The sequence below is a fragment of the Nyctereutes procyonoides genome, unplaced genomic scaffold, assembly GCF_905146905.1.
Source record: "Nyctereutes procyonoides isolate TBG_1078 unplaced genomic scaffold, NYPRO_anot_genome, whole genome shotgun sequence".
NCBI lineage: Eukaryota > Metazoa > Chordata > Mammalia > Carnivora > Canidae > Nyctereutes > Nyctereutes procyonoides.
This window is the reverse complement of record NW_026575122.1, coordinates 3,351,332-3,423,420: the sequence shown is the minus strand read 5'-3', so window position 1 is coordinate 3,423,420 and position 72,089 is coordinate 3,351,332.

The following is a 72,089-nucleotide window of genomic DNA, read 5'->3' as shown; positions in this document are numbered from 1 at the left end:
GACGTCATTTGATGTGCTTATCCAAGGGCCAACTCCAACCGCCGCATTGAAAATAGATTGTACAAAAAGGGTGGAACAGAACTTGTGGAGGCTAGTGCAGAAGCCAGGAGAGATGGGGACGTGTCCCGTGGTGGCAGTGGTGATGCTGGGAAGTGACAGGATCTGAGTAATGCCCACGGGATTTCCTGGCTGTGAGGTGGGGAGAGGGGAACCAGGGATGGTTCCAAAGTTCATCCAGTCCTTGAGCATAAACCTTGGAACACTTTCTCATCTGCTGTCTTTGTGCAGCTTCTACAAAATGAATGTAATATGGAAAATAATGATAATAACAGAATGCTAGCTGACAAAAGGCTTCCATTGTAAAAAAGATTGCCATGAGTTATTTGTCCTCAGGAAGATGGGTGATTGCTTTTATTTTATTTTATGGTCTCTACAAATTGTCTGTTTATTTCGATAAAGCCAGTGATATTTGAGAGTTTTCATTAATGTTTACTTCTTTGGCATATTTTATTTACCTTATGCAAAAGAAGAAGAGGAAGAGAAAGAGGAAGAAGAGGGGCATAATGTTGTGTACAATTTCTACAAGAGATATTTTGTTTTCTGTGAGAAAAATTACGTCTAAACATTCTTTTGAGATAGCTCTTAACAACAGAGGCATCTCTTCTTTTATGCTCTTTCCTTATTGACCAAGCAGCTTTCGCTTGTTCTTTGGCCATTTGCAACCCAAAAAGCTCCTTCCTACTGACCAAATAAAGAACATTCTTCTCATCAAGACAAAGAATTAAAGAAAAACTATCAACAGTATGTTTATGACCTTGATTTTGGTGATGCTTTCAGCGTCACCATTGTGTCGGGACTCCTCTGGTTGGTGTACTTGAACCTGTACAGATTTCTGTATACCAGTTATACCTCAATAAAGCTGTTTTTTAAAAAAAAAAAGCTACCTTTAAGAAGAAAATAGTTCCCAAAAGTGGTCGTTCAGAATCTGAGAATTGCCCTGTATTTATATTTTTACAAAAGATGCCCCACTCTTACAGGATACATGCACACAACACACTGTTCATCTTACTTGCCTTTCTCTGTCAGGCCCAGGCTGGTTTGGCCAATTTTCCCAAGTATAAAAGGTCACCATGTGGCTATATTTCAAAGCTTTCCTTTTAGTGACTGCATGAAATATGCACTGGATACTTTTAATCCCTGGGGAATGGAGCCTTTGGCATTTCATGCTATGAAAACAAGATTTCATGAAGTCACACTAGCAAGCTCCATGAAACAATGATAATATATGAAAATCTAATTGAAAAGATACGGTATATAGGAGAAAAACTCAAGTGCAATAGTTCTTTGATTAAAAAAATAAATAATTGTAATAACGTACTTTTCGTCTTTGCAATTCAGAACTGTCAGAGAGACTAATTTGTTAAAGGAAGTGTCTATCTTGTAAAAATGCTGCACTTTGGGGCCCAAATATACCCGCCTCTGCATCTGTATTATTATTTATGTCAAAGAAATGAGAAATCTCTAATACTCTACCAATATCAAGTTATCCTTAAAACAAGCCTTGTGTTGGCGTATTCTAACATGAGAGGTAACATCTGTATAAGGCAAAAGGTAAATATATACAAAGAAGTCGATGAAAAAATGGAAATAATCTCTGGTTTTAGAAAGTATTACAGCAAGTGAAAAATTTGGAATACAGCTATCCTTGATAGTTGCAAGACAAAGAAGGTTAAAAATGTGGTTCTATCCTCTATGAAATTGAACAAAATATAAAATTGTATTTGTTCAGCAAATATTTATTAGGTGTACATTTCTTTCCAGGCACTCTTTTAAGCATTAGGATATAGCAGTGAACAAAATAGACAAAAAGCTAGTGCCTCTTTGGACCGTACATTCCAATTAGGGGTTTGGAATCCCCCAAAATAGCTTCTGGTTTCAAATTGTAATCAGTTCTACTCTCCATGAGTAACTTGGAATGAAATAAGGATGTAATTTTATGTTTTTAATAATGAAGATTAGGAGATATCAGAGATAAGCTTCGCCAAAGCTAGCAAAGGGCCAAAAAGTAATCAGACTTTCACTCAGCAAAAGAGATAATAAAAAAAACCAAATCCACGCTAAATGCACATTACTTCTTGTTCTGAATATGGCCCAGAAAATGTTCATTTTCCGGCCGTGTAATATTGACCAAATTTCTTCACTGCTATGTGAAGAAAGGCATCAGTTTCCTTATATGTAAAATATGGATAAAATTACACCTACCTCACAGAGATTATAGAGCACTTAATAAATTGATAAAGCCTCAGTGACACTGGTATGATTCCAAGGTTTGAGACCATAGCTTGAGTCCTCAAAAATATAAAATCAAGCTATGTAAAACAAGTTAACACCACATGATGTACTAACTGGTACTCAGACATCCCACAGTAAACAACTATAAAACTGGACAGAGTATACAAAATAAGTGTTTTCGGGGGGGGGGGTGGACCAGACAATGTAAGACTATAATTCCAAGAAGGAGAAAATCCACAATTGTCTCCATTTTCTGCCTGGGAACAATTTCCCAACAAACCACAGAGGACAGCAGATTCAGTAGGAATAGTCTCTTTGTCTACTAATATTTGAAGAGCTGTTGTGAAAGGTGAGTTTTATGAGTCACTGGTAGCCAGTAAAACTAAGATACTTGATGGAAGACTTTAGAAGAAAGAGTTCACCTCAACAAAATGAAACATTGTCTAGCTTTGAATTTTGCCATTCAAAGATAGACTAGGCTGCTTTAAAAAGCACTGAGTTCCCTGTCACTGGAAATAATCATACAAAGCTTAGTAATCAGTTGCTATAGGATGGTGTGGTGAGGATTCTAACATCACAGGAGCAAACGAACAGAATGAGTGGCTCTGAACTAAGACTTTCCATGACGAGGTCTCTAGGAAATACACAGCATTTGGGTCATGAAAGATTTTGTCACTGTGAATACATATCTGTTCCTTTTCTATGTTCCCTGAGACTAACTCCTGGCAAGTGCTAATAAATCTACTTAAAAAAAAAAAGTATGACGGTGAATTAGCATAAGTTACCCCTCATTCTGTCCTCCTGTGCCTCCTAGAGAAATACTAGTATGTTTAGAGAAAAGGTATAAAAATAGCACTTCAGCATTTAACAGAAAATGTCCATCCACAACAGACTAATTGGTACTGAACTAGACCTCTCATGGTAGGTGACTATAAAACTGGACAAAGTATATGCAGCTACTGTTTCAGAGAGCAAACAACAGACATTACAAAACTGCAACCTCAGAAAGAAGTGAAACTCATAAGGCAAACCTCCCCAGTACTCCCCACTTCCCGCCTGGGGATAATTTCCTTCAACACAGCACAAAGAGCTGGAGTCCTAGCAGAGCATGAGTGGAGGAGACAGAGAATAGAATTCGGAGTAAGTGAAAAGACTGGGAACTGCAGTCATTAGACATGGTGACTGTGTAAAAGGAACCATGAAGTCCCTGTTGATGGAATGGGTTTCCTGTGAGTCCATGGCTGACAGCTGGGCCAATGTTTAGAGTGAGGCCACACAGGGCAGAGGAGATACTGGTTGCTTTGTGTTTGAGAGTAGAAGAGAGTTACAAGATGTGAAGCCATACTACAGAAAGAGCCCCTCTGTGGAACAATTGGAGTTTGGCACCACCAGTGTGGACAGCTTATTAATAGCAACTCCAGTACACAGCTGAGACTTCAGAAACACCACACTTTAAAAGAAAGGATCATGCCCTTATAAGATCAAATCTGGGCATGTGTAAGAAAGCCTAAAACCAAGCTTCAACAAGATCTGCAGAAGAGACAGATGTGTCTTCTTCCAAGCCACAGGAAATAACCTAAGCTTTCCCCAAACATGCAACAGCAAAGGACAAACTAAAGTCTAGAGCAATTCAAAGTGTTCAGCAAATGAACTGGCTTCTAAACTAAGAACTCTTTTCAGAATGTAACAGAATCCAGAATCTAAAAAGCACATTTCCTATATATTCAATCCAAAAATCTTTGGAACAAATAATCCTAAGGTTTTTATAGAACAAGAAAAGACCTCAAATAGCCAGAGTAATGTTGATAAAACCAAAGCCGGGGCATCATAATACCTGACCTCAAGCTCTATTACAAAGCTGTGATCATCAAGACATCATTGTACTGGAAAGAAAAAAAAACACCCACATAGATCAATAGAACAGAATAGAGAACCCAAAAATGGACCCTCAACTCCATGGGCAACTAAATTTGACAAAACAGGAAAGAATATCCAACGGAAAAAAGACAGTCTCTTTAATAAATGGTGCTGGGAAAATTGGACAGCTACGTGCAAAAGAATGAAACTGGACCATTCTCTCATACCATACCCAAAGATAAACTCAAAATGGTTGAAAGACCTAAATGTGAGACAGGAATCCATCAAAATCCTGGAGGAGAACACAGGCAACAACCTTTTAGACCTCAGCAGCAACAACTTCTTGCAAGACACGTCTCTAAAGACAAGAAAAACAAAAGCAAAACTGAACTTTCGGGACTTCATCAAGATACAAAGCTTCTGCACAGCAAACAAAACAGTCAACAAAACTAAGAGACAACCTTCAGAATGGGAGAAGATATTTGCAAATGACACATCAGATAAGGACCAGTATCCAAGATCTGTATGGAACTTATCAAGCTCAACACCCAAAAAAACAAAACAATCCAGTCAAGAAATGGGCAGAAGACATAAACAGACATTTCTCCAAAGACATACAAATGGTCAACCGGCAGGTGAAAAAATGCTCCACGTCACTCATCATCAGAGAAATACAAATCAAAACCACAATGAGATACCTTCTCACACTGGTCAGAATGGGGAAAATTAACAAGACAGGAAACAACAAGTGTTGAAGAGGATGTGGAGAAAGGGGAACCCTCTTGCACTGTTGGTGGGAATGTGAACTGGTGCAGCCACTCTGGGAAACTGTGTGGAGGTTCCTCAAAGAGTTAAAAATAAAGCTACCCTACCACCCAGCAATTGCACTAGTGGGGATTTACCTCAAAGATACAAATGTAGTGAAACAATGGGACACTTGCACCCCAATGTTCATAGCAGCAATGTCCACAATAGCCAAACAGTGGAAGGAGCGAGATGTCCTTTGACAGATGAATGGTAAAGAAGATGTGGTCTATATACACAATGGAATATTACTCAGCCATCAGAAAAGATGACTACTACTATTTACATTAATGTGGATAGAAGTGGAGGGTATTATGCTGAGTGAAACAAGTCCATCAGAGAAAGACAATTATCATATAGTTTCACTCATATGTGGAATACAAGAAACAGTGAAAGGGGCCATAAGGGAAGAGGGGAGAAACAGAGTGGGGAAAAATTAGGGAGGAAGACAAACCATGAGAAACTCAACTCTGGGGAACAAACAGAGGATTACTGAAGGGAAGGTGGATGGGGGGATAGGGTGACTGGGTGATGGGCATTAAGGAGAGTACATGATATGGTAAGCACGGGGTGTTATTCTTTACGTTGGCAAGGCAGGGCTCCATCTCACAACCCTGAGATCATAATCTGAGCCAAGATCAGGAGTCAGATGCCCAATGGACTGAGCCATCCAGATGCCCCTTTAGCAAATCTTTCTTTAAAAAGTTAACAATAAAAACCAAACTTAAGATGGCCCAGATACTGGGCTTAGCAAAGATTCTATTGTTTTTGTTATAAATGTATTCAAAGAAGTAAAAGAAAAAGGGATCTTACTTAATGAGTGAACACAGAATCTCAACAGAGAAGTGGAAACTATAAAAGGAAACAAGTGAAATTCCAGAACTAAAAAGCATGATAACTGAAATAAACACTGGAGGATAAGCAATCACAGGTGAGTTCATGTAGAAATAGGGCATGTAAGCCATGATGAAGTTTGAAAATTGAGCCTGAAATTTCAATTAACTTCTCTTTTTTTCTTTAACAAATGTAGCCTAGACTGAATATTTTTAAAAATATTTATTTCAGACATGTCTTCATTAGCTTCCAGTGTAAACTCTAGAATGCATTCATTTTCAGGTTTTGAGGAGACCACTTGAGCAGGAGAAGAAGAAAATGTCCAAATGAAATGAAAAATTCCACCACAAAAGTAAGGTAAAATAAGTATATATGTTTTGAAGATGAGAATAACTAGTAAAATATCCTCCCCCAAATTTACAATATGAAAAATAGTAAAATATTGACACTTTTTGACAAAAAAATTATACAACCAAAAACTTATTCCAAGGAATTGATTCGAGATGTGCAAAGTATTTAGGTTCACAAGCAGAATATTATTCATACTTACAGCATTCTTTTTAGCTAGGAAAAAAATAGAAAAAAAAACTAGGGGACTGAATAACAAATTGGGGAGTGTATGTATACGGTACAATACTCTATGGTACTTTTATCTTTTTAAAGATTATTTATTTGAGAGAAAAGAGCGAACACGCACACTTGCACAAGCAGGGGGAGGAGTAGGGGGAGAGGGAGAGAGAGAATCCCAAGCTGACTCCCCACTGACCACAGAGCCCAAAGCGAGGCTCACTCCCACGACCCTGAGATCAGGACCTGAGCAGAAACCAAGAATTGGACCCTTAACCAACTGAGCCACCCAGACACCTTTATATGGTATTTTTAAAGAAGGCTTTTGGTGGTGCTTTTTTGATGACAGAAAACATTCATCACATGTGGGATTTTATATTTTCTTAAAGGCGCTTTTTTCACATTTTGACATCTCTGAAATTGAGATGTAGGTTATACTCAATGGCATCTTACAGTTATAACTGAGAGCTTTTTTCTGCCCTAGTGATACATAAAATAATGGTGCAACAGAATAAATGATGACTCACATTAAATGAAATATAGTGGTGTTACATTTTTAAGGTTTGTCTCTAAATTAGTCCATATAATCTCTTATGACATAGAGAGAGGCGGTATCATATCAGAAGAAAAAGTACTGACATGGAGCAGATTGCCTGGGTTCAAATCTCAACTCTGTTATCATTAGCTGTGTAATCTTGGGCAAGTTTTCAAACCTCATGTGCTTCATTTTCTTCAAAATGAGTGGAGACTATAATAATATCGATGTCATAGGGTTACTCTAAGGATTGAAAGTTGTTAGAATAGCATTTGGTACATAGGACACATTCCATAAAATGAGCTACTATTACATATCCAACACATATATACATGGAAAACACTATAGGGAAAGAAATTAGCTGTGATTATCTTGGAGTGGTATGATTACTGATAATTTTTATTTGCATTTTAGTGTTTTCCAAATTGTCTGCAATAAGGGAGTATTAGTTAGAATGCATATATAATGAGAAAAACAATATTATTATAAGATAAAATAAAACCCACTATATCAAAGAATCTTTGAATGATACTGAAAATGTATGTGGTATAGTTGTTTTATATGAGAAAAGCATATAACGACTTGAATTTGGTACAAGTTACATAGGCACTGACAAAAACTGGAAGGAAATACCTCTGAATAGCATGATCTGTATACAACTTTGGAAAATACTTCTCTGTATATATTTTTAGAAACTTTCTAGAAAAAACATATATTGTTTTATAGTTTAAAAGTATGAATGCTATTTTTAAATGAACAATGGAACATTTTTAAGATGGTAGGTAGAGCCTTTAAGACAACCTGGGCAAGAGCCATATCCTTTTGACCAATCCAGTAAGAACTGGTTCAGACTCTAAGTGGATGGCTCTAAGTGGATGGCTCGGGGGGAATGAATCAATCCACCATCTAAATCCTTCCAAACCAATTCACCACCTGCCCCCATGATGTCTGATAAGCCATGTTTTCCTGAGCCATAACTCACTCAAATCATAGAGCATCCATGAAGATCAAAATGCCTAGATACATTTTTCTTTATTATTACTTGTCCTTGATTCTCGCTAGTCTTCAATGGGTTAATACTTTAAAAAATCAATAAACTAGAACAAACTCATCGAGTTTGTGATGGTTCTGTCAAAATGTCTGAACTTCTCTGCTCTGTTTTAATAGGGCAACATCTACCCAGGGCTTCGAACCAAAATGTCCTGTATTCAAATCTTGGTTCAACCAGTGATTAACTATAAGTTCTTCAAAAAGCCGCTAACCTTTCCAAGGCTCGGATGTTTCATTCTTTGTTTTTATCTGTAAAATGCAAGTAATAAAATGCACCTCACAAGAAAAAAAAAAACAAGAGAGTATACAAAACGTCTAGCTCATTGCAAAGCAAATGTTGGGTAGGCATACACAACTCAGACACATTTTTAAAACTTCTTGAATTAAAATTCCCACAACTGGGTCAGCCACTAGGTCTTGTCCTGACATTCAGCTTTGTGCTTAGCAGGCATCTTTGCTCTTACACTGTGGTCTGATATATGGACTACTTATCCAAATATCATCTCTAAACATATGGTGTGGGGCAAAATAAGGGAAGAGAAGAAAGATGGATTTGGAAAACAATTTATATCATGAATTAGAAAGCTCAGTTTGTGTGAACCAAGAGATTTGCTTAAAATTAACTATTAAAAACTCGAATATATTCTAGAATACTAAACCTAGTGTGTGCTTTCTATGTGACAGATGGTGTGCTCAGCACTTTCTATTAAGAAATTTAAGGCATCATTAAGACAACATTGTAAGGTAGCTGTGATCTTCTTTTACATAAAGAGGTAAGTACACTCATCCAAGCATCCGGGTTCACCGGGCGGTAGAGCACAAGACTGAGTATCCTAGCCATGAGAGAGTCTGTAGAAAATTGTCCTCAGGTTTTAGAAAAATGATATTTCATAAGCCCTGGTAGGCCTGGACTAGAAGATGTGCATGTATGGCCACAGTTTGGTCTGAAGACAATGACAATCCAAGAGAGCAATGGCCCTCACAAGGGACCCTGAGACCCAGCAGACAGACGCTGCATCATTCACCAGGAATATCTCACTGCAACAAATGTGCCTTTTACTTTAATTTAAATTTATAGTGGAAATGGAAGTGATTTTGAAAATGTGCTCTATCAGAGCAATGTATGTTGGAGTGGCTGAGGAGAGGTAATGATCTGATCCCGACCTGTAGCTAAAAATTTTGATAAGAAAAACAAAACCACTATGCGTCCTATGGCAAGGAACAACTCTCAAAATTGACCTCTTTATCAGATATTAATTTGAAAGTAAATATCTCAGTCCATGAGCACAAAGAATAAATGAATGCAATATACATAACATTGTCACCATGATAAAAATATGTTTGAACGTTAGATGAAGAGATTTATTTTGGAAATTATAGCCTTCTTCTTTGTCAGTTACATGGAATTAAAATATAGCATCAGTCTTAAAATAATCAATAGTATTTTCAGTTGTCTTTCTTCCTTATAAAAACCGGTTGCCGAGTTCACTGATGGTAACAAAAGAGTGCCTGGCACATAGTAGGCAGTGAAAAGTATTTTCTGGAGTAAATCAATAAATGATCTACCTAGAGCAGTAGAGTACCATCAAAGTCCCTTTTAATCTGCTAAATGACACACACAAGAATATACACTTATCAAAATTTCCACCAAGAGGCACTGAAAGCATTGCACCCTGCTGCCTTTTTGGCAGCATCAGAATATTTCTCCCCGGTGCAGCAGAGCTTGAAAAGCAATGATAAAAACAATTCCCGTTAGTAGGTTTATGTTCCTCCGAAACTGGGCTCTCAAAACTGCCAGGACTCTGAACCTATCAGATGGGACTGCCTTTATCAGTTTCAGCACCATTCTCTGAAATTGTTTGATTTAATGCAGTAGCATCTTTCTGGCAAGTTACTTGAAATATTCTTTTCATATGAAAACAGGCATGGCTAGAATAGGGAGTGGGATACTTTTGATTTCTTTCTTGAAATGAACCATAATCTTTCAAAGAACTTTGAATTTTCACCTTGACGTTCCGGAAGGGCACAAGGCCATGGATTCTCCTAGGTTACATGTGTGCCCCTTTCTTCTCTCATTAGAGACACCTAAATGGGAATGCCTGAGAAGCCCTGCAATAAAAGCATCTCCATTCTTACCTCTTTCTGTCTTTCTGTCTCTGCCTCTTTATCTCTCTGTCACACACACATGCACAAACACATACACACACACATTTTCCAGATGCTGACGCATGCAGAGGTGCCCGCATCACCTGTCTCACTGCTGCCCTCACTTCTGTAGTTCTCTCTCCTCCAATGGCAGCTGCTGATTCCATACCAACTTTGGGTGACACTTTTTGCACAAGTTTCCATTGAAAAAGGAAAATATGTGTTGCAATGTCGTTCCTCTCAGAATAAAAACAATTTTACTGTGTCTGAGAGGAAGAGAAGAGAGGAACTGTGTATTCTTACATTTTAGAGCAGCATTTATGACTAGAAGAAAGTCGTTGAGGAAAAGATTGCTAGTTTCGGACTAAGTACAAGTATCTAAGCATAACTGAGAAAGCAATTTGGAAGCAGCTCTGTGACTTCTGACCTTAAAATTATGGGGCCAACTAAATCACAGGCTGAGGATCTTTATAGAATGTTCCCTTCCCCCACAGTATATTGGCTCTAGCGCCTAAGATCCCTTCTCTCTCCTCTCTTCATCATTTGTCCCCTGGTCCGCCATGCCCATGGCTCCATCTGCCTTCACACCTGTGGCTGTTCAGATTTTACCATTAGTTCAAAGATCATAACTGAAGTAATGGCACATATGCAGAGTAAAAAGAAAATAAGTTCTGGGTGCCACTACAGGATAGATAGAAATGCCCTTTTAAAAAGGGATGAAAAGTGGTATTTGTAGAAATAGGAGAAAAAATAAGATTAAGTAATGTTATAGAATCCAAGAGCCAAGAGATGTCTGAGAGAGAGAGGGAATGGCTCTCAATGTGAAGCACTTGCAGGAGGCCAACTAAAACAGCAAAATGTGTTGAATTTAGCTTTAGGGAGATTATTGATGGCTTCGATCACATGATGGGTTTGAGGAGTACAGGAAGGTGAGAAGTGGACATAACACTTAACTCACTGCATTTCAATTACCTATTGACACCTGTCACCTTTAAGAGGCTGTACATTCTCCAGGGCATTGTCTTTGTCTTGCTTCTCTCTCCCGCAAGGTCTGCACATATTCCTTGAGAGCAGAAATAGAGTGATTGAATAGTAAATATAAAGATCTGGGAAATGAAAAGGGAACTTGAATTAATATCCCTATTATTACTGAAAATATCATTAGGGATGAATTGGTATTTTGTGTTCGCATAAAAATCAACACCATTGGAAAGCTGATGATTACCACCCTCTGATGGGAAACCAGCTCAATTAATGCCACCCTTTCCCGATAGAGAAGGCCATTATTGAAATTTCACATACATCATTGTATTATAGCATGGATATAAAAGTCTTCTGCTTTGCTGATAATCATTCGATTATATTAGCTCTCTCTGGATAAATGTGCTGTTCATTTCATTACATAAAACAAATATGATATTGAACTGTGTCATACTGACTACATTGTATGTGCTTTATGAAAGCCACAGGGAGAAGGTTTTCCATATGGATTTTTTTGTGTAGCCAACAGTTGCCATTCTTGATTGGTCAAGCACACAGTATTTTAATGTTCCAAATATGACAGACTTCAGAATATCCAAGTTAGAATAAATAAAAACATTCTTCTTTTTTCCAGAGATGGTTTCCTGCATCTGATCTAAGTTACCATCTCAGAGAAGAATAAAGCCATAAAAAGAGAAAAAAGGATTAATGGCATACTTTGTCCAGCCAACCAAATGAGAACTTTCAGTCCCCAGTGAAAACATGAATTAACGATAATAATACACCTACAGAACTCCCATGCATGATTCAGCAGGTCAATGCAGATCTGCTGCTTCCCCTAATTTGTATTTTAAAATGCAGAATAGATAAAAAATACAAATGTTCTGATCTTATCCTTCAAGACCTAGACTTTGTAATCTGTGGGGAATGCCTAAAATCAAGTCAATAAATTATTCTGATGTCCAGAAATACAGACTAAATAATGACAATTAAAATTTGAAAATCATTTGTAAATATTGACTTCTTTACGTTTGTTCATGTTAATTGCAATCACATGGTTTTGAGAGTGGGTGAAATTAGAAGATGCTGATAGATACAGGGCCTCACTTTAATTTGTCAGATTTTTTAGTTTTTCATTTTTGATAGTAGCAAAAGACTATTTATTGTTTTGTCCCCTCTTGTGCATGTTATGGTGACTGAGAGCTGCTAATAAAGTTAGGAGGGGCTATAAAAGTTGACAGATGTGTACAAATCTTGGTTCCTCCTTTTAGAAACTGTGATCTTGGGAAATCACTTTACCACTCCAAGCCTGAATCTCCTCATCTGTAAGAAAAAGATGTGCAGATAATTGTATCTACCCCATAGAATAGTATGAGGACACCTGTCTACATCATAGTGGGATCCATATAAATATGAAATCACTTTTCCCTCTACAGAAATATAGCTGTAGACTGTATTAACTGGAGAAGTGTGTTATGAGAAGAGATAGAGAATATTCTCTACTCAGGCATAGCTCCAACCTCATTGGAAAATGAATACTACTTGACTCCTGCCATTCAATAAGGAAATCAATAAACATATGTAGGAATGGAAGTCAGTGCAAAATAGAGATTTGGCTCCTATCTATTGATAAAAATGAATTTTAAAAATCCTCAAAATTTAATCCTTAGGTAATGTTCCACATGAAATTATCCCTTTTTTGTCTCCTAGACTCAGAAAGCCCTTAGTGTTAACATAAAGACAGGCATTTCCTATATGGAAAAAGAAAGATGCTGGTCCCTTTTCTATGATTAGTGTCTTAGACGTGGGAGATGAAGAGTGAAGAGGAAAACCAACTGCACCGTTCTGGGATTAGGTGCTAACCTTCTCTCAGGTTTGAGGTAAATTCATGATGTGAAAGCCAAGCTACTTGATGGTTGTTTGGCGATGACAGGTGTCAGAGGGGTGCCTATGAAAACGGGTGTGGGTAATGAGAAACCAGGCAATGAATCAAAAAAAGCTGCCAAAACTAATACTGACAGATGTTTTAGGGGGAAAAGAGGCAGCTTGTTTCTACCTGGCTAGATAAGTATGACTTTAACCAAATTTGCCCAAATACATGCAAACAGCTGAGAAAAAACATAAGTGTTTCTCACTGTTTTTCATACAGCCTAGAAATGTTAAAAGCCTTATTAGCTAAATGGTTATAACTAATTCTCCAAAACACTTATACGGTCCTTGTCCCTCGCACTAACTGTGAGTCGAGCAGAGTCTGCCATCAGTATCCTCCCAGCTTCCTTATTCCAAAAATAAAGAAAAGCAACCAAAATGCCTCAGAAGGTACAGACGCTACTTTGCTAAAAACTAGGAAATATGTGTTGTATTTTGCTTTGAGAAGTAAGGCTGTCCATATTCGCACCATATTTCAGGTAACACTAAATACACTACTGATTCAAGCAGGAGGTTAAAGGGGTAGGGGAGGGGGTGTCATGTGAAACTAAACCCGTCACAGTGAGGGGCACTGAATTTAAGGGAGCTGTTGGTTCACTATCATCTAGAAACTGCTAACAGAAAACAATTGCCCACTTCTGAGTGAGGAACTTGGGTGGAGTTGGAATTTCTTCTTTCTGTCATTCTGGAGATAAAGCAGGGTGGCCCTGACGGATTTTCCTCCAGCCCCTGTCAGCCACTGTCCAGATACTGCATCCACCATGGTTGTGTGTCTCAGTACATCCCATTCCATGACCCTGAGGGACTGATTCCAACTAAGTAAGAGGGATCCCCCATAAACAAGTTCACAGGGATTTGCAGTCTTGCTGAAAGTAATGCGGGTGGGGTAAGAGTTAAACAGGACAGTGTTTCATAGCCACATAACAACCATTGCCAGTGCCCTAAATATTTTGGCAGCCTTAGATTTTTGTTCTCATCAAAAATGGTTTTTTTTTTCCCCTCTTAAATGGACCATCCCCTGAACACTGATGAGTATTAGTTGCTGTGCTTATAAATGACAGAAATACATATGATAACCATGTGATAGTGTGTAACTGAGCATGCAGGTATTGAGGACAGTTCCAAGACTGACAGATAATTTTTGAATAGATAAGAATTATTATATTTTAAATAGATAAAACTATCCAATAAAATTATCTGAAAACTCTTGGGAATTATTTATTTATCTGTAAATGAATGTACCTGTCAGTATAGAAATGCTGGGGGGAGGAGGGGAAGTATTTATTTTTAGAATGACAAATTATGAAAAGGCTGGGCAATGAAGTCCATACTTCTGCTAGTATGAGAAAATATCTTTGGGGTACATGGTGGCTCAGTCAGTTGAGCAGTTGAGCATCTGTCTCTTGATTTTAGCTCAGGTCACGATCTAAGGGTTCTGGGATCAAGCTCCAAGCCCCGTGTTAGACTCTGCGCTCAGCACAAGTCTGCTTGTCCCTATCCCTCTGCTCCTCCCCACCTCCCGCCCCATGGTCTCTCTTTCTCTCTCTCTAAAAGAAATAAATAAAATATTTTAAAAAGGGAAAGTATCTTTGGTTAACAAAACACAATCTATCTTTTCATAGTTCAAAAGGGAACATTTGTTTTAAAGTTGTCTTTCTTTTTCATGGCTATGATTCTTGGAGTCATAATCATATCCTCTAAGTCTGTGAGACAATGGTGAATATAATACCTAAAACAACCTCACCTTTACCCATGGGATCTCCACATGGCAACTGAGGCTCAGAGAGGTTCAATGATAAGGCCCAGGTCCCCTGACATCAAACCCAGTTCCTCAGTTCTTCTTCATTGGACCCAAGTTGTCTTATTCATCCTAATGGTCCATGAAAAAAAAAATCCAAAGTAAGACTTAAGGAAAGAAGTATTTCTGAGAAGTCATATTAACTTAAATGGATGTATTCTTCCAAATAATTTGAGATGTGGAATAGTGCTATAATATAAAAATACAAAAGAAAGGAATAAAAATAGGCTATGGCAGAAAAGAACTTTTAAAAGAAGACCTCCTGCAAAGAAACTGAGAAACTGTTTGAGACCAGAGGCAGAGGAATGCCTTATTAAGGGGGGAAAAAATGTGAGGAAAATGCAATTCTCTCTGCCAGAATGGACCTACTTTGAATGAAATCACATTGGTTTCACTGAAATTATGTCGTTTCAGTGAATTTCATGGCATTACTTGTAGCTATATTAATTTCCTCAAGAGACAAAAAAAAATATTGAAAGTGAAAAACATAAAGAGGTAATCTGTGCTTATTAGAGTTACTTAAAAACCTGGAGATAATAACTAAAAATTAGTGAAGTCTGAAAGCCCCTTGATCACTCGAATTAAATGTTTAAGAAAACCAGGTGAGAAGAATTTAAAGAAAGCAGAGGAAGTTCAGGATCTCAACTCCAGCAACATTCTCCCAAATATGCAAAAGAAATGGCTTCATTTTTCTCAATACTTGCCCTTGACACAGTCCTACCCTGACACCTGCCCCGTCACACATCTCACTTCTGACAATCCCATTGCTGCCTGATTTCCTACTTGACACATCATCAGTGTAGATAAGAAGAGTGCTGGGAATTAGGTGGAGAGGAAAGATACCCTGACTCTTTGTCGTGGTTGACCAAGTGAAGATATCACAGTAGTACTATAAAGAGTGATTGTAGAGTAGATTGGGGCACTAACCCTTACTAGGTATATGATTTGAACAAATTACCCACCAAGTCCATAAGAATTATCAGTCTCTGTCAAAATTTAACAGTGAGCTTATCTAAGAGTCTCTCGCATGCCAATTTAAGGACCTCCCAAACCTTAGAGGTTATCTATTTCCATGATCCTGCCAAAAATTTGTTTGGACTTTTTCCTGAAATAACCATCAAAAAGAATTTTCAGGACACACATAAAAATCACTTTCCTTACTTTATAGTTGCATTTTTAAAAATTAACTCTACTACCCATCTTGATTACTGACTTCATTCATTGTACTTTGAGTTACTCACTGCTTCCAAAACAGTGAATGAAAATTTGCTGCCAATGAGCTTATGTAAGGTATTTTGCAAGCTATTACAGAAACTCCAAACTAGCAGTTCCAAAAAATATTTTAACTATGACTGTACAAGAGTATAGTCATACTTATGTACTACTACATGGCCTATAAGTCAACAATTTTGGGGAAAAATGAACTCAATTGGAATGCTAATGGAAGTAATAATCATTAAAGATGAAGTCACATGACATCTTGTAAATAATTTGATGGACATGCCAAGAAATAGTAAAATTAATTCCTGTAGGTGGTCTTTTACAGGTGACTCTCTGCCAAGTGTCTTCTAAGACATCGATGAGCTGTAATTAGACCAGAAGGTATGATGGGATCCAAGATAAAGCAGCCATTCCTAAAGTATTTTTTACAAAATGAGATGTTTTAACTATTATGATATCATACAAAATTTGGAAACACTATATAATATCTTCTCTGGGAGAAGTACAATGCAGATAGGCATTTAAACATGCACTGAGAAGCACTGCAATAAAGAAAAATACATACCTTTGTTTACCAATATTTTCCATATTTACTTGGTAATAAATTAGTTAATTTATTACCTTAATTCAAGTAATACCAATTAATTTCCCACAAAGCTAGTATTTTTATATAACATGTCTTGGGAAACACTGGACCAAAATCTCTAATTAAAAAATAAAAAGGAAAAAAAAAAGGGGGGTGATTTTCTAATGAAGAAACCTAGCAAACACTACCTGCACAGCTGATTGAGGTTAACATCTGTAGTGACTTGATAGGATGAGCACTGGGTGTTATGCTATATGTTGGCAAATTGAACTCCAATAAAATAAAATAAAAAAACATCTGCAGTGATAAATCATTTTGATAGCATGTGCCCCTATATGATGCAATAAGGGCACTTCACCTCGATGGCATTGTTCTCCAAAATTTCTAACTGCTGTCTAATCATGAGAAAGAGAATCAGACCAATCCATTGAGAGACATTCTACAAAATACCTGACGAGTCCTCTTCAAAATTGTCAAAGTCATCAAAAACAAGGAAAGATTGAGAAGCTGTCATAGGCCAGAGAAGACTAAGGAGACCGAACAACTAAGTGTAATGTGGTATCCTAGATGGCATCTGGGGACAGAAAAAAAGATGTTAGTGGAAAAACTAGTGAAATTAAAATAAAACTTAGCATGTAGTCTAATAGTAATGCACTAATGTTGGTTTCTTAGTTTTTACAAGTAGTTATGTAAAATGTTAAAATAGGAAAAACTAGAGGCAGAGTATGTGGAAAACTACTTCTTTGCACTTTCCTGTAAAGCTAAAACTATTCCAAAGTATAATGTTTTTTTAAATAGTAATAATTGCATCTACAGTTCCTGAGTATGTAAATCAGATCATCTAGGAAAGGTAACTGCAAGATAAGAACGTGAGCCCAGATCCAGACTGCCCAACTTTGAATCCCAGATCTGCCACCTGCTAACTCCATGGCCTTATGCAACATCTAAATTTACTCATCTTTAAAGAAGAAAGTGATGAATCACTGAATTCTAGTCCTGAAACCAATATTACACTATATGTTAACCAACTAGAATTTAAATAAAAACTTGAAACCAAAAAAATAAAAAAAGAATTAACATACCTAATTTGTAAGGTTACTGAAGGATAATAATTGTTAGACGTGCCAAGTGTTTAAAACAGTGCTTGTCAGCTATTAAGCACTCAATAGCTACAACTGTTACGGTTATTACTTATTAACAGGAGTTTTAAAACCTTAAGGGCTCTATTTGACAATGAATAAAGTACAAATGATGATATATTGACAAAATAAGCCAATTACTATAAAATATGTTCCATTAATAATAATTGTGAAGTAGATTAAGTGTAGGAAGTGAAACTTCTGCTTTTCATGAATCAAACTTTGTTAAGAGTATTTTATACTTGTTTCTGGGTATTATGCCTTAAATCGGATATGAACAAATGAGTTACCTCAGACAAAGACAATCAGATTGCCATGTAAAAACTGTCATATAGGGGCGCTTGGATGGCTCAGTCTGTTGAGGGACTAAATCTTGATTTCAGTTCAGGTCATGGTATCAGGGTTGCGAGATCAAGCTCCATGTCAGGGTCCACACTCAGCAGGGAGTCTGCTTAAGATTCCCTCTCTCCTTCTCCCTCCACTTCCCACCCCTTCTCTACAAATAAATAAGTAAATCTTTAAAAAATAGAAGACTGTGTCATATAAAAAGGCAGATGGAAAACTTGGTACTGTTTAACCTGGAAAATAGAAAACTCAGGAAGCATAGAGTACCTGCTTTTAAAATGTGAAATATTTTGGGGCACCTGGGTGAAACAATTCTTGAGCGACCAAATCCTGGTTTCAGCTCAGGTCGTGATGACTGAGCCCCATTTGGGCTCTGTGCTCAGCACAGAGTCTGTTTGAGATTCTCTCTCCCTTTCCCTCTGCCCATCCTGCTCGTATTCATACTCTCTCTCTCTCTCAAATAAATAAATAAATCTTTAATAAATAAATAAATAAGCAAAATATTTTCACATTAAAATAATCTGATACTTATTAAACAACTTTAAGGCCAAACTTGAAAGGAATTTAACTAATTTATTCATGCAAGACAACTCCTAACACTTCCTAAGGAGCTGAAATATAGTTGATGTCACATACAGAGAACATAAAAAATATTAACAGAACTGCCTCCTCAAGAATCCCATTCTGTATTATAATAAATCCACATTTGTAATGTGTCTATAATATGCATCTTTTACATTTGTTTATTTATGCTACTCATGAATGTATTCATGTGCTTGTGTATTAAGATGTCTTGAAGGTGATAGTGTACAGAATGTGTTAAAGTGGTGGCTCTTTAAAAATGGAATTTCTTTTTTTTTTTTATTTATGATAGGCACACAGTGAGAGAGAGAGAGGCAGAGACACAGGCAAAGGGAGAAGCAGGCTCCATGCACCGGGAGCCCAACGTGGGACTCGATCCCGGGTCTCCAGGACCGCGCCCTGGGCCAAAGGCAGGCGCCAAACCGCTGCGCCACCCAGGGATCCCAAAAAAATGGAATTTCTTAAGTTCTACCATTATTTAAAACAGAGCAATAAATAAATTACACGTTTTAAAACCCTAAGGTATATTTAAAGACTAGGGCAAGATTATATGAGGAAAAGATATGTGAAAATGCTTAAATAATTCTCCTCCTACGTTATAACCTTATAAGATATTTTTTCTTGACATTATACCCAGCATGGTGCCTTACTCAATTAGATGTTAAATAAATATGTTCCATGGAGACTTGAAACATTAGACACCATCTGCAGTACGTGAATGCAAGTATCTTAAATACCCCCTCTAGAAATAAGGATATATCATATAATGATTAGATACAGGAGAGTAAACCTAGATTTCATCTGTATTTATTATGCTTAATTAAATCAGGAAGTGGTATTGAAGATTAGCATCTTGCTCCTGTAATGGTTCATTTGACAGTAGGGCCTTGTTTACCTTCTTTGCTTTCTCCCTCAAATCAGAATCCTCGCCATGAATTTAAGTCCATTCATTAGTGGTAGACACCCTTTAGTTTCAAAAATTACACTGCCAACCCTCCATCAAAGCAGAGTTTGTAGCTAATAGGGTCTTTAATACTGTGCAAAGGGACTGATATAAGTGTTTTGACTTGCTGAGTGAAAAGGTAGCAATCTAAATAAGCCACTCAGGGGATGCCTGGGTGGCTCAGTTGGTTAAGCATCTGAATCTTGATTTCAGCTCAGGTCACAATCTCAGAGTCGTGAGATCGAGTCCTGCTTCAGGCTCTGCACTGGGCATGCAGCCTGCTTAGGATCCTCTCTCTTCACCCCTTCTCACTCTCTCTAAAAAAAATAAAATAAAGTAAAATAAAATAAAATAATAGACCACTCATGGAGAATGGCAGAGAGACAATGTAGTCCTTATACCAAAATGTTATAATTGGAGTAAGGAAAGAAAGAAAAGAGAAAGCAAAAAGGGAAGGAAATGAAGGAAGAAGGAAGGAGCTAAGTTACTTCAAAATTTAAAGAGAAATAATGGCTCCCCTTTTGGTCATTGAGGTAACCAAATTTTCCTGAATCATCCTCTGCAATGTCTGAAATGTAATCATTTACCCAAGCAAGGCATTTAAAGCTAGAGGTGAGTTTAAGGAGCTAGATGAAATCAGAATTTTACAAAGAATACCAACTCTCACAGGAGGAAATGAAAGTCCCCTTGAAGAACACTTAGGAAATCGATGAAGTGAGATAGGGACCATCTAGGGAAGAGAAGACACAAGAATCCTACCATGAGGCAATCAAAGGGGCAGTAACAATGTCCAGAGGTGAACAGTAGTCCTGGTCAAAAAGACAAAATGTCTTACTCACCTCCTTGCCCCCCCAACCCACCCCTATATGCTCTGGGAATCCACCCATGGATTTCCACACTCCTCTAACACCAACCTTTACACGGGAATTCCCTTCACTCCCTGGCCTCCCCTGCCACTAGCTCTGCCCCAGTGTCCACCTGCCCTGGAGCCCTTTCAAGCAGGGACTGAACTTCCCCTCCTGCCCCCTGCTCCACAGAAGCCGAAGGTGGGGTCACCATCCTCCAAACCATACTGCAACTTCAACACCCCTTGTCCTTCATTGTTGTTCTTTCTTCATCTTTTTGGTTCTTTTAAGGCCAGCTTCCATTGTTCCACCACCTACCATTGTGCCTTGCTGTTATCTGTTGAACTCCAGGTCCCTCCTTTATGAGCCTTTAAGACTTTGAAGTCCTGCCATTGCCCTGGATGACCCAAATCTTCAAGTAGATAACTTGTCAAAAGTCTTGGCTTTAGTGACACCAAATGAGCTCCTGAGCTCCTCCCCTCTGACATCAGTGACCCACCCCCAAGACCACATCAAGCTTACCACTAAAACCTAGAACCTGGAATGAAACACTTAGCCATCTTTCTGTAGTCATAACATCCTATCTTTCCTCTCATTCAACTTCTGCCTCATTCTTTAATCTTTTTTTAAAAGATTTTATTTATTTGTGAGAGAGAGAACACAAGACAGAGGAGGGGCAGAGGGAGAGGGAGAAGCAGACTCTCTACTGAGCAGGGAGCCAAATATGGGGCTCCATCCCAGGGCCCTGGGATCACGACCTGAGCTGAAGGCAGACACCTAACCACTTAACCGACTGAGCCACCCAGGTGCCCTGGATTCTGTAATCTCATCAGAATATCATTTTATCCTGTAGTTCCTGGTACATTCTCCCATCTGTCCTCACTCTCATCCACTCAGCAGTAAGTTCCAAAATTCATGATACTGTCCTAGTCCTGGTTACACAGGTGTGTTCAGGGTGTGAAACTTTAACAAGCTGTATTTCTATGGCATGGGCAGCTCTCTGTCTGTGTATACTTCAACAGAGTTTACTTTAAATATACAGCCTATAGTTTAACTACTTTCTTGCCAAAATGCCCTACCTCTCTCATTCTTCTGTTCATTTTCAGTGTGTGAAGCCTCACTCTCTTTGAATGGAGCTCTCCATCCCACCTGTGCCTGCCACCAGGCTGTTTAGCACTGCTGCAAAGGAATCACAAGACAGCATGGATGTTGCTGGAAATCTGTTTCTCATCTTCCCATCCCCGTACCAATAGACACAGCAGCATGTGCACTCATCTTTTCTTCTGCTTTTACTTACAATGAAAGACAGCTTGTCAGCTTACCAGGGTCAGTCGGTTCCTTTCCCCCTGCCAGGTCCTATCCCTACCTACCTCCTTAGGGATCTTGGGGCATTGCATGTTTTCTTTCTGCCTTCTATCTTTCACCTCCCTGCTTCTATTAGACCCTTCCCATCAGCATTGCTTCCCATGGCTTCCCATACTCTACTCTTCCAGCTTATTTTACGAAAATCTCCCTTGTCTATGCTGTTCTCAATCATTCATTCAACAAATTGTATTGAGCAACTCTGGTGTGTCAGATACCAGCGACCCAAACAGACAGAAATCTACCTCATGGAACTTCTATCCTAATAAGGTCAGAGAGATGGATAAGTAAATGAGGAAACAATCATGTAGACTATCAGAGAATAATATTATGGAGAAAAAGAAAGTAGGAGCAGGAGAAAGGGAATGGTATGAGAAAGAATAATTTTAAAAGAGGGGCCCAAAGAAGGCCTTCTGAGAAATAATTGAGCAACGTCCTGAAAGAGGTGAGGTGTAAGCCACCTGGGGACCTAGGGTACAAGCAGTGCAGGCAGAGGAACATCTTCCTTTTCCTCTTCTTTTTTTAAAAATTATTTTATTGAGAGAGGGAGAGAGAGAGAGAGAGAGGAGAGAGAGAGAGAGAGAGAGAGAGAGAGAGAGAGAGAGAGAGAGAGAATGCCTGCATAAGCAGGGGGAGGGGCAAATGGAGAGGAAGAACCCCAAGCAGACTCTGTGCTGAGCATGGAGACCAACTTGGGGCTCAATCTCAGGACCCTGAGATCATGACTCAGCAGAATCAAGAGCCAGATGCTTAACCAACTGAGCCCCTGAGGCGCCCACTCCCTTTCTTCTTTATAGGCTTTCTGTCCTCATAATTTACACTCAGCGGTTCACAACAGACATCTGTCTGTCTCTCCCTCTCTCTCTTCACTGCCACCAACCTATCCTGCTCTACCATCTTCTCACAAAGGACTTCTAGTTTGTCTGTCTGCTTCAAACTTTGCTCCCATCCAAATGCATACGCCACAATTTCAAGCCTGAAATATCTGGTCTTGTTTTGCCTCTTTCAGTGGTTCTTGCAGGACACATTCCAAAGGCTTACAAGAACCACCACCCCCCCTTCCCCACACAATGTTCTGGAGCCATGTACTTTTCCAGAATGACCGCTTAGCACTCCCAGCCTCATCATACTTCTTTCAAACCCTCAAACATGATATTTCTAATGTACTATCTGGGGTCATCATTCATACTCGAACAGAAACACCGTGGTCTTTCCCACAACTCCCAATCATTTTCCACTTATTTTTTAAGTTCCTCCAATAGGCTTTCTCTAACCTATTAAACACACTAAGTGTTTATTATTACTAAATGTTTACATTATTATTAAAATAATGACGATAGGTGCCTTGCACTTTATTAGTATAACATTCTGTCATTTATTATTTTTACTAAGTGGTTAATTGTCCTTCTCTTTAGGTGGATTATAAACATAAGGCGTGTGCATTCAGCTCCTCAGTACCTAGCTCATTGCCTGGCACATAGTGAAAGCATAACAAATAAAGAAGGAATGAATGGTAAAATGAGATCAGCTGACAGATGGTTTCAGGGTAGTTTCCCTCCCCTGGAACAGAACTAGTTCACTCAGCATCATCAGAAAAAAATCCTATGCACCAATTTGCTTTTTTATAGCTCTGTAGCAGAGTTTGAACAGAAAAACTAATCACTGCTTATCTAAAGGTCATAACCTTGGGGTCTTGAAACACTTAAGTGCTCAAAACTTCATAAATCCAGATAAGTCTTTTCCTAGAAGCAATGCTGACATTCAATTTCCAAGCACATAATATATTTTTTATTTTTTGCTATTAACAGAAGGGATCTACATTTCCAATTGTATCTCTTCCATGAAATGTTAAAGCTATTAGGGCTTATAGATGATCGGGCCCATCACCCTTTTTTTTTTTTTTTTTTTTTTTTTTTTTTACAAATAATGAAGGCAGCTAAGAGGCAGAGTCACTAGATTACACAGTATTTTTTTTTTTAAGTAGGCTCCAGGCCCAGCATGGAGCCCAACATGGGGCTTGAACTCACAGCTCTGAGAGCAAGACCTAAACTGAGATCAAGAGTCAGATGCTTAACTAACTGAGCAACCCAGGCACCCTGATTATACAATATTTTTAATGGCAGTAACTGAACAAAGTCTCTTAACTCAACACGGTGGCTTCTGAGTTCTGCTTGGCTGCCTCTCATTTGAGTATGTGGAAGAAAAAAAGAATTATGCTACAAATCATGAAATTACCTGGGAATAATTAAAGACTCTTCTTGTAGAATAAGCAGAAGAGAAAACTAGTATTTATCAAATTTTTGCTCTATCTCCTACTTTGAAAGGAACATTTTGGGTACTGTTTCACTTAATTTTCACAAAGTCCTGTAAGTTAAATAGTATTATTCCCATATTAGAGATGAGGAACTAAGAATAGAAGTACAAAACATAATAACTTCCCAAAGCAATATGGATTATAAATGGCATAATCACTATTAGAATACAACTCTGTCTCAAAGTAAAAGGCACTCCTTTTCTTCTGATCCAGAAAAATTTTTTCAAAAAATAGCCACAGCACCTAGTCAGAGCAATTAGGCAAGTCACCCAAATCAAAAAGAATTAAAACTGCCACTATTTGCAAATGATATAATATTATGTATAGAAAACCCTAAAGATTCCTTCAGAAAACCGTTAGAACTAATAAATAAATTCAGAGAAGTTGCAGAACAAAAAAATCAATATGCAAAAATATGTAACATTTCAATACACTAATAATGAACTATCATAAGAGAAATTAAGAAAATAATCCCACTTATAATTGAATCCTAAAATATCTAGGAATAAATTAACCAAGGAAGTGAAAGACCTATATTGAAAACTACAAGGCATTAATAAAAGAAATTAAAGAAGACACAAATAAATGGAAAGATATTTGTTCATGAATTGGAAGAAATGATACTGTTAAAACATCTATACTACCCAACGCAATCTACAGATTCAGTGCAATCTCTGACATAATTCTAATGAGATTTTTCACAGAAATAGAGAAAACAGTCCTAAAAGTTGTATGAAACCATAAAAATCCCTGAAGAGGTTTTTTAAAATACCTATTGAGAAAGAAGAACAAAGCTGGATGGAGGCATCACAAAGCTATAGTAATTAAAACAGCGTGGTATTAGAGCAAAAAAACCACACATATAAATAAGAGAGCCCAGAGATAAACCCATGCATATATGATCAATTAATTCACAACAAAAGCCAAGAATATAACCATGGGGAAAGGACAATCTCTTTGATAAATTTTGTTGGGGAAAACTGGACCACCACATGCACAAGAATGAAACTGGAACACTATCTTATACCATACACACAAATTAAGTACTTGAAATGGATTAAAGTCCTGAACATAAAACCTGAAACCATAAAACTCCTAGAAGAAAACATAGGTGGTAATCTCCTTAACATAGGTCTTGGTGATGATTTTTCATATCTGACACTAAAAGCAATAGCAACAAAAGCAAAAATAAACAAATGGAATTACATCAAACTAAAAAGCTCCTGCACAGTGAACAATAAACAAAATAACAAGGCAATCTGTGGAGAGGATGAACATATTTGCCAATCATATATCTGATAAAGGGTTAATATACAAAAAATATAAAGAAGTCATACAATTCAATAGCAAATAAATAAATAAATAAATAAACAATCCAGTTTAAAAATGAGCAGAAAATCTGAATGGACATTTTTCCAAAGCAGACATACAGATTAAACAACAGGTACGTGAAAAGATGCTCCATGTCATTAATCATCACAGAAATGTAAATATCACCTCATACCCATTAGAATGGCTATTATCAGAAAGACTAGAAATGACGAGTGTTGGCAAGGTTATAAAGGAAACACTCGTGCACTGTTGGTGGGAATGTGAATTGGTGCAGCCACTATGGAAATAAGCATGAAGTTTCCTCAAAAATTAAAAAACAGAAGTACCATATGGTCTAGCAATTCCACTACTAGGTATTTATCCAAAGAAAATGAAAGCATTAACTCAGAGATATATGCACCCCTGCGTTTATCGCAGCATTATTTATGATAGCCAAGACATGGAAATTTTGATACATGATACTATACATATGAAAATATGTATAATAGTGATATATGATTCTGTATACACAAAACTGTGATAATATGAGATGTATATAATATATAATGGAATATCATTCGGCCATAAAAAAGAGTGAAGTCCTGCCATTTGAGATAACATGGATGGACCTCAAGGGCATTATGCTAAGTGGAATAAGTCAGAGATAGACAAATGCCATATGCTATCCTTATATGTAGAATCAATATATATATATATATATGTATATATATATATATACATATATATATATATAAGCTCAAAAATACAAAGAATAGATGCACAGTGCCAGAGGTGGGGAGTGAAGGATAGAAGTGGATAAACTGTTTTCATTTTTAGTTTTTAGTTTAAATAAATTGAATTTAAAAAAATAAACAAATAAGAATATCCTTAGCTGCTGCTGGGCCCGGAGAGTCTCTTCTGCTGCACCATTCACTGGACCAAAAGTTCTAGACCTTTCTTCAAAAGAGTATTTTTATTTCCACTTGCTACTAAGGCATAGGGACTTCATGAATTGATAAGTGTACTAAAATTTGGTATTGATATATTAAGATCATTACATCAATAAGTTTGCAGGGAACTCTAATAGAATGTCCTATTAGAGTTGAAATGTCACACCAAGCTCGTTCATGCACACCCACTCAAAAATAGTAGGAAATTTCACCGTATTATGTTCTTGGTGATTGACCCATCATCAGAGTATTTTCCTATTGTCATGATGTCTAGTGAATGCAATTTTCACTTTTCTTTTATGAACTCTTTCCCATCCTTGGACGTTAGCAACAGAGGTTAGCATATCAGCTCTGGAGTGGACAACCTAGCTGTGGCACTGGACACATTGCTCAACCTCTCTCTTCCCCAATTTCCTTGGCAGTTTCTCCTAAAATTAAAGGAAGGGCATGCCGGGCATTTAGAGTAGGGGCTGGACACAGTGGCTTCTTAATAAATGTCAGCTATCGGGATCCCTGGGTGGCGCAGCAGTTTGGCGCCTGCCTTTGGCCCAGGGCGTGATCCTGGAGACCCGGGATCGAATCCCACGTCGGGCTCCCAGTGCATGGAGCCTGCTTCTCCCTCTGCCTGTGTCTCTGCCTCTCTCTCTCTCGCTCTCTCTCTCTCGCTCTCTCTCTCTGTGTGTGTGACTATCATAAATAAATAAAAATTTAAAAAAAATAAAATAAATGTCAGCTATCATTATTTTAACCTGGTTTTTATAGGATCATCTGGGTAAGTCCATAGTGGATAGTAATGCATATTTGCATGAATAGTTTGCATCTTTGATTGTCTACTAACTGGAATTGAAGACCTTATTTTTTATTCATCCATTACACCACTGTTAAACTAGATGATTTTATAACTTCCTCAAAATTTGCGTGTACGCTGATATGTCATTAGTGTGGTCTGTGAGCTTGTTCTATTTTAATAATTTGTAATATATTGCCAGATGGAATGTGATAAAACTGTTATTTAGTTTTTAGAGCATTGCTTTATAAAAATTAAAAGCATGAACCCATATCCTTATAAATTTAATTACAGGTGATTCACGTAATGTTGGTATCAACAGATTTTACTTAAATCTTTCTTGGTCCCTTTTTTTTACCCATTTCTTTTCTCCTGGAAAGTGACCATCAATGATCTGAGTGGACCATAGAGAATTTGATCTTAATAAGTGGAGTGTGGTAAAAAAAAATAATAATTTTTATTAAGTTTGTGAACCAAAACAACTACTCTATCAGTTCAAATCTGTAAAATTATCCCACGCTGACTTGTATTATAGTTATCTTCCTCTGCACATATTAACTTCTCCATAAGATTTTACTCCCTGGAGGGCAGAGACCCTGCACAAATTATACTGGGTAGTGGCCCCTTGTGTCAATGAATGGTAAATCTTGCACACGGGAGATTCTCAGTAAGAAGTAAGGAGTATGGTTGCAGCCACTCTCTGGGGAGTGTATATCCTTTAATCATCTGATAGGCTTGAAAATGGTGGGTATGGTTTCTTTTATGACTAGGTTTTGAGTGTGAAATTGCTGGGATTAGAACACCATTATAGACTTTCAGATATGCTACATATTTAAGCTATTTCTCTGATAATGACAGTGGTATTCGAAAGTTAACTATGAATTCATAAGTAGTCTTTTAACACAGGAATTTAATAAGAATTTTTAAGTGGTAAGGCCCAAAATTAAAGGTCACGAGGCAGATGAGAACCCAGCAGGTACTAACGCCCGCATGGGTGCACCAGCGTCAGTCAGAAACTGTCCTGCCTCTAACCATACTAACACCATTCCCCATCGCTGATTGGCAGGAATTCTTCCATTTGTGGGAACTGACTTAAGTCACTAGAGATCTCTATTTTAATGATGATTGACATCTAATGTGTCTCTCCAGCAAGAAGTTTTCCTGCTCTGACATTCAAAAAACTCTATGTCACAAGCTTCAAGAAAATGTGCCAGATGGTAAAGACCAGCAGGGAATGTAAGGCTGCTAAGTACACCTCTGCCCCTTATTAAGTAACAGTTGGAAATTGGGGGAGGGCGAGGGGACACATGCCAAAGATCAACTTTGTTTACTATATAAGAATGTGAAATAACTATTTGAAATTCTTCTGTACCAAACATAATTATGTTTGATAAGGACAATCATACTGAAAAATCGGGTAGGACCAAAACCAGATAATTGAGAGGATTACAAAAGAAGACAATGAAAAGCAAAGAAAGAATAGAAAGCATTATCTTTTATGTTGATATTTCACTTCACTTCAATATGTAGGATCACATTCTTCCGAAGATTAAGGTGGCATTTACATGTACTGATATAGGGAACAGGGTGGTGGCAGGAAAGACGAGAGCATTGAGAGGAAGAAGTAAGTCTTTTTATACAGTGGGAATTATGTGTTTCCAGATACATTTTTTTTTTACCTATTGCAAATACCTGAAAGTTTTTATTTACCTCCTAAAGAGCTATTATAATAACCATTGAAAGAACTTCAACTTAATTCAACAAATATGTTAGGCCCTTACCACATAAAGCTCCAGAGGGACATAGAAATGTAGAAATGGGGGGGATCCCCGAGTGGCTCAGCGGTTTGGCACCTGCCTTTGGACCAGGGCACAATCCTGGGGTCCCGGGATCGAGTCCCGCATTGGGCTCCTGGCGTGGAGCCTGCTTCTCCCTCCTCCTGTGTCTCTGTCTCTGTCTCTCTCTCTCTATCATGAATAAATAATAAATCTTTAAAAAAAAAAAAGAAATGTGGAAATGGGGAAGGGAGGTTTATTTTTGTGATCAAGTGTATGATCCAGAAGGAGATATGAAATGTTTAAGTGTAATCATATCACAAGGTAGAAGGTGATTAATGCAACTGCAGTCTGAAGCCAGAGGTTCTAACCCCTGAGTGGCAATTCACCCACTCTATAAATATGGGTAAGTCTGATCATGCTTACCCATCTACCTGTCTTCATCTGGAAAATGGGGGCAATAATAGAATAGGTAGCACAGGCTTTGTGTGAGGCTGAAAGGAGCGGATACATGCAAACTCTTAATACTGGCACATTTGGAAACAACCTATGTTACAATTATTAGTGATACTCAATATAAGTGCTGCATTTCAAAGAAAGGCGAGGTTGTATTCCATTTAGAGGATCGGAAAATGTTTGGGAAAGAGAATATAGCTTTTGGAATGGGTGTCCTTAAAAATGGGCAGAGGAATGAGGAGGGGGAAATAGGCAGAGGGAACGGTGTAAAGAATGATGGAGGTGGAGAGTCCAAAGGGTGATATAAACAGCACCGGGCAGTCTTGATTCACAAGAATGCGAAGTATTTGCACAGGGGAAAGAGAAAAGTAGTCAGAGGCTTAAAAGTATTAATGGAAGAGTCCACATTTCAGATGGCAAGATTTGAACAATGAGCTGACCCATGAAAGAAGTCCGGGTATTAAGCTGTGGTCAGAAACATTCGGTTTGTAGGCATGTAGTTTTTGTTTCTACGACTTTTTGGAAACTGCAATTCTAGACCATTCGATTAACTTTTCCAAAATCACATAATCCAAACACAACATAATTCATGATTTCTGATCCCGTTTTTCTCAGGCTTCAGAGATTCCCTTCATAAAACTAAGTAAAAAGCGGCTAGCAGTCCCCCTAAAAGTGTGATTCCATGTGAGTGTCACCAGAAATGGAGCTCTTAGGTATGGAAGTCATGCCGTCTCTAGTAACTGATACTCCATAGCCCCTTTTACTCTTGGAGGGGTACCATCTGAAGTGAAGATGAGTGCAGTGGACCTGTTTGGGTTCTCATCCAGACCTGTGACCCCAGCATCACCATTAGGTAACAATAAAGATAGCCCCCTTTTTTTTTCCAAAGAAAATAATTATAAGGTAAATAAACTGCCACATTAAGTCACACACTAAAGTACTAGATGAAGGGGTTGTACGGCTTTGGGCAAGCTACCAACGTTGAAACTGCCGTCCTTTCTTTATCTGGAAAATGGGGATAATAGGAGTGTCTTCTTCATAGGGTGGTTGTGAAGATGAAGTGAGATAATCCCATGTGAATGCTGAGCACAGTGCCTGGCAATAAATATGCCCTGCTATTTTGACCTGCTATTTTGGTTTGATGCCTCTATGCAGCTGACTAGGATATATGCGGCATATAAAATTGTCACCAGAGAGAGAACCACAAGCCAACTGATTACACACTAGAAGGAAACAAAAAAAAAAGAGTAAAAATGCTGCAGAAACGTAGGGAAATTTATTTCTGAGTTCAGACACTGGTATGTTTCAACATTGCATGTGCTGTATTGTTAGCAATCATACCAAGTGAGGTCTCTTAATTACTGTTTCAGAAAAATTGAAGTATTTTATAAATGCAAAAAATCTCCCTGTTGTAAGACGTTTCAATGTTGAGAGCATGTTTGTATGTGATATTGTGACTAAAATTTAAATATAGTCTTTTCTACCTGAAAAACAAATTTTAAATATAATATGTGCCAAAAGTCAGTTGCAGGTTATGAGTCCATTTTGCATTGCCAGGTACCACCCCTGTACCCCAAACTGTAAGCAACCAGCAACCTCAGTCTACTGGGCAGTAGCTTCCTCCAAATTCAAATCGCTCTCCATCACTTTGACTTTTGAGTAAATATAACACTAGAATTATATTTTCTTCAGTTTTAAGGTTTTTTTCTTTTTTATGAGAGAGAGAATGCGAGAGCACAATCAGGGGGAGTGGCAGGGAGAGGGAGAGGAAGAAGGCGGCTCCCCATCAGGCAGGGAGCCAGATGTGGGGCTCCCAAGACTCTGGGATCAAGCCCTGAGCTGAAGGCAGTTGCTTAACCGACTGAGCCACCCAGGTGCCCCTATTTTCTTCAGTTTTATAGTAAGTGTCTTAGAAATAATCCCCAGTTTTGCATAATTTAGGATTTCGTTTAGTTATTTCAGAGAGAGAGAGAGAGAACAAGAGGGAGGAGGGGCAAGAGAGAGAGGGAGAGAGAATCTCAAGCGGGCCCCAGGCTGAGGGCAAACCCTCATGCGGGGCTCTATCTCACGACCCTGGATCATGACCCTTGCGGAAACCAAGAGTTGGGAGCTTAACCAACAGAGACATCCAAGTGCCCCTACTGAAATTTGACTTAGTACTATTATTAATATACTTCAAACTAAGATTTTCTCTCATGCAATAGAACCACTAGTGTTTTTTATCTATATGAAGTGAAGAAGAGAAATGACAGCGTATTAAGCAGCTGAGAATACCTCTAATTTAGCAATAAGGCACAATCATGATGCTATTTTTCATGCTAGCCTTCTGTCTTACTTTGGCTACAGTTAAAATTATGTATATGAAGCTACCATCCCTGCCAGGGGATGACGCCTGAGCATCAACAGCATCAGACGCCTGAGTTCCCCGCTCTATATTGTCTCAAATACATTATTTTAACCGTAAAGCAATGCTTTATACAACTATCCCTCTTACTTATAGCTAAGTAGAGGACAATCTAGTTACTCCATTTGGTGGTATCATCTTCTTGTCATCATCCTCTCATCGCTATTCACTTGTATAATTAACCTGTTTAGTTTGAGGTAATTTAGATTCATATCATTTGTTAAGAAATAATAAAGAGAACCCATATGACCAGTTTTCCTCAATGGCAATATCTTGCAAAATTATAGTACAATATCACAACCAGGATTTTGACATTGACACAGTCAAGACCCAGAACATTTCCATCTCCCCAAGAACCTCTCGTGTTGCATTTTTGTAGGCACACCTTCCCTTCCACCCCCATCTTCCTCTTACTCCCAGGAGGTACTAAATTGCTCTCCATTGCTATAACTTTGTCATTTCAGTGATGTGACCCAAATGGAATCACATAGTACGTAGCTTTAGTAATAGGCTTTTGTCACTCAACATAATCCCCTGGAAATTCATCCAGGTTGTATGTATCTCTTGTCTGTTCCTTTTTATGGCTAAGTATTCCATGGTGTAGATTTATCACATTTTTAAAACTATTCATCTATTGAAGGACATGTTGGTTGTTTCTATTAATTGAAATAGAACCTCCCAGGGCTATATAGATCTTCATGCTCCATAAAACAATCTTTTATACTTTACAAACATGTGATTTTCCTCAATTTAGTAGCACATCTCTTGGCTTGCATCAGGTGGACTATCCTTTTGCATGCATGTGAGTTTTGTTTTTAAATATCCAAACCCAGGGCAGCCCGGGTGGCTCAGTGGTTTAGCGCTGCCTTCAGCCCAGGGTGTGATCCTGGGGACCCGGGATGGAGTCCCACGTTGGGCTCCCTGCATGGAGCCTGCTTCTCCCTCTGCCAGTGTCTCTACCTTTCTCTTTTTCTTTCTTTCTTTCTTTCTTTCTTTCTTTCTTTCTTTCTTTCTTTCTCTCTCTCTCTCTCTGTGTGTTTCATGAATAAATAAATAAAATCTTTTACAAATAAATAAATAAATATCCAAATCCAGAAGGGATGACTGTCCATGTTCTATATTGTATCTTGGCCTAGACTTGAAGAGTAAGAAAGAAACCATGGCCCTGGGCATCATGAAGAGAAAGGCTCAGCTTATATCACAGACAAGACTGTATCTCCTATCTTTTTTGAAACACCCTCATAAATGTGATTTTCATGCTTCAGTCCCCAGATGAAAAGACGGCATAACTCAATTGTGAGTCCCCAAGTCAGCAGATCCTTAGAAGGAATGCTCACTTTCACACATGTATGAAGAGATCACCAAAGATAACCCACGTCTTCTTAGAATTATGCCTGAGAGCTAATTGTCCTCATGTAGCTAACGCATGTTCCTATATTGCTAAAGAAGACATCGACATTGGTCATGATCCGTAAGCAGAAAAAGCAGAAGGAAACAGTCTATGCTTATCCTAGAGACAAAACAGTAAAAGAAACAAACAGTGGTTTCTTGTGCCAGACCAAGGATGTCAGGATTTCCCACCTCTGTCCATTCAATGAACATCAATGGAGTGGCCGGATACTCTGCTGAATACTGTGGGTCCTGAGTATATAACACTGAGACTACCTGGCTCTCAATCTTGGGATATTAGATTTATGATATCCTGACCAGGCACTTGAATGAAAAGAGCAGATGAGAATAACGAATGATCTCTTACTAATCAGTGATTGTTAACAAATGTATTGTATAATGGTCTGGGAATATCCCCCTTTTAAAACAGAGCTCCTCAGTGAAGGGCACTCTGAGAGGAGAGGACATATATAAAAGTATATTATTACTTATAAATATCATATAATAGTATATAATTATATATAATAATTTATTATCTATTCTGTACAATTATATACACAAATATATATTAAAAATTCATATATATAAATTCCAGCAGGTATAAAAACTTGTTGCTCTAAGAAGAGAAGTGAGGGGAAAAATGGGGGAAAAACTTTTGCCATTGATCCTGATTATCACAAAATTTATAGAATATAACAGTTGAAGGGAGTGAGAAAACCTTAACATGTTCTCCTAATTCTGGGCCTCTAATAATTAAGAGGGTTGCAATGGAGAAAGTGATACCACTTATCTGGACGCTCCAGACAGAAGCGGGGGAGTGGTTTCAAAAGGAAATGGCAGGCCAACAAGTTCTGAATATTTTATACAAGGAGAATTAAGATCACTCCAGTTTGTATATTTTAGTCACCATTAGATTTAGTTAATATGAAATTAATTCACCAAACAAGAATTCATTGAACAACAGCAACAGTCGTCTCTAAGACTGACCAATACTTCCTCTAAGCCTAACCCCACGCACAGCTCTTACATTACAAACCTCGCTCAGTCCACACTGCAACTCTTTGTGGCGATTATTATTCCACGGTTATCCCTGCTTCGTAGTTGAAGATACTCTAGTTTAGGGAAGTTGTGTTAGCTCCCTAATGCCACGGTAACAAATGCCCACAGACTGCATGCCTTAACGCAACGGAAATTAAAACTTGTCCACAGGCCTGCTGGTCAGAAGTCCAAATCAAGGTGTGAGCAGGGCCACACTCCCTCTGAAGGCTCTGGCGGTGGACATTTCCTTGCCTCCTCCAGCTTCTGGTGGCCCTGGGCTTGTGGATGCATAACTCCAATCCCACCTTCATCTTCACGCCACGTCTCCTCTGTGTGTCTCGCTCAAATATCCCTCAGCCTTTCTTTTATAACGACACACGTCATTGGATTTAGGGACCATGCAAGAATCCAGAAGGATCTTGTCTCAAGATGCTCAATTTAAGTACATCCACAGGACTCTTTTTCCGAGTAAACTCACATTCACAGATTCTGGGTGTTGAGGCAGAGACATATCTTTTTGGGGGCCACCAGTCAGCCCACTACAGAGAATGAACAATTTCTTCCGAATCCACACAGGGCATAAGAGGCAAATTCCAGTTGCCTGACCCAGCGTGTGTGCTCTTCACCACATCATTATTCACAACTGCTCTCTGACACGTTGTATGTTCACCAAGGAACTTTCCTAACTAAGGAAATACACGAAGCATCTAATACGTCATGTGCAAGGCATTATGAAAACACTATTTTTCACCTTTCCTAAAACTCACTAAGTTCAAAATCCTTGAATATGAATGCTAAGTATTGTCTTGAAAGTGACCTCTTTCATTTAGGAAATATTGAAATGGCTAAAAGATCTTTCTGTGTTTTAGTCTTTTTGGACAATGCTGATTCATTATTATCCAGTGGGTTTCAAGACAAATGGGCAAGTCTGACAACTGCAGCACCCCGTGCATTCTGAGGCCAGCAGCCTGGCTTAGGTTTGTAGATTGGAGGACCGTAATACCCAGTGGGAAAGCTGCAACATTCTTCTCTAACCCTGGCGAGCCTGCGGTGGCGGAAACACACCCTGGGGGAGGACAAGGAAGGAATCACCAACATGAACATTTTCCCCCAGGAATTCTTATGTCTTTCTTTTCTCCTCTTTTCTTTTTGGTTCTAAATTGGGCAAGAATATACTATCACTGTTAAAAATATTTCCTGGAGCTCTTTAAAAGGCTCTACCTCTATGGCTTTTAAATGATCTATTAGTTGGGGAAGAAAGTGGGGAAAGAATAATAGTCTTTTAACTCCGCTTTTCGGAAAGAGAAATTCATCCTCTGCATGATCGCCTAATGATGGAACATTATCATCCCCACTCTTTAATGGTCCATAACCAAACAAAATACTCAGAGGGCGCATGAGCGTAAGACCTAGCAAAAAATCACAACTACCTGCTCTGAGCACCATTAAAGCAAATGTGAAAATAGCCTGTTTTCAGAGGAATTAATTTGTGTGATAGACAGTCAAGCAGAATTCTTTTGGCAAGGGTGCCTTTTTTTTAAACATCTAGTTATTGCTTTGGGCACAGAAAACATATTTGCATGCGGCAGTCATTTAGTAAAAGAGTCAAAAAAAAAAACAAAAACAAAGAGTAAGCCTGAGCGATACTGTCTACTTTCAAACATAGAGGCTGCAACTAAACTAAAACACAGTTCAGGTACAAATATAGAATTTTCAAACCAAATTAGAGAAGACCGTTATCTTTCTTACAAAATTGTAGCAGCTTGCAGAACCTTTGTTACTTTGCTTTGACAGGAAAGCTATTTTTTCCTTCCCGTTATAGATCCTGATATTCTTACCAAGTATCAGATTTTTAACTGCATTTTCTTTATCTGTGTGGGTGTGTGTGTGTGTGTGTGTGTCCAAAGCACCTTCTCTTTTTGTTTTCTTATTTGTCCATAATAATAGTATGATGTTGAGAGGAAAGTAATCGATCGGAAGTAATTATTGAGCTATCTACATGGCCAGCATGCACTGTGCTAGGTGAAATAGGAGACGCAGAGGAAGCTCAGAAAGGATATAATTAAATACCATGACATGGTAGAGAAAGTGCTTTGGGAAGCAGTAGTGAATGAAAGCTTCATAGGGCAGATGGAGACTTGAGCTTGGCCTTAGAGTTCAAGTAGAACAAACACTGGGGGAAAGATGCAATGTTTTCCAGCACAGGAAAAGCACAGAGGTGAAACTGTACGTGCCTATGTTTGCTCAGTCATTTATCCCAACAGCCAATATAGTGCCTGGCACATACTTGGCACTCAATAAATATCTGTGGACGGTTAAATGATTAATAATGTATACAGATAATATTGATTTGGGGATGACCTTGCAACTTAAAGACTTCTAAGCTACTCAGAGTCCAGACTCAGTAAGCAGGAAAGTGCACCATTATTAACTTTTATTTTTGTAGAGTATGAATAGACCAGTTCACCCCCAAGGGTGGCCATGACATTGCTGGAACATAGACAAAGCAAGAATTTTAATTCTTATGCAAAATTTTCTACTGCATAGTCCACATAGACTGGAGAAAGCATAGGTCTGGAAGGGGGTTAAGAGAGATCCTCCCTCATCCACTGTTCCCTGCCTTCATCTCTACCCTTCACGAGTGTCCAGTGATGTAGTATCACTATATCAAAATCAGTATATCCAAGAGAGTCCTTCCATGAGTGATGGCTGGCTGGAGCTATTCTCTTCAAACTAGCCTCTCAGTTTAAGAATAATGTTCGTTAAAGAACCGTGAGCAAAGTTCACTGAGAAAGCCATAATTTCTGTCTGCATTGGTCCTAGGTAATGCTGGAATTCCAAGCCCAGCCAGCTGGAATGAGGACACTGCTCATCAGATACCACAGAGCCTTGTGTCCTCTCTTCATTTCTGATGTTCTCTCTTGCCTTTAAATGGTACCCACAGAGGATTGCAATGTGCTTTTTAGCATTTATTGGATATATTGGCTAAAGACTTATGTTTATGCTGTTTGATTTTAGAGCAGATGGTTAATGAATGTGCTTGTGTGTGTATGTGTGTGTGTTCAAATGGCTTTCTCTAAAAGAAGCCAGAAATTAAATCGAATTCTTTATCTATGGTTCTCAGTCGATATTATCACCCGTGCGTATCCATAGCTCTCAAAGAGGTCCATGATCTCTCAGATAGTTTTAAGTTTCTCTCATACATTTAAATCCTATTTTTAATACCTGGCCAATATTATGTATATTGAAATATTAGCAATTTCATTGACCTCTACAAGAGGCATGATATCACATATGCTCTGCTGTGGCCCTCTGTCCTTCTCCCCATCTTTCTCACTCCCTGTGATTGAAACTGCTTCCCTGTAAGCTTATTAGACAAAAAATTAGTATTAAACAGCATGACTTTTATACCTTCTTTCCCACTTATCCTTATCAGAATGAGCCAAATTTACTGTAATATAATGCTTTTATAATTCTAGTGTCAACGGACAGGATTAACACCAATATAATACACTATATTTCATTGCTCCATCCCTGAGGACCCAGTCTACCCTCTGATGTTCCTGAATTTAATGAGCTAACAAACTGTTACCTGAAGTACTGGCAGGAATGTGAGATAAAAAGCCCTTTAAAAACTCACTGGAAAAACCAAAAGCATCTCTGGTGGCAAATACAGGAAAAGAGTAATAAATTTTTATGTCACATATAAATGTTTCAACATAATATCATAGAATATTTTCTTCCCAAATATGAATATGACATTGGGATATGGCACACATTAGAGAATATATTTTGTCACACTTCAGAAATCTTCAGGATTATCATCGAGACAGAAGGATACGCACACTCGTCGAAGATACGACGTTAGCCTCAACAGAAACACTTACCTAAAAATCAGCCGAGGAGGCATGTTCTGAGAGAGACTCTTCATCCCATGCCTGTGACCCAACCACCTCATTTCTCATCTTAAAAATTCATCACCTACATGTGAACATTTTCTAATACATTTTCGTCTCTTAGTTCTTCCCTATTAGGGCTCAACCTGGAAGGGCTCTACTCTTTTTGTGTTGCTTTTCTGTAATTCTTTTTTTTTTTAATCCTGGTAAACATCATCTGTAGCTTTTTAAACCAAACTCAGAACTCAATGGTGGGAAGCTATCCAGTGACCAAATACAGCAGGTACCAGCAAGGTTTCCCATGAGAGCCAAGTACCCCTGCAATGAGTGATTTCAGCGACTGGAGGATACCATTGTTGCGCTTGCATGACCGTTTCGAAGCACCATTATGTGCGGGAAAATATGTAACATCATCACACTCGGTTTATGCAAAGAAAACAAGTTTACAATAAAAGTTACCCACTTCCACAATTCGCCAAGCTTCTGATGTATCTCTAGATCAGTTATTTTGGTTTTACCAAATATACATAAAAGCTACTATCACATGTAGAATGTACTTCAAGTTAGTCATCTCAAAATTTGTAAGATTTAAACGTAGATGGAATTAACAAGAAGCTCCTTGCCTGTTTTATATACATTTCTTTAATAGCTTGGAAGAGCTTGAAATCTGCTCATCATGTACAAGATATTTACATATCTTTTATTTAAGATATTTACATATTTACAAACTATTTTTTAAATGATCTTCTGTTTGGGATGCCTGGGCAGCTTAATCAGTTGAGCATCTGACTTCCGCTGAGGTCATGACCTCAGGGTCCTGAGATCAGACCCTGTTTCCCACTCAGTGGGGAATCTGCTTTTCCCTCTTACTCTGTGCCTCTCCCTTATCATCCTCTCTCTCTCTCTCTCTCCCTCTCTCTCTCTCAAATAAATAAATAAAATCTTTTTAAAAATAAAATAAAATGACCTTCTGTCTTAACAAGATTTTCTAAGCAAGAAATGGGTTTAAAGAAAAAGAAATGGGTTAGTCATTTAATATAAAAATAATGATAGGAACTATGTCTTATTCATACTGATATCTCCAACTTAGCTCAGTGTCGGGCATCCATATAATTTAGTAAACAAAAATGTAAATAAATGAATACATGAATGAATGAGTAAGAGACAATGAAGGAAGTCATCTGGAAATTAATATAGAAAATCAGACAAAAAAAAAGAAAATCAGACAAGATCTACACTAGTGAAAAGCTCTCACTTTCCAATAATTTTAATAAAGACATAGCCTGTATATGGGGACCCTTGCTACAAAGGTAATTTTATTTTTGTTAATTTCATAAATGTTTCTTCCAAAAACCAAAGGCAGAAAGATCACAAAACAGAGAAGTTTGCACAATAGTTCTAAAGTTCCATAGTTAGTCAAGGTACTTATCCAAGACAAAAAAATACTGTCAGTAGGGAAAGGAGAGACGTTTGTGTTTAGGGAATTGGTAAAGATGAGCTAAATTACATAAGCAGCATAAGATTACGCTAAGAAACAAACAGTCCCCAAATCTTAGTGCCTTAGAACAACGAACGCCTATTTCTCTCCTACGTGACATGTCTGTCATAGAGCGGCTGAGTTTTCTGCCTTTTATCTTCCCGCAATAGGGCCTGGCTGATGGAGCAGTCACCATCTTGAAGGTGACCAGCTGCCCTGCCAAGAAAGAAAGACAACTCAGTAGGGTCTTGTGGTACCAATGAAAAGCTCTGGCTTGGAAATTCTAGTCACCTGATCCATGGGCAGCATAATCTTACTGCGTCTCCAGAAGAGAAAGGAAGCTGAGGTAGTCTATAAACCATGGCTACCACCTTTAGAAAGTAAATCGTGGCTGATTGCCATTAAAACAGTAAAATCCAATAAACTCCTTAAAAGAATAATTAACTAAGATGTATTTCAACCATCATAAGGTGATTTTCTTTAGTTTGCAGGTAAGAAGAAGCTGCCTGAAGTTCCAGCATGGAGTCTTGTGCATCCTCATGTGCCTCCAGTGTGGCAGGGCCGCACCCAACAGTGTCTGGGTGCCCACCCAGGTGCCGTTCCCTGGCACTCCCGCTGGTGCCTGCCTGTGCAGGAGAACACCTCCAAAGAACATGGGACTGTGAATGCGGTCCCCGAGGGAATACATTTTCTTTGCAAGTTTTAAGGAGCAGAGATACTAGAGGGCAAAAAAGTTTAAATGCTAATATGGATTTCAAGGTTTTCTAGAGGGAGAATGATGTGTGACTGTGTGTGTGTGTGCATGTGCGCGGGCACACGTGCTCACACCTCCCCCGGCTGTCCTTCCCAAGGAACCAAGGGAAATGATGTACAGCCCAGTAAAGAGGAAGAAGGATAGGGTGGCCTTAGGTTGTAAATTCAAAGAACTTCCAGAAGAACATTTAAATATTGAATATTGAATATCTCTTTGCAGGAGTCAACAAAGATTGATGAGGAGAAAGTGTGAAGGGGACAGGATTTATAATCGGTTAATGTTCCCAGCCTCCCCCCCCACCCCGGTGAAGAGAATGAGACCCCCCTCCTGCTGCTGCTCCCGCCTCTGCCTCGTGAGGAGCTCGTCTGACAAACTGGTTCAAGGACTGAGCCGGGCAGGGCTGAGTTGGCCAGGGCCGAGGGCTGAGGGCCGAGGGCCGGGCCGGAGAGGGAACCTAAGGAGGAAAGCAAAGTTAAGTGGAAGGGAGGGGAAGAGAGACAACGCTGAGGGAGAAAAGAAGAGAAAGACAACGGCAGGAGGCAAGAGAGTAAGGCGTGCGGCTCGGGAGACCATGAAGACTTGTTCTGTGAGGGTGAGGGTCACCGAAGAGAGGCTCCAACGTAAAATGATATGAGAAAGGATCCTGGCAAAGACGGAAAAGGGACTGGTACAAGTGCTCCCTGGGTTTAGAGGTGCATCCCCTTTATCGTTGTCCAGGGCCTGGACGTTTTATCACTTGTGGCTCCCTGGACATGCTTATTTGAATGTGACTCTCTCGAAGGCTTGCATTTATCTTTAAAAACACAGATAAGAAATTGCCCCATTTTATATAACTGCACAAATTAATATTCCATAATGCACTGAAAAATATCAAAGTTTTTGAGTCATTTGTCAACAGGAGGGAAAAAAAGGGGGGTTGCTTGCCCGCCTTCTCTTCAGGGCCCTCCTCCCACAGAGAGAAGAGCGTCCCAAAGTCTTTCTGTCCTGCTGACGTGGCCGCCTTCACTGTCCCCCCTGTGTTAGCACCGTGCACGTCCTGAATGCGGTGCTTCACCAGAGCCCGGGGACCCTCTCAACACTCGGCCTGGGGGCGGTGTGCGGCCTGCTCCCCCAGCACGGGGTGCTCAAGGCGCGTCGCAAGACAAAGAGGCTTCTGGCAGTTCCCAGCCCAGGAAGGGGCAGCAGGTGTCCGTGGGCCCAAGCCCCGTGGCCAGGCCACAGTCCCCCACGACCTTGCCGCCAAATGCTTGCCTACAACTCCAGGCCAGCCCGCCTCTTTGCCATCAGCTAATGGCCAACGCACATCTTATCCCAGAACTCTCAAGTCCTCCCAAGGGGGTCTTTGCTGGAGTATTCTCCAGCCCTTAGGTGCTAAATAAAGGTACTTGCAGCTCCAGCTACTCTTTTATTGCAGCTAAAAATTCTTATATCAAACTTCCTCAGTCCGACCTATGATGTGCCTTCTGTCTCCCAATTAGACCCAGGCCGCTCCAGGCCCTTTGGTGCAGTCTGGTGTACACCGGGCTCCGCTCCTGATACCACTGTCCCCACGGGAACGTGTGACCGCCCCACTCCGGGAAGCACCCCCGTTATGAACGCTGAAAAGCAAGCGGAGAGAACGCCTTGCCTGGAACCGCAGGATCTGCTGGAGGCTCAACACCAGCTCGTGGGTGGGAATTCCCTTCAATTCACTGCGGAGGACCCAGGAAAGAACGAACCATCCAGAGCAAACCATGTTCCCTGAGAGGCAAAACACAGATGACACATCCCAAAACGCGGCTGAGTTTGAGCCCAAGTTTTGTGACTTACGCCACGTCCTGAATCCAGGGGACACACTTCGTACCACGTAAACATGCTTATTTTTGTTCCTGAGGTGTATGTGACACATGCCGTTGCATCGCTTTCAAGTGTACGAGCTAACGACGTGCTGTGTGGAGGTGCTGGGAAGTGATCACAGTCAGTCCAGGTAACGTCCATGTCCTCACGTAGTCACAAACAGTTTTTTTCTTGGGATAAGAACTCTTGAGATCTACTCTCATAGCCTTTCAAGTATGCAACACGGCGTTCTTAGCCACAGCCACCGCGCCGTGCGCTACCTCCCTTACTTACTTATCCTATGGCTGAAAGCTTGTGCCTTCTGGACCCTGCACCCGTTTTGCCCATCCCTCAGCTCCTACCTCCGGCAACCACCAATCTGTATCTGAGAGCTCTGGGCTTTTGTTTTTGGGTTTTTGGGGGGTGTCTTGGGGGATGGGAGCGTTGGGGATTTCATGTTAAGTGAGATCATATGGTATTTGTCTTTCTCGGATTTATTTCTTGCAGCATAATGCCCTCAAGATCCAACCATGTTGTTGCAAATGGCAAGACTTCTTTCTTTTTATGGCTGAATAATATTCCGCTGTGCACATATACATTTTCTTTACTCATATAATCCATCAGTGGACACTTAGATTGCTTCCATATCTTAGCTACTGTAAATAATGCTGCAGTGAACACAGTGGTGCTCTTTTCACATTGTTGTTCCCATTTTCTTCGGATAAATATCCAGAAGTGGAATTGCTGGATCTATAAGCATGTTTATCGACATACCTACCATACATTCTTAAGGTGCAGTCAGGGTCTATATCTTTCTTCTCCAGGCATCCTGCCACTATTGCTTCAGAGATTTGATCCTTCACTCTGAAAAGTTAACAGCTGAAAAGTTCAAACAACCTTCCTCACCCACACCAATATCACACACACACACACACACACACACACACACAAAGTTTGGTACATCTAAGTTCTAAGTTGCATTTGTCCCTACATCGTATCATTTGTTTTTCTTTTCTCATTTGTAAATCCCACTATTACTTTTGAAAATCAGGTTACAATTCACTAAATTAAACATGTCTTAATAATAGTTACTGCAACCTTAATGTATACCTCTTGAGCAATTATCTGAGGTTTTTTTTTCCCCAAATTTGCCATGCCAACAGGTCTTAGATTAGAATTTACATTAGCAGTTCTGAAGCCCATGAGTTCTAAACTAAGAAGAGAGAACCTACAGTTTTATTAGCTTTTGACAGAAAATAACATCCTGTTGCAAATACCTTTAAGTCAAATTTGTCATGCTCCAGAGGGCCCATTTCTTTTAAAAGTGCAAAACTCAGAAGGCCAAGGAATAGAAATAGAAGGTGTGATCTTGGGTGTGAAACATCTGACTGTGTAATTACTACATTAAATATTCCTACATTTCAAAGCAAATGAAAATTCTCTAATAATCAACTAGCAGTCACAAACTAATATGTATCTTATTAATTCATCTCTTAACAGGAATGGGACCAAATATGAAGTCTGACCACACTAGCCTAGTTATTGTTTGATCTGCTTTTCTTGAACTTGTTAAAGAATATATCAGAAAAAAATATTCAGTATAAAAGAAAAAAATGATAAGAGAGTTTGTTAGAAAACACAGGCTGAGTCAAAGCCTGGAAGATACTATCAACTGGAAAATATTGAATGCATTTTCAGCAAGACTTATGTTACAAACTCAAATCAAGTTACCTGAATGGCACCAGATGTAGCAATTGAGAAACTTATTGCTAGGAATGTCAAAAATGGAAAAATAATACTAAACAAAGTGGAGCCATGCATAATTCTTGTTAATATATTTATCATCAATCACCAGTTTCATATCTACTGTAGGTCTCCGGTTCTTTCAAAGTTCTCTATAATTTTTTTTTAACCTTCCAAAACTTTACTGTTATAAAAGTTTCCACATAGCCTGTGGGTAGGTAGCCTGTTTAGAAGAAGCTGCTATCTGTTCACTATTTTCTCTTTGATATATTCATATAATCTTTCTCCACCAAAGCCTGTTCCCTCACATCATTTATAAGTAATGGTTTGGCATTCTTTCCGATTCTTTCCTGAACTGCTCTAAAACCAGCCCCTCGCCTCCATCATATACCCATGATCCTAATGTAGGCTCTTACCATCTTTTGCTTGAATGATTCCAGTAGATTCCAAATTTGTCTTTCTGGTTTCCCTGAAGGAATAGCTAACACTTTCTTGAGGATGAACCACCGTAAAGACTTGCTCTACCAGATATTGAGACTTATTATAAAGTAACGATAATTAAGAAGATGTGGCATTAGTGCAAGAATAGACAAGTAAACTAATGAAGCAGAATAAGGAGTCCAGAAAAGGGCCCACGCCTACCTGAATACTTGATTTATAACTAAGATGGCATAGCAGGGCAGTGGAGAAATAATGTTCTTTTCAACTGATGGTTCTGGAAGAAGTATGTATCCATATGGAAAATAATGAAATTACAGATTTAGCTCATACACGGGTAAGAATCAGTACCTGATATGTTATACGCTTATGGTAAAAGATAAAGCTTAAAGCTTTTAGGAGCTGATAGGAGATTTCTTTGTGTCTTCTGGTAGGAAAGGTTTTCTTAAGTAAGACATAAGAAGCGATCAAAAGAGGAAAAATTAGATCTATTTCAGTATATTAAAATTAAGAACTTTGGGATCCATCAAAAGATACAAATTAGTAGAGTAAAAACAAACAAAAACAAAAACAAATCCCAAGAATGGAAAAAAGTTATTGTAACATGTAAAACAAGACATTCATATCCAAAATACGTAAAAATAAAAATTAAAAAAAACACAACACCCTACAAAATGTTAGAAATAGGCACAAAGCATAGAAAAGGACACTTCATAAACAACACATGAAGTATCATGAACAGACACTTCATAAAAAAGAGATTGAATAGCTAACAAATGTATGAAAAAATGCTCAGTTTCATAAAATAATTAGAAGATCCAAATTTAAATCATAAGGAGATTCTACTACATGCCCACCAAATTGGCAAAATTTAAAAATCTGAGAGCCCCTGGGTGGCTCAGCTAGTTAAGCAGCCAACTTGGTTTTGGTTCAGGTCATGATCTCAGGGTTGTGAGATCAAGCCCCATGTTGGGTTCCACCCTCAGTGCAGAGTCTGTTTGAGATTCTCTCTCCTTCTCCCTCTGTCCCTCTCACCTGTATTCTCTCTCTTAGTCTCTCTCAAATAAATAAATAAATCTTTTTAAAAAATAAAAATAAATTAAAGGAATGACAATAGCAAGTGCTGACAAGGACGTGGAACATTGAGAACGCTCAGACCACTTGAGGCAGGCAAAATGGCCGTGCCACTTTAGAAAATAGTTTGGCCTCTGCTACTAAATTAGAAGATATGTTTATCTTATGACCCAAAAAGGGCACTGCCTTGAGAAATGTGTGTGCATGTGCAAGAGGAGATGTTAAGGGGTAGTCACAGCCACACTGCTTATATGACCCCAAAGTTGGAAGCTATTGATGTGTCCCTCAACAGTAAATTGTCTCGTGTATTCATGCATGGAGAAGCACCTGTCAATGAAATTTAATAAGCTGCAGCTCACAAAGCAAGTAATAGCATAAGTGAAAGAAGCAAGATGCAAAAGAATTATACAGAATGACTTCATTTATATAAAATTAAAAACAAGCAAAGCTAAACTGTAGTGTTTAAAGATTTCACACATTGCTGGTTAACTCTGCAGAGGGGGTAAAACTATAAAACTAATCAAGGACTTGATCATCATTAAAGATTGTGGTTAACCTAACAGGGTTAGGGTTTGGGTCGGGCTTTGAGTTCAGGATTGAATCAGGGTTAGTGAAGGACAGAGTGTGAGGGGGAGAATGTGAACAGCAAGGAACTTCTGATGTGAAGGCAAGGCTCCATCTCTCACCTGGATGGTAGCTCCATGGATATTCATTTTATAATTTTTCAAAAAATACCACCTTTAGGTTTTGTGCACTCCCTATATGATCTTTATTTTACAGTATAATCAGATTGAAAAAAAAATATTTTTCCACTAGATAAATGGGAATCAAAGTACACAGACGTATTCCTTATAGACCCAATTGGGTTAATTATCTTTAGCTCAGAAAATAGTTGCTCCCATTAGAATAATTCTGAGTTACTATGTAGTCCTTGCAATTATACAGAGTAGAATCTTTCTCTATACCTCTAAACTTAGCTCTCAAGTCTTTTTTTTTTTTTATGGAGAATATAACTACTGTCATGGGAATGATATTCAGATAGAACAGAGATAAGCTATAATAAAAAAGGTAGGGGTGCCTGGGTGGTTCAGTCGGTTAAGCATCTGCCCTTGGCCCAGCTCATGAGCCCAGGCCTCCTGGGATCAAGCCCCACATCGAGCCCTGCACTAAGCCCCGCACTGAGGCCTGCATCAGCTCCCTGCTCACCTGGGAACCTGCTTCTCCCTCTGCTTCTGCTCTTCCCTAGCCCCCACTCTCTCTCTCAAATAAATAAATAAAATCCTTTTAAAAACTAAATAAAATTTAAAAGATCAAAGTCAAATAACTGGGAAAGGTTTAATGCCAACAGGGAAGACAGTGATTGGCAATATCTTCCTGACCACAGTGAGAAAACCCTGATGGGGCTGCTGCCCTGCCTGTGACCAGAGCCCAGTTGGCTCAGATAGCATTGCTGCTCCGTCTTGCTCTTTACAATTCTCTCAACATGGCTGATATATTAACATTTTAAATTTTTAAAAAATGAAATGTCTTAATTTGGGGATCTAAAATATTTGGCTATTCTATTGCTGCCACTACTGCCACCTAATAATTGTGTAGCTTGTTATCCATTCATTTCTTCGATGAACACCCAGTTGCTGATCAAACACAAGACTCTGCTGAACACTGCTCTTCAGAAGTTTTATCCATCACAGGCATCCTTACTTTCTTAACTCATGTAATTTCCAACAGTATTTTGGGGTAGATAGTAGATATGTTGTCATTCATTGCTTGGGTTTTTTAATTGGATTTTATATTAGTTATCTTTTGCTGTGAGCAGCCCAGCCCAAAACATAGTGAAAAAAATCATTTGTGGAGTTCCAATTCTGTCAATCAGCAAGGCAGGTTCCTCTAGTTTGGGTTAGCTCAGCTAATTTTAGCTGGCCTCACTAGTGAGTCAGCCAGCAACTGGCTGACCTAGGATGGCCTCGCTCAGTGTCTGTCCATAATGATAGGATTACGGGGCCACACATACTTCATCATTTGGCGAGCCAAGCCACGTCTCTTCATGTGGCAGTCACAGAGTTCCAAGACCAGCAAAAGGGCAAGCCAAATGTGCAACCATGTTGCAAGTCTCTGTGCATGTCACATTTGCTAAAGTCCATTGGTCAAAGCAAGTCACATGGTCCAGCCCAGAGTTAACACAGGAGGATATAAGCAAAGGGTATGAATATAAAAGCTGAGAAATCTGGGGCCATCTTGGCAATCCACTGTAGCCCTAGAGGGCCTTTCCTAAGATCATACTGTTAGCCTATGGGTTTGGAAGCACAGTTCATGGCTTCTCATTTCTGGTTCAGTGTTCCTTCCATCAGGGTAAACAAACACAGGGAAGAGGGGAAGCTAGTGGAGATAGGAATTGGGAAGGGTGTGCGGGGGAAGACGATTAGGAAGTCAAACGGTAAATTTAGATTACAAAGGTTACTCAGTTAAAGTGGCTGAGGTAGTGAAATTAAGCAATTGCCACATGTTGCTTTATCTTCTGCAATGCAAACCAATTTTAGAATGCTCTATTTTCTAAAGTAAATATGTAATATTATTGTAATATATATTTTTAAAAGAAAATTTATAGACAAAAAAGTCAAAAAGGCCAACATCATCATACCAAGAACGGTGTCACAGCTATTTTCTGTTAGCTGTTTCAATTTATAGTAAGGAGAAAGAATCAAGACCCTTTTAGTCTTCTCCAATCACAAACTAATTTGTTTGTTAATTGTATTGGTAATTAATTAGCATCACATTTGAAATTTTCCAGGTTTAAAGAAAAATCCTTAGAGAAAACCACTTTAAGTACATTTTCCTGGTTGAAGTATAAATTGCTACAACATTTCAGAAGATTAATTTATAAATATGAATGTGTGCAGAATGTATTCAATTAAATTGATAAAATCAATGAGGATACATGTCAAGGCCAAAAGAGGATAATAAACTAGAAGTCATGAAAAAAAAATTTTTTTTAGAATGTTCTAATCATCAATGACATAAACGTGAAGAGCATGATCATTCATTGCCTCGTCTTATGCCCTTTCTCCTCTTCCCCATCTCCCCAGGATCACCATCTCCACATGGCTTCCTAGAGATGAGTCAGGAATCCTTTTTTCCCTAGTGAGTGTACACACTATTTAAGTCAGTTTCACAAAGTGGATGTCCATTAAATGTGGTTGCCTAAATGATAGCTAATGCAAAGAATACAGTAAAATATCAAAACTGTTGCCCCCAGAATATTTATTTTATCAGTAGTATTGTAAATGCTGCAGAGTATTGAGTCCTGGAATGCCAAAGGGGCTCCTCATTTGCAACTTCGGTTTTTCATTGTGCTTATCTCACATGAAGAACATCACAGCTCAATCCACAGTTTGGAAAAGTCAACAAGCATAAGTACTTGAGGGGCCATGTTCGGCTGGTTTGGCTGCCACAGGGTTTGGCTCATCCTCCTGCACTTCTTTGCTTTCATCCTTGAGCAGATTACTAGTGCTGAGACTCAGAGTCTTCATCTGTAAAATAGGATCCCAGCACCTACTCCAACGACTACGTGAAGGATAGGATAGACTCAATCTGTACTTAGCATGCCTAGCACAGAGCTCACTGGGGATACTCTTTACACGACCATCTCTACTATTACTAACAACATCATCGTTATAAGACAAATAATTGATAGAGTGTCGGTTCACAAACTGAGATAATAGGAGAAACCAGATCTATTTCTAGATTATTCCCAGATTTTCTTTTTTATTTGCTTTCTAAACTTCATTAAATCTCATTTACAGCAAACCAGAGAAGCCATTTCCTGATGTCCTCTCATGTATTAGTTTGCCCAGACCCTTGTTTATGCCACCTGCAGCTTCCTTTCCATATTCAGAGGACAGATGTTATTGGCCTTCCTTCACTCCCATCAGGACACTGCTCTGCCTTCTTCCTAGAGTCTCTGATCATCTTTCTATGTATATTTAAATGCACCACAGGGATTTTTTTAAAAAATCAGGCTGATACATTAGAAACGACAAATACCCACCATTTGCTTCAACGTGGATGGAACTGGAGGGTATTATGCTGAGTGAAGTAAGTCAATCGGAGAAGGACAAACAGTGTATGTTCTCATTCATTTGGGGAATATGAATAATAGTGAAGGGGAATATAAGGGAAGGGAGAAGAAATGTGTGGGAAATATCAGAAAGGGACACAGAACATAAAGACTTCTAACTCTGGGAAATGAACTAGGGGTGGTGGAAGGGGAGGAGGGCGGGGGGTGGGGGTGAATGGGTGACGGGCACGGAGGGGGACACTTGACGGGATGAGCACTGGGTGTTATTCTGTATGTTGGTAAATTGAACACCAATAAAAATTAATTTATAAAAAAAATCAGGCTGATAAAGATGCAGCCTAGTTCTTTTAAAAAAAAAAGTTATCCTTCTGAAAAGATTATAGATTTCAGTGCTAATATCCCTCTTAGAGAAAAAAAATCTTTTCATGCAGATATAAGGAAGAAAGGCAAACTCTTTGCAAGGTCTTATTCCTTGTTGGGCCCTCATTGTTTAGTAAACAATAAGGAGGAGAATATCTTGTTGAAACAATAAATGGCCTCTATGGACTTCCAAGTGCTTTGAGAAAATTGCTATTAATTTTCCCAATCATCCCGTAGCAATGAAAATCTCAGTTCTCAGAACTGAATTGGGATCTCAAGAGTCAGGTGGCAATTGCACAGTAGAAAGGTCCCCCAGTGGTCTACTTTCTGAAAATATTTTGGTCATTTTTGTGAAGGGTTATTACTAAAAATGAATACCAAAGGTTCAAAAACTTTGAAAGCTATTCTGAAGAAAAGTTTTCCAAAAAATTAGGCAAGTCTGACTTTCCTTTCAGGATTACTTGAAGAATTGACTGAAATGGATCAGAAAAAAAAAAAACGTGAAAAAAATAGAATATGCAAAAAAAAAAGTATGCTAAGAGCTGGCTGTGTCCTTCTAAGACACAGCATTAGGTTATGACTTCATTCACAGATGTGGATTCAAAGGATCTTTTTTTTAAAGATTTTATTTATTTATTCATGAGAGACACACACACACACACAGAGAGAGAGAGAGAGAGAGAGAGAGGTAGAGACACAGGCAGAGGGAGAAGCAGGCTCCATGCAGGGAGCCTGACGTGGGACTCGATCCAGGGTCTCCAGGATCACACACACCCTGGGCTGAAGGCGGCACTAAACCACTGAACTACCCGGGCTGCCCTCAAAGGATCTTTCATATAAAATTGTTTGGGGTACACCAAAAAGTCTATTTCGATTAAAACTATTTTCTCCAGCAGTTCCTACTGATTCTTATTCATTTAGAGTGATTCATCAACTCCTATAATAATGACTCTAAGAAGGGCCATAATAAGTCACCTTTAGTGTGACTATTTTAGTGTTAATTAATTCATCCAAAGAAAACTAAACAGACTAGATTTTTTTATATCAAAGGGTGTAGATACAGAGTATTTCTGCGGGGACGTCACAGTGGTGAGTCCTGAGCAAACAAGAGACAGCCAGAGGACATGAACACGGTGTTGCGGGACAGAATGCTGAGGCTGTGGGTAGGCAACTTCCTCTAAGCCTCAACTCCCTCCCTATTAAAGAGGAATAATTCTGTCTTGCTTAGCTCTCAGAGTCACAGTGAAAATCAAATTCAATAATATTTTAAAACATCCAAATGTTTAATTCAAATACAAAAAATTCAAGTATGGGTCCTAGAAGTGTGGCAGAGGGTCAAAAGGACAAAAACCACTCAGGCGGCATAAGAGTAAAGATATAAATAAGTGAATACATAGATAAATAATATAAGAAATGTCAGTTATTAAGTTTTACTTGAAATTTCTCCTGAAAACAGTGTAGATATTTTTTATTCAAGGACATAAAATAAGGATTAAAAATAAGACAAGTTGCTGCATTAAATGAAGATTTTCTAACATTTCTAAAAAACCCTGGAGACATGAAAGTCAGTCTCTTTCCTTGATCTCTCCTTAAAGAAAAGGCAATAGCCAAAAAAAAAAAAAGTGATATATTTTCAAGCCCTGATGTACACAGATGCCCATGAGATCTGAAATGAAAAAAAAAAGAGCAAGCTGCTGAACTATATTCTTAGATTTTATTATTTATATGTATGTTTGTAAATGCAGATAAAAAGGGCTAGAAAACACTCTACACTATTAATAGTGTTACCTCCAGGGGGAAGAGTGAGGCTGGGGAAAGCTAGGAAGGAGGGCTTTCTTTACACTTTTGTCTTATTTGAAATTTCTCATCATACACTTTATGATCTTAAAAAAATACAATGATAGATATTATGATAGACGTGTACAGTGTCTTACCCTGGGGGATGGGCTCAGCTGAGCCCTGATAACTGAGAAGGAATCAGTCAGATAGAATATCAGAGGAAGGAAAAAAAAAAAAGAGGAAGGGTACTTATGGCAGAGAACTAGCATGTGCAAAGGCCCGGGGATCTAGAAGGGGGAGAGCCATCCAATATGTGTAGTAGCTCAATAAAAACAAATCTTAGGTAAATATGGAGAAGAGTGGAGGGTGATGGTAGAAGGGTGATCACCTGGCCTGTGTAAGATGCTAAGGAATTTGAACTTTATTCTAGCCACTAGGAAGCCATTGATGGGGGCAGAGGAGTAACATGCTCCAGTTTGTACTTTAGGGAGATTCCACTGGAAACAATGTGAAGAACGGATGGATTAGAAGGAAAACCAACTAGGGAAGCACTTACTATCATCAAAAAAAAGAGTTGTTGAGTGCTTGAACTAAAACCATGGAGAGGAATCAAAAAAATCTATTGGTTATTTGCAACTGAAGTTTAAAATGGAGATCCAGCCAAGAGATAAGGCTTTAAGAATCAGCATTTCCCAATTCCATTATTCATATTTCCCATCACAACCTAAGAAAAACCCATATTATTTTTTACTCAGTTTTTTTTTTTTACTGACTCATATTAAGCCCCTCTTGAGCAGGAAAATCATGGGCTTGATGCACTGTGATTTTCTGATACACCTTAATATAAGCACATAATGATTAAAATGGCATCTAAGTCTTCTCAAAAAACAGCGACGATAACCATACCATGCTTTAGGACACACAGGATCCGCTGCTTCCAATTCTGAAACTCTGTAAGTCTATGTTATTTAGCTAAATACTTCCTTGGAAAACGGGACCCAAAGATGTTATAAGTAATTTGTCCAAGGCTTAGCTTAGAACAAGTATAGTCTCCAGATCAGGTATCTTGGAGATGCAAATTATCGGGCCCTATGTCAGAAATTCTGAAGGTGCAAGGGAGCAATCTATATTTTCGGAAACTCTCCATGTGAATTTGATGCCCCTACCTAAAGTTTGAAAACCTCTGCTTTGGGCTACCCACAGATTTCTTCAGCAAAGAGACTGAGGCAATTAGAAGAATCCAGGTGAGATCATTTCCAAGTCAGTGCTCTTACATCTAATAACATCTGTTACTCTTTTTTATTATCCAGATCCATACTGTGCCTTTTGGAGCTCATGCTCAGTTCATTGACAACCATTAAATAAATCAATTGAGGATGAAGATGCATTAGTGGTTTTCTAGATCTCTAGTGTACCATTTCTCAAATTCCAGTCATTCTCATACCACAGTTAGCACCTTCATAATTCTGCTCCTAGTATGGATCACATATTTACTTAAAGTTTTTCTTCAAATGAATCTTTTTTTTACTTTAATAAATCAAGGGACAAATTTATACTACCACTACCACCAGAAAGTCAGTATCACTTGCTGTGAGTAAAAGCTAACTACAAAGACACAGTGTCAGATTCTATCCTTGTTTGTCAAAAGTGCTTCTCTTAGGGCACCTGGATGGCTCAGCCACTTAAGCAACTGCCTTTGGTTCAAGTCATGATCACAGGGTCCTGGGATTGAGCCCCATGTTGTGGGTGGGGTTGGGGTGGTTCCCTGCTCAGCGGGGAGTCTGCTTCTCCCTATCCCCCTTGCTCGTGCCCTTTCTCACTATCTCTCTTAAATAAATAAAATCTTTTTTTTTTAATAAATAAAATCTTAAAAAAAAAAAAAAGATCTGCTCTTAAGCATTGCATTCCTGTAGGGGCACCTGAGTGGCTCTGTCAGTTGAGCATCCAAATCTTGGTTTCAACTCAGGTTATGATCTCATAGGTCATGAGATCAAGCCCCATGTGAGGCTCTGAGCTCAGCGGGGAGTTTGCCTGAAGATTCTCTCCCTCGCCCTCACCCCAACTCACAAACTCTCTCCCTCTCTCTCTCAAATAAATAAATTTAAAAGAAAGAAAGAAAGAAGAAAGAAAGAAAGAAAGAAAGAAAGAAGAAAGAAAAGAAGAAAGAAAGAGAGAAAGAAAAGAAAGAAAGAAAGAAGAAAGAAAGAAAGAAAGAAAGAAAGAAAGAAAGAAAGAAAGAAAGAAAGAGAAAGAAAGAAAGAAAGAAAGAAAGAAAGAAAGAAAGAAAGAAAGAAAGAAAGAAAGAAAGGCATTCCTCTATTACCAAGGGTGGTTAGCCCATATTAGAACAGCATTTAAGTTTCATACCTAAGTTGCACACTGGATAGAAAAAGCATTAAAATGGACATGAGGTTCTCATTATGTGACTCAGTATTAGCTAACTGGATGAGCATGAGCCCCTAAAATCATTCCATTCCCGCAGTGGTTTATATCCCATACTTCAGGCAATGCTGGCTTGAACCACATGTAAGGATGAGATAAACCCTGAGAAAGCACAGATTTAGAACAGGAAAGCTCCAAAAATAAAACTTCCGTATTTAAGAAGTGAGCAAAAAAAAGAGTAAACAATGGCAACTAGAACACCACACCTGGCCGAACTGAGAAGGAAGCCCTTAAACTATACCCAAGGTTTTTATTTTATAGATGAGGAAACTGAGACACAGGGTGATTCTATGACTCACTCAAGTCCAGTGTAAAGTGAGAACTAAGGTCTGTTGAGACCCATTTTAGTTTTTTTTTTTTTTTACCCTACACTGCAGCTGCTTCTAAAGCTTAGGACAAGTGCCACATCCCAACAGCTCCAGCCCACTGACTACCTTCCCTCTAACATGAATTCTCTATGTCACTTAGTGGGTAGTTAACCAAGCAATGCCTGAATGGCTGTTTATGTTCTACAGGGCTGCCTTAGCTCCCTCCAAAACCTCCTCTGAGAAAAAGCCATGTTTCATGGATCCTTTTGTCCCCTTTAATCTTAGGAGGTCCTGCCCACAAGAGAAACTCAGTGAAATGTATGTTGACTGATAAAACTTAAAAACTGCAAGAAAGCATAAATGTTAGAGAAGAAACAAATTGTATAATTTGCTTTTGACAGTCATATAACATCCTAAAATTGTCAAATAAAAATTTCCTTAAGTAATTTTTTATCACATAATGTAAGGTCAGTGAATTAATAAGAGCAAGGGTCAGCACTATCCATCTAGTAAAGTTCAATATGAGAAAAGTCTGAAGACTGAAATTAATTCCCACCTCTCAGCCCCTGGCTCTGGGCTGGTTAGCATTTTCACTCATTGGGTTCTGTGTCTGCATGAGAAGAGCCACAGCCGACGTTATAAGAGTGTAAAAGATATAGAACTGACAGGGAAACACTTGGCACGTACAGACCATTGAAAATCTATACAAAACATTCAACATTTGAGAAGTGAAAAATCACAATTTCTTTTATTCTTCTTCCAGGGCCTTAATCCACTCTCCTTTCCTCTACATGAAACAAAATAGATCCCCAAATAAACTGGAGGATAAAACCAGTACTTACAAACCCCTCAGTGAAAACCAAGAGCTGCACGTTCTGTCCTAGGCGTTATGAATTCCTCCACTTTATAAACTTTAAGAGGCACCGAGAAACTATGAAGATGATCTTTTTCATTTTTGAGACATATAAAAATAAAACATGATGTATGGCTTCCTCAAAATTCAAAAACTAAGGAAACATTCTCAGTGGTACAGTAGAGTAGTTACACTAAACACTGGTATAGCAAACAATCCCGAAATAATTGCTTGTTCCTGTCAAGACAGGTGAGTTTAACGTGTGTGCAGGTGAAGTGAGGGGATAGCAGAGTAGCTGTATGTGAGCAATTAATTCTAGCGAGGCTATTGACAGAAAAGTCCAGAAACACATCAGTGATCTACCTGAAGTCTTTACAGTGTTTCCACTTTTATAAAAATATTTCACATTTCCCCCCACAATCTTATCAAAGGGAGTCTGCAGTTTTACTCAGAGCTGTGAATTGGGTCTCATGGGCTCTGTAAGATTTGAACAGACCAAGTTATTTCCTACATGAATACATTCGTGATAAGCAAGTCTTCGATTAGCCGTTCGCAGCACAGCCACCAGACACACCCTTCTGCACCTTGGATTGATAGGCATTGAAACATCTCTAACGGTTTGAATTATTTATTTTAGGAAGGGCTTGCGCCCAAAGACTGGGAAAATATTACCAAACCCTTCTCTTCCCCCAGAAGGCTTGTCTCTTCTCATTCCAACAAAGTAAAGAACATTCTAGTTTTCCTTACCAGAATCCTTTTAGATGCCTGAGGCAGGGCAGATGGGAGGTAGAAAGAGAATATGAACTCCTTGGGAATTCCTTCACATGAAGGAAGAAAAGTTGTATCGAGATTTAAATACTCTTGCCTCAACAAACACAAATAACCAAACAAAATTTAACTTCCAAAAATTCAAATTGCTGCCCTAGGGAGAAAGAGCTCAAACTAACAGATGCTCAGTCATTTTAGCAATCTTTTAGAATACTGGAATTTAATAGTTTATTATCTGCACCAATAACAACAAAAATGATGGGACTCTAGGTCTCAGCATTAAAACAAAATTATCCCTACTACATTATCTCTAATATGACAATTGTGAAGAAAGCATCAAGACTAAGTAAGAAATGTGTCTTAATGAATGTTGCTATTGTGTTAAATGAGATTAATACGGGCTTTGGATTTTAGAAACATTGAATTAAGCATCAGGTAATGAAGAGTGATTATCCTAATTAAGTTTTTAAAAATAGGAGTACGTACAATGGTCCTCTTCTTCACCAGAGATGCCCCAGTGTGTAGCATCAAACTGTGAACTCCTATGAGAACCCGGAGCTGCCCTCCAGATAGAGCAAGGATTTTGCTAAACTCCCTGCATAACATCAAATAATGGTTTTTCCCCTATTTGTCTTCTCAATTCTGCAAACCAAAGAAAGAAAGAAATGAGGCTAAAGGTCTTTAAAGATAATACGATGAGTTCTTGAAAAGGAAGATTGTATAAAGTCACATCAATTTTAATGGAATCAGATTTGTGAGTTTGGGAGTCGGTCTCTAACTCAAAATACAGTCTCCTCAAAGATGGGCATTGGGCTGTATGCTGATTGGTGGCTCTGGTAGTCAGGGGGACAGAGACTTCAGGTGCGTTTGGGCCGGATGCCATGCACGTGCTCTAGCTCATCTGGAATGAAGTTTATGAAAGATCGTGAAGATGGGCCCCCCTGCTTCCTATCTCGTTCTCATCTGTGAAATCACTGAAATCCTTTCTCAAGATCTCAGCAGAATGATGATATCAGAAAAAAAAAGTGTCTTTCGGTATATCTCCAAAGAAAATTAAGAAATAGAGCCATTAAAGAGAAATGATATATATTTTATTTTGGCACCTGACCTTTTTATGTGGTTAATACATGAAGATAGCCTTAGAAACATTTTTCCTTTTCTTTCTTTTTTCTAGGAAGATAACTAAAATTTTCTAGGTCTTGTTTGTGTCAGACACTGTGCTAAGTGTTTTGGCATTTGACATATTATCCAATTTAATCCTTGTAACCCCATACAGGTAGGTGTTTTATTTTAATTTTACAAGTGAAAAGAGCTGAGCCTCGGAGAAAAACAAAAGATAGAAGGTAAAAATGTTGATCTTTTCTTGAGTTAGAGTATGAATAAGATATGAGCTTATGACCATAACTCTATAAAAACAGTCATTCCAAATAAAGATAAAATAAAGATATTTTTTCATGAGATTATCACTAGTGGAAAGTGTCTTTCTAAGCAGCTGACTGCTCAGTTCAGAGGAAAGTCATTGACGCCAGTCCTTAAAGACTCCGTTTCTTGGCTCTCTCTGTAATTCACGGTGGTTAAAAGCTCCGTTCCTTGGATGAGATGGTCCGAGTCTGAATCCTAACTGTATGTTTGGGGTGACTACTAGCATAGACTTGCTGGCTATATTCCGTTAGGCATATTACTCATCTTGGGAATTTGTAGGGGGGGTTCTTTAGGGGGTAGGGGTGTGATGGTATTGACATGAGAGAGTGTTCCTGTCTCACCGAGTCCAAGAATGAGTCTCGTGGACAACGGAGAGAGAGCAAAGCCATAGAGGCTTATTAAGCAGAGATACAGAGAAAGCTCTCAAAAGTGAGAGGGGTCCCATTAGGGTTGCCACCGAGGGCTTGAAGGGTCTGTCTTTTACAGGAAACTGACCAGGGAACTTGGTAAATTTCTTGTCAGTGTCGGGGTGGACATTTAGAACGAATATGGTGGACGTGTAACAAACAAGATGTTTCTGTATAAATATGAGCACAAACAAGGTGTTTCCTTCTCACCAGTTAATCTCTCCTCCATAATATTTCTCTATATCTGGGGTTTCTGTGAGCCTAGTAGCCATTCAAGGGGGATACTCCCTAACATTTTGGAGCTAGGGAGGTTTATTTTTTCTGTTTTTACTGTCTTATCTCTGTATTCTTGGGATGGGTAGGAGCCTGACTCTGTGCCTTTCCCTTTATCTTTCCCTGCCTTGCCCCATCTGCCCCTAACTCCTTCCTACATCAGAATCTATCTACATGGGACAGTTTAACATTCTGCAAGTTGACAAGAGAGCAATATGTGGGCAGCTACTATTAAAAGGACCCTGAAGGACAAGATAGGCCACTGTCACAGCTCCGTTGCCCAGAGAGCATGCAAGACCGCCTCAGCAGTCAATAGTCTTCAGGTTGCTGGTTTTTCCTCACGTGCTTTAGGTTTTCCCTTTCAAATCTCAGTGCGCAATATTGAAAGTCAAGGAAACTGAACACTGATTCTTTCTAGTTCTTTTTATTCCTTTTATAATATTCCTACTTCTTGGAGGAATAGGGAAGTCTCTGATTAACTAGGGGGAAATAACTTGGGGAAAAGAAAAGCTCAACAAATAATATCTCAAGATATAATCTCGGTTCGTAAGTATGGAGGACAGACTGAAATATAACTGTCTAAAGTTACAGTTATTTCTTTTTATTTTATTTTATTTATTTTTTGAGAGACAGAGAGTACACACAGGGTGGGAGGTAGAGGAGGGGCGCAGAGGAAGACGGAAAGAATCTCGAGTAGGCTTCACACCATACCCAGAGAGAGCCTGATGCTCTATCCCACAACCCTGAGATCATGACCTCAGCTGAAATCAAGAGCCGGGCACTAAACCGACTGAGCCCCTGATGTTAGAGGTATTTCTAGCATTATTTATATGGACAACAAAAACAAAAGTGCCAGATTCACTTATGATGATCATTTTGTTTACAGCCATTTCCCTGCAGTTACCTTTTCTCTCCTCTATGATTCTGCACATTAGTGTACTCCAAAGCTGCTCCGCTCAAATGAGGCATTGACATTTGCTCCTGTGGTAGTAGAAATTCTAGCGGTGGAATGATATTTACTCTTAGGGCAGGCCTTCCTATCGTGTCCCTCCTTCCACTCCCATAACCCTGCACACCCACCACCACGGCTCCTTGTTCATGCTTAACATTTTTGCCTGTGTTTCTTCCATCTCTCACGCCTGTACCAAATGATAATGGGAAATCTCTGTTTTATAAACGAAATGCAAGTACGGTCTAAATTCCAATGCTAGAAATTGCCTCAAATAATAAAAATAAGAGCATCCATGTATATAATGAAGCGCTGGAAGCATGTCATAATGCATAAAATAGTCTTCTGTTATTGCTGTTGGAGATTACTGCTTATAAAGCACCTTCCCATGCACTATTTGGTTAAATGTAACAGCTTACTATCTCATTCGAAAGAAGTATCCCAATGAAAGGAAATGTTAGTGGTTTGTAATCTTAAGGAGAGCTGGCCTTCTCTCTTATGCTGAATGCTCACAAAAGCAAGCACACCTGGCCTTTCACTTAGTAAGTGAGCCATGTGCCCAGTTTGGAGAAGGTAGGCTGTGGGAGGTTTGTAGAGTGAGGTAGCCAATCCTTTAGGTGCAGCCATGTCTCTGGGAACCGTTTCTATCTGGTCTAAACGTTCCCATTATTTCTGTGATACCCTGTGCACTTTAAATTTTTCAACAATTTTTCCTTTTGAATTTTCATCACTAACGCTGCCAAAATCAGTCTGTCCCTGCTATTGACAGCCCGTGGCTGTCACTATCTGCCCCTTTCCATTTGTCAACAATGACAAGAATGTCCATGGTACCTGTGAAGGCCAAGTCATTGCTAAGTAATTATAAGGGCCAGCAGGCATTTAGGCAACATACCCTTTAGTGGATTTCCATAAAGACTTGTGAAGACTTTCATGGAATACTAAAAATCAGAATTATTTAAATAGAGGTGCCTAGGTGACTCAGTTAAGCCTCTGACTCTTGATTTCAGCTCAGGTCACAATCTCAGGGTCATGAGATTGAACCCCATGGAGTCAGGCTCCACACTCAGAGTGGAGTCAGCTTGAGATTCTCTCTCTCTCTCTCTCTGCCTCTCCCCTGACTCACATGCTCACTCTCGCTCTCTCTCTCTCCCCCTCTATAAAATAAAAATAAATAAATAAAACCTTTTTTTAAAAAATCATTTAAGTAAATAATACCAAGGCAGAAAAAACCTATGAGTCATTTTGCCACCAGAATATGGTGGCAACATGATATTAAGGTTTAGGTCATGATATAACAATAGTTTACATCATGTGGTTGATACACTGTGACCTGCTAGAGTATAAAAATACCTCTATCATTTCCCCTTGTCATTTATATACCATCCTCAGGATCAAAGGAAAAAATGAGATGCTAAGTAGACTACTTCCACACACACCCTCTTACTGAGCCAGGAAAGCCCCAGTTATACTAGATGGATGTGAAAAGGTGACCTCCTTAACCCTAAAAAAAAATAAAATAAATAAAACTCAGCTCAAGTGCTTTCCCTCAACCCAACCAACTTACATGAGTCTTTAGCTGTTCACTGCTTCCCCAATCATGTATTCTATTTCTATTCCACCATTTGTACCAGCGATTTCACTTTATAATTTTTCTAAAATTATTTCAGTTCTGCACATGTTGGCTTCCTATCTCCCAGCAAACAGAAACTGTGACTAATATTTTTGAATCCTACCAATTAAACCTGGTCCAGAGCTCTATACATCATAGGTACTGCTTAGCAATTAAATCTAAGTTTGCAAATATATACATATTGAAAACCTATTTGACGTAAATAACAACAGGCTGTAGAAAATGCAAAGATGAATAAGACATAGCCTTACCTTGCAGTCATGAAACTTAACATTTAGTAGATAAGAGAGGCTCATGAACAATTAGCGATAATAAAGGTAAAATGCTATAATTGCGCATGTAATTAGCTAATATATGCACGAATGTTTCAAAAAAAAAAGCAAGACATTTGCTATTAGTGATTACAGACGAAGGCAATTCCTTTACACTTAAAAGACCAGGAAAAACTTCGAAGTGAACAAAATCAAGTGTCTCAGGAGGATAAACATGAGAAGGGTGTATATCAGACTGAGCCTGAGCAAGTGCATGGTGAGCCAAGAGTTCAAGTTACACTAATCAAGAAGTTTAGCATGGCTACGTACTATGCGAGTGAAGGAAGATGCAGGGAGTTGGAATTTTAGTCGAAATCGTCATGGTAGATGTTGGAAATCATACTAAATAGTTGGATTTTATTCTGCAAGCCTCTATTCCCCAAACTGTTGTCCAGGGAATTCTAGTCCCAAGAGATTTTCTGTTACTAGACAGATGTGTGGTCAGAAACGTGGGGGAAATATGCATACAATGCTCCCCTCTTGAATATTCTTTATGCACATGAGTACACCAAAATTTCTGAAAAGTCTGATAGTAAAAAAGATTCTTAGTATTTTTAACTCACAGTTTCTCAAGCTTTATAATTCTTTCAATAATTCTTCGATGACATTTATTAACACCTTGTGGATCTAAGTCTCAGGAGAATGAATATGGTTTATGAAATGCTACTAGGCAAAGAGGACCAATTGTTTACCTGGATAGAAGTGAGTGATGGGGTCTGACTCACGTTTAATAAATGTTCATAGATTTCTCATTTCAGAAAAGGAATTTCAAGCGATATAGATTTATTAGTGAGATCCCCGAAATACAGCCACCAAACCTATCAGTCCTGAAAGGGGGAAGTAGGGTAAACTGGTATGACCCTTTTTTGTCACAATGAAATATATGTAACATAGAAGTTTGCCATTTTAACCATTTTTAAGAGTACATTTCAGTGATATTAACTGCATTGACATTGTTGTGTGATCATCAGTACTAGTCATTTTGAGAACTTTTCCATTATCTGGGGCACCTGGGTGGTTCAGTTGGTTCAGCATCCAACTCTTGATTTGGGCTCAGGTCATGATCTCATGGGTGGTGGTATCAAGCCCCAAATTAGGCTCCTTGCTCAGTGGGGAGTCTGCTTGATATTCTCTCTCTCTCTCCCTCTCCTTCTACCCCTACCCCTCACCCCCTGCTGACTTCAAGTAAATAAATAAATATTTTTTAAAAAAGAACTTTCCCATCATCCCCATCTGGAACTCTGTACCTATTTAAACAATCCCCATTCTCACCCACTCCAGCCCCTGGTGACCACTATTCTTCTTTCTGTCTCTGTGCATCTGACTATACCGAGTAACTTAAACAAGTGGAATCACTCAATATTTGTCCTTTTATGTCTGACCTAGTTCACTTGGTATATTTTGGGCATGATTCATTTTTAAAATAGATGGTCTGAGATCTATGAAAGAAATAAAACAAAACAAAACCAACACAAAGAACTGCATACTACCACAAGTCCTAGTAAGAATTACCAGCAAAAAAAGCCATGCAATACAAATCTAAGTGTAAAGCACTGAAGGATGTAAAGGCATCAGAGCTTTCTTCAAGAGGGCAACCCTCTAATATAAAGAGCAGAAAGGTAAAGTGCTTAAGATTCATTTTACCCGGTTACGTAACTCTGTAGGAGATTGTGTCATTCCCTGTCATTTATCTGGAGACTAATCAACGTTATCTAGGCCTTCAAAAGGCTTTGCTTATGTTTAAATATCCAGAGTTCAAAAATAAATAAATAAATAAACAAAAAAAAGAAAAGAAAAAAAGAATAAATATCCAGAGTCCCTCAAACATCACAGAAGCCATTGAAGCTACTGTACTGGCTCTTCCATAAACAAGTGCATAGACTGAGGATCATGCTTTCATTTGTCCCATATGGTTACCTTTCAAATCATAAACAGCAGAACATGACCACAGGACATCTGATTAGCACTCAGATATCAAAGGCAAAACATGACTGTTTTGCTGCCCTGGGAAATTCTCACAGAGAAACAAAACAGAAAAATTAAGTGTACTTGTGGTAAAGAAAGCAAGCTGAGAAAAATGGAAAGTATTACAATTTATCTTTTTTATCTTCTCCATGTCTCCTAAAATTATATTGTTTTAAGCCCAAATCCTGTATATCTACGCAATCTCGAGATGGGTCCTAAAGTCTATCACCTTGGTCCTAACACCCTAGCTCCCATGACCTAGCTCTCTCCCCGACGAAAACATCTCTCACAGGGCTGCCGGGTGGTCTTCCCACTAAAGCAACATCATGATACTTTACCTTCTTTGCTGCAAAATCTCTAATGCTCTAGTCATCTCTGTGGTCCAATGGTTAAGTTCAACATTCATGATTCCCCATCATTCAATCTTTTTTTGAGGCCAGGTAAACTCCTGGAAATCAGCCATCCCTTCTCTACTTGTGGAAAACCAGTCTTCCAGTGTGTGTCAAGTGCTGTTTGTGGTAGATACTTCTATTTGTAGCCTTTGAAAAGATAGCTGAGTGAAGGAAAAAGCTTTGGAGTCTGCGTGCTCAGGTTCACACCGGGCTTCCCACCTGTGTGACCCAAGACTAGTTGTTTAATTTCTTTGTGCCTCAATCTCCTCACCAAAAGAAGAAGCAGCTAACAACATCTATGTGACTGGATTTGGGAGTGGATTACATGAGGTAATACAGATGAGGCTCTTGAACAGTACTGGATACTGTTAGCTGTGCCTGGTCTGTGCTAACTTGTAGTACCACGCACAACGGAATGTGGCTCACTCAACAGTGTCTTCTGGATGGAAGGACCAGTTGAAATTAAATAATAATGTAACTAAATGGAAGGTTCTTGGGGCACCTGGGTAGCTCTGTCGCTTAAGCATCCAACTCTTGATTTCGGTTTAGGTCATGGTCTCAGGGTTGTAAGATCCAGCATCAGGTTGGGCTCCACACTCCATCTCCCTATGCCCCTTCCCCCCTCCAAAAAAAAAAAAAAATTCTTGTCTTCCATACAGGATTCCCTGTTAAAATTAAGAGTTTCTGAACGATTTAGTCATGTCTACCATGTTTATGAATTATGAAAGGAAATAAAATTCTAATCTGCTCACTTTTTGATCTTGGTAATAAAAGTGAGTCAAACAAAAGAAGAAAGAGAAAAGGAGATTGATAGGAAAGAAAGGTCACCTGTCTATAGATGTCTCTTTTGTTTAATTACATTCTCATGCACGCTCCACACAGCCTCTCTGCAAATGCTTGCATCACAGAATTATGAACGATACTCACCTAGAGATCAATCATTCTGCTTCCTTACCACAGATGAAGCCTAGTTCCTCCCTGGGGACACAGTGTCCCTCTTAAAGTCCTCCAGTGAAAGTAGACAGACCCCTAAGGCATTAAATAATTAAAAAAAAGATTGCATACATTTCAGTGCCAAAATTTGGCAAGCAGTCCCCTTCCCTTACCCATCTCTGGATTGTATAATATGTTTTGTTTTGTTTAGTTGTGCTGTTTTAAATTCTTTTTATGAATTTACATTCACCCCTTGCATTATGGTTGCTCCCGTCCATTGACCTCCAGATCCTCTCTCACCTTCCTGGATTTTTTTTATGAATATCTTTAATGCGGTCCTTGTGTTTGACTCTTGGGTCTTCATTAATATCCTTGAAACTGCCATTTGGACTGGGAAATAGAGAAGAGTGATCTGCAGAAACAAAAGAAGAGGAAAACAGATGCACAGAGGGGGCTTCCTGGGTCTCTACAGCACTCCAGCTCATGATAGCCCTCTGAGGCCTTGCAGAATGCCTGCTCTTAAGAGTCATAAGAGACCTAGTAACCTTCCCTTTTCACTGAAGTTGTACAAATGGAGTTTGTGTTCTAACAGAACGATCCTTTTGGGGTGTTATTTATTTGCCTAAAGTCAGAAAAAGTTACAGCTCTCATGGTAATGTGGTCTTCATTTATGGCATGAAATCAATGCCTGACACCATCTTTGCCTCATTTTTTACTTTAACGAAATGAGAAGTTGTATTTAACTGCTTCCTGGAGCTATCAGAAAGAACTAATCAATCAGCAGGATGTGTCCTGAAGAAATGTGGTTACCATCTCCCACACCAGAAGGCAGGCACAGCGTTCTCGCAGGAACTGGTGACTACTCTAACTAGATCATCTCCCTATAGCTTTTTAACTTGAGGGATGGGGGGAGGATTTCACTAGTACTGGGTTCAAGTTAGGCTCTGACTCTTGGCTACTTCTGTGGCAAGTATCCCCGAGGGTTCAGTGATTATCTGAGCAACTCAAGATAAAGAATCAGGTGGTGAACTTAGATAGGGACGTGGAGTGTTAGGGATCCGAATCATTGCACATCCATAGACTTACCTAGTCCGGCGCTTAGGATTCCAGCCAGAGCAAATCCCTTACTCTAATTGTTTTCTCCAATTACTTTGTCCTCACTCATATCTTTGATGTGTCTGTTTTCTCTCTAATTTTTAGCCTCTGGCTTTAATTCCTTAATGTGTATGTCTTTATTTTTAAGCCAATCACATAAACACTTTACAGATGGTCTAAATCTTGAATCCCTTCATGTTCTCTTAAATAGCAAGATTTTTGTAATGGTTCTATCTTGATTATCTGAAAATATAACTGAAGTATATGACAACTCATTTTTGTGTGATCTCTTTCCAAATTTGATCCAAACCCTGATAAAAGCTCAACGCGACACCAAAAACCGACCAAACAAAAACACTCCATTTGATTTTATAGCCAACTAATCAAATTAAAGCCTCTATGTCCTCCTTCTCTGATTTATCTTCCAAGGAGGATTTGACCATCTTGATGAAACAACCATTAACCTAGATTTCATCTGATTTAAGAGTCTCCATGTAATTCCCAAGTGACAAAGATATATGATCTTTGGATATTCATTTGAAAAGAAAAAAGATACAATGTAAAAGACTTTTGATTGAGCTTGAAGTGAAATTGTACGGCTGCCCACTATTGGAGGATGAATCCCATCAGTACCCTCCCCCTTCCCTTCTCTTACTGATATATGGCTCCTAAAACTCTGCTCCCTCCAATTTCAATCACGGATTGTGTCCCCCTGCGAGCAGCCATGTTTGCTAAAGCTGAAATGTCATGATGATGGATCACAACCAGACACTCCATTTGGGGCTAGATGCCTGCGATCTGTCATTATGTGCAAATTTGCTTCTCACTGGATCTGGGAGAGATAAATAAGGAAGATGAAACTGCACATTGTTTTATATCCTGTTTTAAGTAAACGAACATGTAGCCCTATTAGATTCGGGGTCAGGCATCGGGGGAGTCCATGCAGCCTGTGAATTATGGAGGTGGGCCAGCTAAGGCCCCTCTAAGCCCTTCTCTTGCTTCCTTCCAGATTTTCAGATGCACAACAGCACCTAAGAAACACTTAAGGCCATCTGACTTAAACTCTATTTCATATTTGTTCACTTCTTGCTTGAACCCTCGACCTACTCCTCATCTCCTCCGACTCACCCAGATCCTAATCCAAAGATGAATCCTTGGATTCATTATAGATGATGCCATTTCAGTCTCCAGCAGAAGCCCTGGGGAAACTCTCACTACATCTACTTTATCTCCAGTGAATATCAAATCATATTTCAATGTATAAAAGTGAGAAAGACTTTATCAGTTTTATTAAAGCTGTAAATTTTGTTTTTAAAGCCTGCCAAAGCCTGTGCTCCTAGAACCCTCACAGAGCAAATTAACTTTCTGGCCACTCCTTTCTCTGCTGAGTCCTCCAAACGGCCAGACCAACAAGACACTCCACACGGATCATGCGTGGGAATTGTCCTATGACTCAAGTTAGCAGCTTCTGTCAAGAGGGATATTTTTGTTTATTCTATCTGGACTCATACTCGGCACTATGCTATAACTCAAAAAAATTTTTTTTAATTTAAAAAACTGCACGCCTGAGAACTGCAGGTCAAGACACCTCTGGTTTTGCAGACATACAATGGTTACCCTTGAGTTGTCTGGAACCTCAGAAGTGCCTCCTGTTTTCAATTATCTTTTTTTAAAGGAGATTCCACCCCCAGCATGGAACCTAACATGGAACCCAACATCAGGCTTGAACTCATAACCCTAAGGTCAAGAGGCAGCCATGTAACAGCTGAGCCACCCGAGTGCCCCTCCTATTCTCGCTTCTTGTCATGACCTTCTGTGCACGCTCTTAACGTGATCCAACCCCAGCCTGGCCTGGATCCCCCCATTGCCTCTCCCCTCCCACACCGTTGCCAGCCCTTGCAGGACTCCCACAGACACTGCTGTCTCCTGAACACAGCTCGGACCTACCCTGCAGAGTCCACCCAAATGGAACTATCTTTTCTCCTGCCTGTTGAGGTTTTATACATTGTGTAAGTACCGGGCCAGATAGCCCGTGTTCTAGGCTCCTCAGTTGGAAACAACAGCTTTCTTCCCCTCTCCACATTCATGCGGCAATCTGTGTCTCTTCCTCATCTGCCTCCCTCCTTATGACCAGTGCTCATGATTGCCCTGATTCTCTTAGCACCTAACACTGTCTTCCTAATCGAGGCAGAGGGAAATATTTGCTGAAGAAGCTCCGATTATAACAGAAAGAAAGGGTGAATGGCTTACAGGGCAGATTACGGAACCCAGGAAAGCTGTCATGTGTTCTCGGGTAGATGTGGTAACAATGGCTCTATGGGCCTGATGCTCGGCCTACCAGGTGGCACTCATGGATTCAATCTTTTGTTTATCCACTTAGGCAAACAACACCCTCTGGGGAGTCGAGGCCATTTTACAAATCTGAACATATCTCCATAGTGGCAGTAGGGGATGATATTTCCAGAATCTAAATAAACCCCCAAAGACTCCCTCACGCTTACATTTTTCAACATTTCTAAAGACAGAAAAAAAAAAATATGAGAAGGCTAGCCCTCTGATGGTGACGGGAACGTCCATCATGGAGATAACTCCTTCCTGTCGCGGGTGGAAATGCCAGCACTGAGGCAAAGACCACAGAAGCTGTATCTTGTTAGCTTCCTGAGTACCTAGACTAAGACCTGGGCCAGGATAGGTCTTAAGGTAAGTGAAATAAAGGGTAGAAAGTCAGTTGACAAATGTACATGCGCAGGAAGCCGCGCTTTTAGAGTCACACTCAGAAAGTGACACTTTGCACTCTCTTGAAGTTTAAGATGTGCCTGCCAGGTGCTCAACAAATACTTGACAGGAGACTGATTGAATGGCAGCCAGGTCAGGAAGCCTTTTAAACCAGGTTAAACGTTCAGCTCCATCCTAACATCAGTCAGAAGTCATTAAAATGTTTAAGCTGGAAAGTTACGTGGTTGGATTTCCGTTGAAAGGATCATACCGGTGGAGGACGAAGAGAGGGCACAACGGAGGGCTGGGACAGTGTTTGGGCCACAAGACCCCAGGTGGCGGCCAGCGGGGAGAAGTGAGGAGTAGTTCCACAGAGTTTTAGAAGGAAGGATTCACAGGATGTGGTGATGGGCAGGCGTGGGAGGGTGGGAGGCAGGCAGGGAGGCCGGAGCAGTGCCACCTTGCAGCTGAAGGAACCCAGGGGGTTGCACGTAGAACCAGCAGGAGAGCGGGGTTCGCGGGAGACTGCGGGGCACCCGCAGACCACGAGTGGACGGCAGCTGACACGTCCCGGCAGAGAAGTCCAGTAGCTCATTGTTTCCTGGGGTCAGGACTTAGGAGAGAGAGCGCACGTGGAAGGTAAGACACAAGGCGGTTGCAAGTCAGCGGCCCACAGGCCAACTCCCACCAGGCCCATCGGCCAGCACGGCCGGCCGACCAACTGGTGTGCAAGCTGCGGGCCCTCAGCTGGGAGAAGACGGCACCTAAACGGCCTGACCTTCCGCTTTGCTTCAGAAACGTTGGAGATGCAGTAAAGTGAAAGCCACGTCCACTCCGTCAGGCAGCAGGGAGGGAGGCCTGAGAGGCAGCTCCCCGGGACAGACCTGCTGGGGGCTCTGTGGTGCTCCCCTCCTTGCCAGAAGGCTGGCACCGTCCTGACGTCTCCTGTAGTTTGTCCTTCCTAGAGTCCAGCTGAGAGCCAAGTGAAATCCTTCACATGCTCCCCTCTCTACGAAGAGCCAGGAGGTGACAGCTGGCAAGGGGACCAAGCAGTTCGTGGGAAAACAACGTTTTTGTGCCTGTCCCTATCACCGTGTCATGCACCTAGCACCCAGAGGCATGCGGCATGTGGCATGACCTCTAGCACAGCTTCCGGAGCTTCTTTGAGTGACTATCGTGACATTTAGCTGACGGATTCATTACCCGAACCCAGCAGCACCCGGTTCCCTCTCATAAGGCTGCACCGAGCCAGGAATCAAGGTCCATCCTTCCTTCATCTTTATCTTTGATGCCATCACGAACTATTTTTACATCCTTGTTAAATTGGTGGTAATTCATTTACAGTAAAATTATACGTGTTGATATTCTTTTCGGATGATATTACCAATACATATGCAGATGAGACTGTCATTTGATGGAGCACGTGGGAAAGCACTACTGAGCTAACGTTAGGCGACGCTTATGTGGGCAATTACAGGCCTATGTATTTTCTTTTTTTTTTCTAAGATCTTTATTTATTTGAATGAGAGAGAGAGAGATAGCAAGGGAAAGCATGAGCAGGGGTGGAGGAGAAGGAGAAACAGGCTCTCTGCTGAGCAGGGAGCCCACGAGGCTCGATCCCAGGACGCTGAGATCATGACCTGAGCTGAAGGAAGGCAGATGCTTAACCGACTGAGCCACCCAGGCGCCCCAGGCCTTCTGAATTTTCAAGAAATGCAGCACAGACCTGTTTAGAGATTTCTAAAACCTCCTAAGGGTGAACAATGAAGCACATCTTATGTGAGGATAAACCACAGACCACTTTTATTTATTTAAAAAACAAAACTAGGGACGCCCGAGGGGCTCAGCGGTTGAGAGTCTGCCTTGGGCCCAGGGCGTGACCCCGGGGTCCTGGGATCGAGTCCTGCATCAGGCTCCCTGCATGGGGCCTGCTTCTCCTTCTGCCTGGGTCTATGCTTCTCTCTCTGGGTCTCATGAATAAATAAATAAAATCCTTAAAAAAACAAACAAAAAAAAAATCAAAAGCAGGAACTTACTCGGCTCCACCAGGCTCAGTTCCTAATTGTGTCACAAACTTGCTGTCAGCCTCCAGACATGTTCATTAACCTATCAGAAACTTTCTATTAAATGAGGTTAAATAATAGTTGGAAAGTCTACTTTTTAGAATGAAGTAAAAATGTTTGATAAAGCCATACATGACAGTTTACAAATTTTAGTCGTAGTTCTGTTTTCTCGCCATAACAACAACAAAATAGCTTATGTGGAATCGCCTTCTGGTTCAAACCAACCTTTCATCAGATGTCTTCTGGTTTATTAATACTACGTTAACAGTTGAACTCATTGGGGAAAAAAACAGAGACTTTGCATTGGTGTTTGATAAAAAACATATAGTGAAAAGAAAATCGTTTTATTATTGAACTGTCCTTTCAGAAACATGACTTTTGGCTTCTCCTTGGTGCCCCTTAATGCTGATTTTATATCTAATAATGTGATACAATTTCTGAAAAGCCGGCCCTTCGGGGGCTGGATGTTTGTGCAAGTTACTATAAAAGTCAGAAACAGCGACGGACACTGCAAATAATGTGCTGTCGCCGGGAGACAGGAGCTGCAATGATGCCCTCTTGTGAGAAGGTTCCATCACTGCACCTCGCAGGTGGATGATGTCATGCAAGGTTCTAGGCGGAGGATGGTATTAGCTCTAATTTTAAGTGAATGACTTCTGCTGCTCCTTATTTTAGCTTTAAGAGATTCTCATAGGTGACAATCGTTGACCACGATCCTCTAAGCCAAAAATGTAATCGGAAGTTGACTTTTACTATTGAGTATTCCTCACATTTTCTTTGTATTCATGACAGTGTTGGAAAATTTTTGTTAGGAAGCAGAGGTTTTTTTGAATTTGTATTTTGATTGTGCAGTTTTATTTAAGTGTTATAAATACATATATATGAATCATAATTTTGCTGCTTTTCGTAGAAGAGGAGAGGAATTAATAGTTAATATTTACCCACTAAATGCCAGGCAATGGGCTTTATATAAATTTATTGTTGTTATTCAGTTCTTCTATCAACCAGATATTAACTTCTCCATTTTAGTTAAGAGGAAAATCAGCGTCAGAGAGGATAATACTTGAATTCATACAAATAGTAAATAATAAACCTAAGATTCAATAAACCTCTGAGCCCTATTAATATTTAAGCATTCCAGGGGCATCTGGCTGGCTCAGTTGGTAAAACATGTGACTCTTGATCCCAGAGCCATGAGCCTGAGCCCCACCTTGTGTGTAAAGTTTACTTTAAAAAAAAAAAGATTTGGATATGTCGATTATGTATTAATAAAATTGAAAAACAAAGATTAATAAAAAACATTGCAGCATTATAAAGTAAATATATAAATATATGTATGTTCATATATACTATCTTCATCTTCAAAAAAATGTCATCACCTAAGGAGTGAGAGTAAAGCACTGACGTGTTGTGTTGACTGATGTGTGTTCAGTACCTTGCAATGCGACGCAGCCTGAGGAAAACCGGGGCAGCTTCTCAGTGAAGATGACATTTGAGCTCAGACATGAAGGCTGAGGAAGAAGTTCACCAGGTGAAGAAGGAGCAAGGTAGGATGTTTTTCTCAGGCTCAAGCCTAGATTCTATTCTGTGATAACTAGGATTGGATACAGGTGCTTCCAATAAACCAAAATATTTTGGTCTTTAGAGATAAAGGTTTATTTCTCTCTCACGTAAGAAAAATCCAGCGATAAGTAGCTCGTGGCTGTTAGGGCAGATCTATGGGGTCAGTGGGGGGACGGGTTCCTTGCTTGCTGTCCCACTCTCCAAGCTTGTAACATCAGGTCCACGATGCCTCCTGGCAGTTCTGCAGCCCCAGGGTCACATTCCCTGAGCAGTTATAAGGAGGAGGAAGGGGAAAGAGAAACATAAAGGACACCTGCCAGCTGGGCCTTTCAGATGTCTTCTCGGAAGTC